Raw genomic sequence first — 69,362 nt, 5'->3', positions numbered from 1 at the left:
ACTCACATTTGTTATTAGTTCTTCAGTTTTCTTTGTTTTGTTAGATTGGTGTGCTTCTGTTTTCCTTCTTTTTCACTTCGATTGAACGCTGATTGAACACTGCTGTTATGTGTCAATTTTATCACGCTTTGATAAAAATGCACGCTTAGATCAATAAATGCACAGCCAAATGGCTTTGCACAGCCTACACCATTGGACTTAAGTAGAAGACTATTACAAGTGAAACCAATAATTGAAATCTGTAACCACACCCCACCCCCTCAAATGCCAGGCAATAAATTACCTTAAAAACAACAACCAGGCATTCCACAAAGATTAAACTGGGTCTATATCATTCAAAACTTTAAAAAAGTACTTCAAAATCACATACTATGCAATAATGTTTCAATTTGCATTACCCAGCAGAATTAGCTTTGCATATATAGATATAGTGCAGCAGAATATATTGGTGGTTGTAGTCAATTGTAATTACTCAGCAGAATTAGCTTTGCATATATAGATATAGTGCAGCAGAATATATTGGTGGTTGTAGTCAATTGTAATTACCCAGCAGAATTAGCTTTGCAAATATATAGTGCAGCAGAATATATTGGTGGTTGTAGTCAGTTGTAATTACCCAGCAGAATTAGCTTTGCATATATATAGTGCAGCAGAATATATTGGTGGTTGTAGTCAATTGTAATTACCCAGCAGCAGCTCTACTGCACTCAACATCACCAGTGCTCACAATATATATAATGCTATATACTATGCCATAGTGGTGCTTACTATATAACACCTCCTACTGCGTTCCCCCTGGCAATGAGCATGACACCCAGAGAGTGAAACCCCTGGCAATGAGCATGACACCCAGCACGTGAAACTCTTGGCATTGAGCAGTTTTTGTAAAAGTAATTAGAAGCTTTACTGTAGGGCATAGTTTCTCACAGATATTGTGGTGAGTGACATAATATGTTCCAAAGGGCATTAATGTGTGGGGCTTAACATGGTGGAAATTACTGTACTTTTTTCCCTGTGGTGGCCGAGGTCTGTTGGTGCAGGGTCAAGAACTGGGGTGTAAGGTAGTCTTTGCCTGCAAGGCTACGCCCATTTTATGGAGACCATACCCATTTTTGCGAGGTCACGCCCCCCCCCCATCCCGTCCGGAGCGCTCACGCAAATATAGTTTTTTTTATATATATATATATATATATATATATATGGGGGAGGGGCACAATTTTTAATGCCAATGGTGGCGGGGGGCACGCATTTGAAGCCAAATTGTTTAGAAACACCCCTGCAAGAAAATATCTGTAAATCCAATGTTACCATAAGTGTGGCATATACCTGCGCTTGCTCGCGGGGTGAGAACATCTCCCTAATTGAATTCAGCGATATGAATAGAGGTTGTGCAGCAGCCACAGAAAGGGTTAATCTCTGCAGCTTGTCACTAAATTACATTGTTGCAATTTTAGCTGGGAGCTGCAATAATTACTCTAATATATAACACAGCCAACACTTCTATATTCACACAATATACTGCATGGTGAATATAGAAGTGGTGCTTACTAAACAGCACCTCCTACTGCATTCCACATCACCGCTGGTCACACTCATATCAGGCCCATAATGCTGTATACTATGCCATAGTGGTGCTTACTATATAACACCAGGTGCTGTGCAGTGGTCAAAACACACTAACTGGTCCCATGCTGTTGTTGAACTAAAGGCCTATACACACGATGAGATTCGGTCTATGCTAATAGGTTTAAAAAGGTTACATAAAAGCTACTTTATGTATTTATTCATTAAAGTTTTTAAGTTGTATTTTACAACCATACAATGATATGATATATAATGTATCGTATAATCATTACATAATGTTGATGGCATTGAATTGTCTCTGCCTTGACTAGTGGCAGCAGCTTCAGCACTAGGTGGAAGTGGATCTTGATCTTTCCCTATTTTACCCTCCACCTTTTTGTTCTCCATTTTTTAATGTGTGGAATTATATGCCAGTAATATATCTGGAATTAGACGGTGGTAATGTCTGGAATTAGATACCACTAGATAGATACCAGATATCACTGCATACCCTCCAACATTTTACACACAAAAATTGGTACAAATTAGAAAAAGGGGCGTGGTCATGGGTAAAGGGGCGTGGTCACGCCCCTTTTCCTATACTTTCAATGGAAGTTTGGAGAGCCAAAAATAGGTACAGACCATGAAAAAAAGGTACTGTACCTATTAAAAAGGTACAGTTGGAGGGTATGTCACTGTGACTGGAATGATGACATATGCACAGTGACAGGACACTACCACAGCACCCTACAGCAGCCATATGCGGCACAAGACACTGGAGTATTAGTAATGTACTGTAGTATACTGAGCACCACAAGACAATGAGCAGTGATACGGAGCACTGATGAGATTACTAGAACTGACACTGAGCAGCCAGATGCAGCACTGGACTATTAGTAATGTTCTGTAGTATACTGAGCACCACAATGCAGCACAAAACAATGAGCAGTGATACTGAGCACTGATGAGGATACTAGAACTGACACTGAGCAGCAAGATGCAGCACTGGACTATTAGTAATGTACTCTAGTATACTGAGCACCACAATGCAGCACAAGACAATGAGCAGTGATACTGAGCACTGATGAGGATACTACTGAGAACTGACACTGAGCAGGAGAGACACACTACAATTTCATCTTGCGCCTCTTTTTTTATTTATCTTTGCATCATGTGCTGTTTGGGGCTATTTTTTTAAGTGCCATCCTGTCTGACACTGCAGTGCCACTCCTAGATGGGCCAGGTGTTTGTGCTGCCCACTTGGGTCGCTTAGCTTAGTCATCCAGGGACCTTGGTGCAAATTTTAGGACTAAAAATAATATTGGGAGGTGTGAGGTGTTCAGAATAGACTGGAAAGGAGTAGAAATTATGGTTATTGAGCTTAATACTATAGGATCAAAATTACCCCGAAATTCTATGATTTTAGCTGTTTGAGGTTTTAAAAAAAAATCACCCGAATCCAAAACCCAAAAGGGTGGTTTTGCCAAAACGCGTCCGTATCCAAAACACAACTGCGGATCCGAAACCAAAACCAAAACATGAAACACGAAAAATGCCCGCTGCACATCTCTAGTTAGGGGAGAAGCATGTAGCCTTGTAGACTATGCACAGCTATATCTAGAAAAATATACGATCTAATCTTTAACCAACCAATGCAAGAAAGTATTTAATGTGAAAATACGAAACACTAGACTAATTGGAGGTGCGCCCTAAAGCAAATTACAATGTTAGGATTAGGGGGTTCGGAAAGACCTCTAGTGTATACACTACTATAATAAGAATTTACTCACCGGTAATTCTATTTCTCGTAGTCCGTAGTGGATGCTGGGAACTCCGTAAGGACCATGGGGAATAGCGGGCTCCGAAGGAGGCTGGGCACTCTAGAAAGATCTTAGACTACCTGGTGTGCACTGGCTCCTCCCACTATGACCCTCCTACAAGCCTCAGTTAGGTACTGTGCCCGGACGAGCGTACACAATAAGGAAGGATTTTGAATCCCGGGTAAGACTCATACCAGCCACACCAATCACACCGTACAACTCGTGATATGAAACACAGTTAACAGTATGAAACAATAGAGCCTCTCAACAGATGGCTCAACAATAACCCGATTTAGTTAACAATAACTATGTACAAGTATTGCAGATAAACCGCACTTGGGATGGGCGCCCAGCATCCACTACGGACTACGAGAAATAGAATTACCGGTGAGTAAATTCTTATTTTCTCTAACGTCCTAGTGGATGCTGGGAACTCCGTAAGGACCATGGGGATTATACCAAAGCTCCCAAACGGGCGGGAGAGTGCGGATGACTCTGCAGCACTGAATGAGAGAACTCCAGGTCCTCCTCAGCCAGGGTATCAAATTTGTAGAATTTTGCAAACGTGTTTGCCCCTGACCAAGTAGCTGCTCGGCAAAGTTGTAAAGCCGAGACCCCTCGGGCAGCCGCCCAAGATGAGCCCACCTTCCTTGTGGAATGGGCATTGACAGATTTTGGCTGTGGCAGGCCTGCCACAGTATGTGCAAGCTGAATTGTACTACAAATCCAACGAGCAATAGTCTGCTTAGAAGCAGGAGCACCCAGCTTGTTAGGTGCATATAGGATAAACAGCGAGTCAGATTTTCTGACTCTAGCCATTCTGGAAACATATATTTTCAGTGCCCTGACAACGTCTAGCAACTTGGAGTCCTCCAAGTCCCTAGTAGCCTAGGCACCACAATAGGCTGGTTCAGGTGAAACGCTGACACCACCTTTGGGAGAAACTGGGGACGAGTCCTCAATTCTGCCCTATCCATATGGAAAATAAATAAGGGCTTTTACAAGACAAAGCCGCCAACTTTGATACTCGCCTGGCAGAAGCCAAGGCCAATAACATAACCACCTTCCACGTGAGATATTTCAGATCCACGGTTTTTAGTGGTTCAAACCAATGTGATTTTAAGAAACTCAACACCACGTTGAGATCCCAAGGTGCCACAGGAGGCACAAACGGGGGCTGACTCTGCAGCACTCCTTTTATAAATGTCTGAACTTCAGGTACTGAAGCTAGTTCTTTTTGAAAGAAAATCGACAGAGCCGAGATCTGTACCTTAATGGAACCCAATTTAAGGCCCATAGTCACTCCTGCTTGCAGGAAATGCAGAAATCGACCTAGTTGAAATTCCTCTGTTGGGGCCCTTTCGGCCTCACACCATGCAACATATTTTCGCCATATGCGGTGATAATGAGTTGCTGTAACCTCTTTCCTGGCTTTAGTAAGCGTAGGAATGACTTCCTCCGGAATGCCCTTTTCCTTCAGGATCCGGCGTTCAACCGCCATGCCGACAAACGCAGCCGCGGTAAGTCTTGGAACAGACAGGGCCCCTGCTGCCGCAGGTCCTGTCTGAGTGGCAGAGGCCATGGGTCCTCCGATATAAATTCTTGAAGTTCTGGGTACCAAGCTCTTCTTGGCCATCCACGAGAGAAGGCTGGTTACTGATAGTCTGGTGTGATGTGATGTCCTGACGTATGGAGTCAATTTTGGATGTGAAGTAAGTGGCAAAGTCAAGAGCAGAGAGTGAGGAAGGGAGACGAGGTGGAGGTGGGCAGAGGAGTGAGTTGAGAGTGGCAAAGAGGCGCCGGGGGTTGGAAGACTGGGAGGAGATGAGGTTCTTGAAGTATGACTGTTTAGCAAGAGAAAGGGCAGCACTGAAGGATGAGAGCATAAGTTTGAAATGGAGGAAGTCTGCCTTAGAGCGTGATTTCCTCCAGTGTCGCTCAGCCGTACGTGAGCATTTTTGCAGATATCTGGTGCATTTGGTGTGCCAGGGTTGAGGTGTTAATTTGTGAGGGTGAATAGTGGTTGGTGGAGCAACAGAGTCAAGAGCAGAAGTAAGGGAAGCATTGTATGTGGAAGTGGCTTGTTCAGGGCATGAGAGAGAGAGAATAGGAGAGAGAAGTGAGTCAAACAGGGAGGAAAGGAATGTGGTGTCAATAGCTTCAATGTTACGCTTAGTGATGGTAGCCTTAGGAGGTAGAGATGGGGAAGTCGAGAGAGATAGGTTGAAGGAGAGCAGGTGGTGGTCAGAGAGGGGAAATGGGGAGTTGGAAAAATCAGAAATATCACAGCGGTGAGTGAAGACCAGATCCAGTGAGCTCCCATTCACATGGGAGGGTGAGGAGGTCCACTGGGAGAGACCAAGTGAAGAGGTGAGGTTAAGGAGCTTAGAGGCAGGGGATTGTGTGGGGATGTCAATAGGGATGTTGAAATCGCCTAGGATAATGGTGGGAATGTCAGAAGAGAGGAAGTGAGGAAGCCAGGAAGCAAAGTTGTCGATTAATTTGGAAGCAGTGCCAGGGGGGCGGTAAATGACAGCTACTCTAAGATGGACTGGTTGGAAGAGGCATATGGCGTGGACCTCAAATGTAGAGAATATAAGGGATGGTTCTGGTGGTATGAGTTGGTAGGAGTAACTAGAAGGTAAAAGGACCCCAACACCACCCCCATGGCGACCCCCAGGTCGGGGTGTGTGTGTGAATGTAAGGCCCCCAGCAGAGAGAGCAGCAGCAGAAGTAGTGTCAGAGGGCGTAATCCAAGTTTCAGTAATGGCTAGTAGGTGTAGGGAGTTGGAAATGAAAAGGTCATGAGTAGGGACCAGTTTGTTATAAACAGATCTGGCATTCCAGAGGGCACAGGATAGGGGGTATGAGTTTGTGGGAGAGATGTGAATTAGATTTTCAGGGTTGCTGTAGCGATGAGGTGGGATTAAGTTTGAGGGCAGGGATGATGAGAGAGTAGTGATGGTACGGGTGCCTGAGCTAGGAGGGGAAACTGCAGGAGGTGGGCAGGGAGGGAGGTCAGTGTGATGTGGATGGGGGTGTGGGGAGGTGACAGGGAAGGGAGAGAGGGAGCAGGGCTGAGTTGTGGGGTAGCAGGACCATGGGGCAGAGGTGAATGAAAGTGGGGTAACAGGAAAGGTGGGGGAAGGAAACAGAGGGATGGAGGGGAGACAGAGGAGGGGAGAGAGGAGGAGGTGGAGGAGACTAGGGGGGAAGGCTAAAGATACATTATTAGGTAGACACTGAGTGATGTGGGGAGTATAAGAAAACCTTGACATAGTGTTAAGTAGGTAAATAGGTTGAGGGAAAGTGGAAGTAGGAGAGGAGACTGTAAGGCAATCCGAGCAGAAGAATTGCAGAAATGCAGGTGAGAAAAGCAGTGTAGGCTCAAGGGGTGTAGATTTAGTATGAAATGAGTCAAAAGCGTAGATAAAGTGGGTGCAGAAAAGTATTTGGAGTGTAAGAAATGAAAGGATTGTGAGAGGTTTAAGAAGCAATGGTAATTATGTTAGATGTTTTAAGTGTTTGCTGGTAAAATTGCATTGGTGCAGCTGTGCTTAAAAAACAAAATTACAATAATACAGATACAGGCATTTGTAGGTGAAATGGATGGTTTATGAAATGTCCAAGTAAGGTAGTTCTGTGCTATGTAATCAGATGCAACAATCAGGAGGTGAGTGATCTGAGGAGTAAGTGACTCACATTTGTTATTAGTTCTTCAGTTTTCTTTGTTTTGTTAGATTGGTGTGCTTCTGTTTTCCTTCTTTTTCACTTCGATTGAACGCTGATTGAACACTGCTGTTATGTGTCAATTTTATCACGCTTTGATAAAAATGCACGCTTAGATCAATAAATGCACAGCCAAATGGCTTTGCACAGCCTACACCATTGGACTTAAGTAGAAGACTATTACAAGTGAAACCAATAATTGAAATCTGTAACCACACCCCACCCCCTCAAATGCCAGGCAATAAATTACCTTAAAAACAACAACCAGGCATTCCACAAAGATTAAACTGGGTCTATATCATTCAAAACTTTAAAAAAGTACTTCAAAATCACATACTATGCAATAATGTTTCAATTTGCATTACCCAGCAGAATTAGCTTTGCATATATAGATATAGTGCAGCAGAATATATTGGTGGTTGTAGTCAATTGTAATTACTCAGCAGAATTAGCTTTGCATATATAGATATAGTGCAGCAGAATATATTGGTGGTTGTAGTCAATTGTAATTACCCAGCAGAATTAGCTTTGCAAATATATAGTGCAGCAGAATATATTGGTGGTTGTAGTCAGTTGTAATTACCCAGCAGAATTAGCTTTGCATATATATAGTGCAGCAGAATATATTGGTGGTTGTAGTCAATTGTAATTACCCAGCAGCAGCTCTACTGCACTCAACATCACCAGTGCTCACAATATATATAATGCTATATACTATGCCATAGTGGTGCTTACTATATAACACCTCCTACTGCGTTCCCCCTGGCAATGAGCATGACACCCAGAGAGTGAAACCCCTGGCAATGAGCATGACACCCAGCACGTGAAACTCTTGGCATTGAGCAGTTTTTGTAAAAGTAATTAGAAGCTTTACTGTAGGGCATAGTGTATCACAGATATTGTGGTGAGTGACATAATATGTTCCAAAGGGCATTAATGTGTGGGGCTTAACATGGTGGAAATTACTGTACTTTTTTCCCTGTGGTGGCCGAGGTCTGTTGGTGCAGGGTCAAGAACTGGGGTGTAAGGTAGTCTTTGCCTGCAAGGCTACGCCCATTTTATGGAGACCATACCCATTTTTGCGAGGTCACGCCCCCCCCCATCCCGTCCGGAGCGCTCACGCAAATATAGTTTTTTTTATATATATATATATATATATATATATATGGGGGAGGGGCACAATTTTTAATGCCAATGGTGGCGGGGGGCACGCATTTGAAGCCAAATTGTTTAGAAACACCCCTGCAAGAAAATATCTGTAAATCCAATGTTACCATAAGTGTGGCATATACCTGCGCTTGCTCGCGGGGTGAGAACATCTCCCTAATTGAATTCAGCGATATGAATAGAGGTTGTGCAGCAGCCACAGAAAGGGTTAATCTCTGCAGCTTGTCACTAAATTACATTGTTGCAATTTTAGCTGGGAGCTGCAATAATTACTCTAATATATAACACAGCCAACACTTCTATATTCACACAATATACTGCATGGTGAATATAGAAGTGGTGCTTACTAAACAGCACCTCCTACTGCATTCCACATCACCGCTGGTCACACTCATATCAGGCCCATAATGCTGTATACTATGCCATAGTGGTGCTTACTATATAACACCAGGTGCTGTGCAGTGGTCAAAACACACTAACTGGTCCCATGCTGTTGTTGAACTAAAGGCCTATACACACGATGAGATTCGGTCTATGCTAATAGGTTTAAAAAGGTTACATAAAAGCTACTTTATGTATTTATTCATTAAAGTTTTTAAGTTGTATTTTACAACCATACAATGATATGATATATAATGTATCGTATAATCATTACATAATGTTGATGGCATTGAATTGTCTCTGCCTTGACTAGTGGCAGCAGCTTCAGCACTAGGTGGAAGTGGATCTTGATCTTTCCCTATTTTACCCTCCACCTTTTTGTTCTCCATTTTTTAATGTGTGGAATTATATGCCAGTAATATATCTGGAATTAGACGGTGGTAATGTCTGGAATTAGATACCACTAGATAGATACCAGATATCACTGCATACCCTCCAACATTTTACACACAAAAATTGGTACAAATTAGAAAAAGGGGCGTGGTCATGGGTAAAGGGGGCGTGGTCACGCCCCTTTTCCTATACTTTCAATGGAAGTTTGGAGAGCCAAAAATAGGTACAGACCATGAAAAAAAGGTACTGTACCTATTAAAAAGGTACAGTTGGAGGGTATGTCACTGTGACTGGAATGATGACATATGCACAGTGACAGGACACTACCACAGCACCCTACAGCAGCCATATGCGGCACAAGACACTGGAGTATTAGTAATGTACTGTAGTATACTGAGCACCACAAGACAATGAGCAGTGATACGGAGCACTGATGAGATTACTAGAACTGACACTGAGCAGCCAGATGCAGCACTGGACTATTAGTAATGTTCTGTAGTATACTGAGCACCACAATGCAGCACAAAACAATGAGCAGTGATACTGAGCACTGATGAGGATACTAGAACTGACACTGAGCAGCAAGATGCAGCACTGGACTATTAGTAATGTACTCTAGTATACTGAGCACCACAATGCAGCACAAGACAATGAGCAGTGATACTGAGCACTGATGAGGATACTACTGAGAACTGACACTGAGCAGGAGAGACACACTACAATTTCATCTTGCGCCTCTTTTTTTATTTATCTTTGCATCATGTGCTGTTTGGGGCTATTTTTTTAAGTGCCATCCTGTCTGACACTGCAGTGCCACTCCTAGATGGGCCAGGTGTTTGTGCTGCCCACTTGGGTCGCTTAGCTTAGTCATCCAGGGACCTTGGTGCAAATTTTAGGACTAAAAATAATATTGGGAGGTGTGAGGTGTTCAGAATAGACTGGAAAGGAGTAGAAATTATGGTTATTGAGCTTAATACTATAGGATCAAAATTACCCCGAAATTCTATGATTTTAGCTGTTTGAGGTTTTAAAAAAAAATCACCCGAATCCAAAACCCAAAAGGGTGGTTTTGCCAAAACGCGTCCGTATCCAAAACACAACTGCGGATCCGAAACCAAAACCAAAACATGAAACACGAAAAATGCCCGCTGCACATCTCTAGTTAGGGGAGAAGCATGTAGCCTTGTAGACTATGCACAGCTATATCTAGAAAAATATACGATCTAATCTTTAACCAACCAATGCAAGAAAGTATTTAATGTGAAAATACGAAACACTAGACTAATTGGAGGTGCGCCCTAAAGCAAATTACAATGTTAGGATTAGGGGGTTCGGAAAGACCTCTAGTGTATACACTACTATAATAAGAATTTACTCACCGGTAATTCTATTTCTCGTAGTCCGTAGTGGATGCTGGGAACTCCGTAAGGACCATGGGGAATAGCGGGCTCCGAAGGAGGCTGGGCACTCTAGAAAGATCTTAGACTACCTGGTGTGCACTGGCTCCTCCCACTATGACCCTCCTCCAAGCCTCAGTTAGGTACTGTGCCCGGACGAGCGTACACAATAAGGAAGGATTTTGAATCCCGGGTAAGACTCATACCAGCCACACCAATCACACCGTACAACTCGTGATATGAAACACAGTTAACAGTATGAAACAATAGAGCCTCTCAACAGATGGCTCAACAATAACCCGATTTAGTTAACAATAACTATGTACAAGTATTGCAGATAAACCGCACTTGGGATGGGCGCCCAGCATCCACTACGGACTACGAGAAATAGAATTACCGGTGAGTAAATTCTTATTTTCTCTAACGTCCTAGTGGATGCTGGGAACTCCGTAAGGACCATGGGGATTATACCAAAGCTCCCAAACGGGCGGGAGAGTGCGGATGACTCTGCAGCACTGAATGAGAGAACTCCAGGTCCTCCTCAGCCAGGGTATCAAATTTGTAGAATTTTGCAAACGTGTTTGCCCCTGACCAAGTAGCTGCTCGGCAAAGTTGTAAAGCCGAGACCCCTCGGGCAGCCGCCCAAGATGAGCCCACCTTCCTTGTGGAATGGGCATTGACAGATTTTGGCTGTGGCAGGCCTGCCACAGTATGTGCAAGCTGAATTGTACTACAAATCCAACGAGCAATAGTCTGCTTAGAAGCAGGAGCACCCAGCTTGTTAGGTGCATATAGGATAAACAGCGAGTCAGATTTTCTGACTCTAGCCATTCTGGAAACATATATTTTCAGTGCCCTGACAACGTCTAGCAACTTGGAGTCCTCCAAGTCCCTAGTAGCCTAGGCACCACAATAGGCTGGTTCAGGTGAAACGCTGACACCACCTTTGGGAGAAACTGGGGACGAGTCCTCAATTCTGCCCTATCCATATGGAAAATCAAATAAGGGCTTTTACAAGACAAAGCCGCCAACTTTGATACTCGCCTGGCAGAAGCCAAGGCCAATAACATAACCACCTTCCACGTGAGATATTTCAGATCCACGGTTTTTAGTGGTTCAAACCAATGTGATTTTAAGAAACTCAACACCACGTTGAGATCCCAAGGTGCCACAGGAGGCACAAACGGGGGCTGACTCTGCAGCACTCCTTTTATAAATGTCTGAACTTCAGGTACTGAAGCTAGTTCTTTTTGAAAGAAAATCGACAGAGCCTAGATCTGTACCTTAATGGAACCCAATTTAAGGCCCATAGTCACTCCTGCTTGCAGGAAATGCAGAAATCGACCTAGTTGAAATTCCTCTGTTGGGGCCCTTTCGGCCTCACACCATGCAACATATTTTCGCCATATGCGGTGATAATGAGTTGCTGTAACCTCTTTCCTGGCTTTAGTAAGCGTAGGAATGACTTCCTCCGGAATGCCCTTTTCCTTCAGGATCCGGCGTTCAACCGCCATGCCGACAAACGCAGCCGCGGTAAGTCTTGGAACAGACAGGGCCCCTGCTGCCGCAGGTCCTGTCTTAGTGGCAGAGGCCATGGGTCCTCCGATATAAATTCTTGAAGTTCTGGGTACCAAGCTCTTCTTGGCCATCCACGAGAGAAGGCTGGTTACTGATAGTCTGGTGTGATGTGATGTCCTGACGTATGGAGTCAATTTTGGATGTGAAGTAAGTGGCAAAGTCAAGAGCAGAGAGTGAGGAAGGGAGACGAGGTGGAGGTGGGCAGAGGAGTGAGTTGAGAGTGGCAAAGAGGCGCCGGGGGTTGGAAGACTGGGAGGAGATGAGGTTCTTGAAGTATGACTGTTTAGCAAGAGAAAGGGCAGCACTGAAGGATGAGAGCATAAGTTTGAAATGGAGGAAGTCTGCCTTAGAGCGTGATTTCCTCCAGTGTCGCTCAGCCGTACGTGAGCATTTTTGCAGATATCTGGTGCATTTGGTGTGCCAGGGTTGAGGTGTTAATTTGTGAGGGTGAATAGTGGTTGGTGGAGCAACAGAGTCAAGAGCAGAAGTAAGGGAAGCATTGTATGTGGAAGTGGCTTGTTCAGGGCATGAGAGAGAGAGAATAGGAGAGAGAAGTGAGTCAAACAGGGAGGAAAGGAATGTGGTGTCAATAGCTTCAATGTTACGCTTAGTGATGGTAGCCTTAGGAGGTAGAGATGGGGAAGTCGAGAGAGATAGGTTGAAGGAGAGCAGGTGGTGGTCAGAGAGGGGAAATGGGGAGTTGGAAAAATCAGAAATATCACAGCGGTGAGTGAAGACCAGATCCAGTGAGCTCCCATTCACATGGGAGGGTGAGGAGGTCCACTGGGAGAGACCAAGTGAAGAGGTGAGGTTAAGGAGCTTAGAGGCAGGGGATTGTGTGGGGATGTCAATAGGGATGTTGAAATCGCCTAGGATAATGGTGGGAATGTCAGAAGAGAGGAAGTGAGGAAGCCAGGAAGCAAAGTTGTCGATTAATTTGGAAGCAGTGCCAGGGGGGCGGTAAATGACAGCTACTCTAAGATGGACTGGTTGGAAGAGGCATATGGCGTGGACCTCAAATGTAGAGAATATAAGGGATGGTTCTGGTGGTATGAGTTGGTAGGAGTAACTAGAAGGTAAAAGGACCCCAACACCACCCCCATGGCGACCCCCAGGTCGGGGTGTGTGTGTGAATGTAAGGCCCCCAGCAGAGAGAGCAGCAGCAGAAGTAGTGTCAGAGGGCGTAATCCAAGTTTCAGTAATGGCTAGTAGGTGTAGGGAGTTGGAAATGAAAAGGTCATGAGTAGGGACCAGTTTGTTATAAACAGATCTGGCATTCCAGAGGGCACAGGATAGGGGGTATGAGTTTGTGGGAGAGATGTGAATTAGATTTTCAGGGTTGCTGTAGCGATGAGGTGGGATTAAGTTTGAGGGCAGGGATGATGAGAGAGTAGTGATGGTACGGGTGCCTGAGCTAGGAGGGGAAACTGCAGGAGGTGGGCAGGGAGGGAGGTCAGTGTGATGTGGATGGGGGTGTGGGGAGGTGACAGGGAAGGGAGAGAGGGAGCAGGGCTGAGTTGTGGGGTAGCAGGACCATGGGGCAGAGGTGAATGAAAGTGGGGTAACAGGAAAGGTGGGGGAAGGAAACAGAGGGATGGAGGGGAGACAGAGGAGGGGAGAGAGGAGGAGGTGGAGGAGACTAGGGGGGAAGGCTAAAGATACATTATTAGGTAGACACTGAGTGATGTGGGGAGTATAAGAAAACCTTGACATAGTGTTAAGTAGGTAAATAGGTTGAGGGAAAGTGGAAGTAGGAGAGGAGACTGTAAGGCAATCCGAGCAGAAGAATTGCAGAAATGCAGGTGAGAAAAGCAGTGTAGGCTCAAGGGGTGTAGATTTAGTATGAAATGAGTCAAAAGCGTAGATAAAGTGGGTGCAGAAAAGTATTTGGAGTGTAAGAAATGAAAGGATTGTGAGAGGTTTAAGAAGCAATGGTAATTATGTTAGATGTTTTAAGTGTTTGCAGGTAAAATTGCATTGGTGCAGCTGTGCTTAAAAAACAAAATTACAATAATACAGATACAGGCATTTGTAGGTGAAATGGATGGTTTATGAAATGTCCAAGTAAGGTAGTTCTGTGCTATGTAATCAGATGCAACAATCAGGAGGTGAGTGATCTGAGGAGTAAGTGACTCACATTTGTTATTAGTTCTTCAGTTTTCTTTGTTTTGTTAGATTGGTGTGCTTCTGTTTTCCTTCTTTTTCACTTCGATTGAACGCTGATTGAACACTGCTGTTATGTGTCAATTTTATCACGCTTTGATAAAAATGCACGCTTAGATCAATAAATTCACAGCCAAATGGCTTTGCACAGCCTACACCATTGGACTTAAGTAGAAGACTATTACAAGTGAAACCAATAATTGAAATCTGTAACCACACCCCACCCCCTCAAATGCCAGGCAATAAATTACCTTAAAAACAACAACCAGGCATTCCACAAAGATTAAACTGGGTCTATATCATTCAAAACTTTAAAAAAGTACTTCAAAATCACATACTATGCAATAATGTTTCAATTTGCATTACCCAGCAGAATTAGCTTTGCATATATAGATATAGTGCAGCAGAATATATTGGTGGTTGTAGTCAATTGTAATTACTCAGCAGAATTAGCTTTGCATATATAGATATAGTGCAGCAGAATATATTGGTGGTTGTAGTCAATTGTAATTACCCAGCAGAATTAGCTTTGCAAATATATAGTGCAGCAGAATATATTGGTGGTTGTAGTCAGTTGTAATTACCCAGCAGAATTAGCTTTGCATATATATAGTGCAGCAGAATATATTGGTGGTTGTAGTCAATTGTAATTACCCAGCAGCAGCTCTACTGCACTCAACATCACCAGTGCTCACAATATATATAATGCTATATACTATGCCATAGTGGTGCTTACTATATAACACCTCCTACTGCGTTCCCCCTGGCAATGAGCATGACACCCAGAGAGTGAAACCCCTGGCAATGAGCATGACACCCAGCACGTGAAACTCTTGGCATTGAGCAGTTTTTGTAAAAGTAATTAGAAGCTTTACTGTAGGGCATAGTTTCTCACAGATATTGTGGTGAGTGACATAATATGTTCCAAAGGGCATTAATGTGTGGGGCTTAACATGGTGGAAATTACTGTACTTTTTTCCCTGTGGTGGCCGAGGTCTGTTGGTGCAGGGTCAAGAACTGGGGTGTAAGGTAGTCTTTGCCTGCAAGGCTACGCCCATTTTATGGAGACCATACCCATTTTTGCGAGGTCACGCCCCCCCCCATCCCGTCCGGAGCGCTCACGCAAATATAGTTTTTTTTATATATATATATATATATATATATATATATATGGGGGAGGGGCACAATTTTTAATGCCAATGGTGGCGGGGGGCACGCATTTGAAGCCAAATTGTTTAGAAACACCCCTGCAAGAAAATATCTGTAAATCCAATGTTACCATAAGTGTGGCATATACCTGCGCTTGCTCGCGGGGTGAGAACATCTCCCTAATTGAATTCAGCGATATGAATAGAGGTTGTGCAGCAGCCACAGAAAGGATTAATCTCTGCAGCTTGTCACTAAATTACATTGTTGCAATTTTAGCTGGGAGCTGCAATAATTACTCTAATATATAACACAGCCAACACTTCTATATTCACACAATATACTGCATGGTGAATATAGAAGTGGTGCTTACTAAACAGCACCTCCTACTGCATTCCACATCACCGCTGGTCACACTCATATCAGGCCCATAATGCTGTATACTATGCCATAGTGGTGCTTACTATATAACACCAGGTGCTGTGCAGTGGTCAAAACACACTAACTGGTCCCATGCTGTTGTTGAACTAAAGGCCTATACACACGATGAGATTCGGTCTATGCTAATAGGTTTAAAAAGGTTACATAAAAGCTACTTTATGTATTTATTCATTAAAGTTTTTAAGTTGTATTTTACAACCATACAATGATATGATATATAATGTATCGTATAATCATTACATAATGTTGATGGCATTGAATTGTCTCTGCCTTGACTAGTGGCAGCAGCTTCAGCACTAGGTGGAAGTGGATCTTGATCTTTCCCTATTTTACCCTCCACCTTTTTGTTCTCCATTTTTTAATGTGTGGAATTATATGCCAGTAATATATCTGGAATTAGACGGTGGTAATGTCTGGAATTAGATACCACTAGATAGATACCAGATATCACTGCATACCCTCCAACATTTTACACACAAAAATTGGTACAAATTAGGAAAAAGGGGCGTGGTCATGGGTAAAGGGGGCGTGGTCACGCCCCTTTTCCTATACTTTCAATGGAAGTTTGGAGAGCCAAAAATAGGTACAGACCATGAAAAAAAGGTACTGTACCTATTAAAAAGGTACAGTTGGAGGGTATGTCACTGTGACTGGAATGATGACATATGCACAGTGACAGGACACTACCACAGCACCCTACAGCAGCCATATGCGGCACAAGACACTGGAGTATTAGTAATGTACTGTAGTATACTGAGCACCACAAGACAATGAGCAGTGATACGGAGCACTGATGAGATTACTAGAACTGACACTGAGCAGCCAGATGCAGCACTGGACTATTAGTAATGTTCTGTAGTATACTGAGCACCACAATGCAGCACAAAACAATGAGCAGTGATACTGAGCACTGATGAGGATACTAGAACTGACACTGAGCAGCAAGATGCAGCACTGGACTATTAGTAATGTACTCTAGTATACTGAGCACCACAATGCAGCACAAGACAATGAGCAGTGATACTGAGCACTGATGAGGATACTACTGAGAACTGACACTGAGCAGGAGAGACACACTACAATTTCATCTTGCGCCTCTTTTTTTATTTATCTTTGCATCATGTGCTGTTTGGGGCTATTTTTTTAAGTGCCATCCTGTCTGACACTGCAGTGCCACTCCTAGATGGGCCAGGTGTTTGTGCTGCCCACTTGGGTCGCTTAGCTTAGTCATCCAGGGACCTTGGTGCAAATTTTAGGACTAAAAATAATATTGGGAGGTGTGAGGTGTTCAGAATAGACTGGAAAGGAGTAGAAATTATGGTTATTGAGCTTAATACTATAGGATCAAAATTACCCCGAAATTCTATGATTTTAGCTGTTTGAGGTTTTAAAAAAAAATCACCCGAATCCAAAACCCAAAAGGGTGGTTTTGCCAAAACGCGTCCGTATCCAAAACACAACTGCGGATCCGAAACCAAAACCAAAACATGAAACACGAAAAATGCCCGCTGCACATCTCTAGTTAGGGGAGAAGCATGTAGCCTTGTAGACTATGCACAGCTATATCTAGAAAAATATACGATCTAATCTTTAACCAACCAATGCAAGAAAGTATTTAATGTGAAAATACGAAACACTAGACTAATTGGAGGTGCGCCCTAAAGCAAATTACAATGTTAGGATTAGGGGGTTCGGAAAGACCTCTAGTGTATACACTACTATAATAAGAATTTACTCACCGGTAATTCTATTTCTCGTAGTCCGTAGTGGATGCTGGGAACTCCGTAAGGACCATGGGGAATAGCGGGCTCCGAAGGAGGCTGGGCACTCTAGAAAGATCTTAGACTACCTGGTGTGCACTGGCTCCTCCCACTATGACCCTCCTCCAAGCCTCAGTTAGGTACTGTGCCCGGACGAGCGTACACAATAAGGAAGGATTTTGAATCCCGGGTAAGACTCATACCAGCCACACCAATCACACCGTACAACTCGTGATATGAAACACAGTTAACAGTATGAAACAATAGAGCCTCTCAACAGATGGCTCAACAATAACCCGATTTAGTTAACAATAACTATGTACAAGTATTGCAGATAAACCGCACTTGGGATGGGCGCCCAGCATCCACTACGGACTACGAGAAATAGAATTACCGGTGAGTAAATTCTTATTTTCTCTAACGTCCTAGTGGATGCTGGGAACTCCGTAAGGACCATGGGGATTATACCAAAGCTCCCAAACGGGCGGGAGAGTGCGGATGACTCTGCAGCACTGAATGAGAGAACTCCAGGTCCTCCTCAGCCAGGGTATCAAATTTGTAGAATTTTGCAAACGTGTTTGCCCCTGACCAAGTAGCTGCTTGGCAAAGTTGTAAAGCCGAGACCCCTCGGGCAGCCGCCCAAGATGAGCCCACCTTCCTTGTGGAATGGGCATTGACAGATTTTGGCTGTGGCAGGCCTTCCACAGTATGTGCAAGCTGAATTGTACTACAAATCCAACGAGCAATAGTCTGCTTAGAAGCAGGAGCACCCAGCTTGTTAGGTGCATATAGGATAAACAGCGAGTCAGATTTTCTGACTCTAGCCATTCTGGAAACATATATTTTCAGTGCCCTGACAACGTCTAGCAACTTGGAGTCCTCCAAGTCCCTAGTAGCCTAGGCACCACAATAGGCTGGTTCAGGTGAAACGCTGACACCACCTTTGGGAGAAACTGGGGACGAGTCCTCAATTCTGCCCTATCCATATGGAAAATCAAATAAGGGCTTTTACAAGACAAAGCCGCCAACTTTGATACTCGCCTGGCAGAAGCCAAGGCCAATAACATAACCACCTTCCACGTGAGATATTTCAGATCCACGGTTTTTAGTGGTTCAAACCAATGTGATTTTAAGAAACTCAACACCACGTTGAGATCCCAAGGTGCCACAGGAGGCACAAACGGGGGCTGACTCTGCAGCACTCCTTTTATAAATGTCTGAACTTCAGGTACTGAAGCTAGTTCTTTTTGAAAGAAAATCGACAGAGCCGAGATCTGTACCTTAATGGAACCCAATTTAAGGCCCATAGTCACTCCTGCTTGCAGGAAATGCAGAAATCGACCTAGTTGAAATTCCTCTGTTGGGGCCCTTTCGGCCTCACACCATGCAACATATTTTCGCCATATGCGGTGATAATGAGTTGCTGTAACCTCTTTCCTGGCTTTAGTAAGCGTAGGAATGACTTCCTCCGGAATGCCCTTTTCCTTCAGGATCCGGCGTTCAACCGCCATGCCGACAAACGCAGCCGCGGTAAGTCTTGGAACAGACAGGGCCCCTGCTGCCGCAGGTCCTGTCTGAGTGGCAGAGGCCATGGGTCCTCCGATATAAATTCTTGAAGTTCTGGGTACCAAGCTCTTCTTGGCTATCCACGAGTATCGTTCTTACTCCTCGCCTTCTTATTATTCTCAGTACCTTTGGTATGAGAGGCAGAGGGGAGAACACATAAACCGACTGGTACACCCACGGTGTTACCAGAGCGTCCATAGCTATCGCCTGAGGGTCCCTTGACCCGGTGCAATATCTTTTATAGCTTTTTGTTGAGGCGGGACGCCATCATGTCCACCTGTGGCCTTTCCCAATGGTGTACAATCCTATTGGAAGACTTCTGGAGGAAGTCCCCATTCTCCCGGGTGGAGGTCGTGTCTGTTGAGAAGATCTGCTTCCCAGTTGTCCACTCCGGGAATGAACACTGCTGACAGTGCTAACACATGATTTTCCGCCTATCGGAGAATCCTTGTGGCTTCTGCCATCGCCATCCTGCTTCTTGTGCCGCCCTGTTGGTTTACATGGGCGACTGCCGTGATGTTGTCTGATTGGATCAGTACCGGCTGGTTTTGAAGCAGAGGACTTGCCGGCCTCAGGGCATTGTAAATGGCCCTCAGGTCCAGAATATTTATGTGTAGGGAAATAACCTGACTTGACCAAAGTCCCTGGAAATTTCTTCCCTGTGTGACTGCCTCCCAGCCTCAAAGGCTGGAATCCATGGTCACTAGGACCTAGTCCTGTATGCCGAACCTGCGGCCCTCTTGAAGATGGGCACTCTGCAGCCACCACAGTAGAGATACCCTGGTCCTTGGAGACAGGGTTATCAGCCTATGCATCGGAAGATGCGATCCGGACCACTTGTCCAACAGGTCCCTCTGAAAAGTTCTTGTATGGAACCTGCCTAATGGGATTGCTTCGTAGGAAGCTACCATTTTTCCCAGGACTCGCGTGCAATGATGCACCGCTACCTATTTTGGCTTCAGGAGGTCTCTGACTAGAGATGACAACTCCTTGGCTTTCTCCTCCGGGAGAAACACTATTTCTGGTTTATGTCCAGAACCATCCCCAGGAACAGTAGACGTGTCATAGGAACCAGCTGTGACTTTGGACTGTTTAGAATCCAACCATGCTGTTGTAGCACTTTCCAAAATAGTGCTACCCCGACTACCAACTGCTCCTTGGACCTCGCCCTTATAACGAGATTGTCCAAGTACGGGATAATTACAACTCTTTTTTTTTTGAAGGAGTATCAACATTTCGGCCATTACCTTAATAAAACACCCTCGGTGCCATGTACAGTCCAAACGGCAGTGTCTGGACTTGGTAATGGTAATCCTGTACCACAAATCTGAGGTACTCCTGGCGAGGATGGTAAATGGGGACATGCAGGTAAGCATCCTTGATGTCCCAGGATACCATGTAATCCCCCTCGTCCAGGCTTGGAATAACCGCCCTGAGCGATTCCATCTTGAACTTGAATTTTTTTGTTCAAGGATTTTAAATATAAAATGGGTCACACCGAACCATGCGGTTTCGGTACCCCAACCCGTGTGGAATAGTAACCCCGTCCTTATTGAAGTAGGGGCACCTTGAGTATTACCTGCTGGGAATACCGCTTATTAATTGCCTCTAGCACAGCCTCCCTGCCTGAGGGAGTTGTCAGCAAGGCATATTTTAGGAAACGGCTGGGGGGAGACATCTCGAATTCCAGCTTGTACCCCTGGGCGTGCAGGGCATGGCGGCCTTTTGCGGCAATTGGATGACCCCTAGTTCGCATTAAACACCTCCACCCTCCTTCGGTGTGGGGCTCATGTTGGCTATGCCCCAGCCCCTGAAGAATTCAAGCTGATTTCTTGCAGCAGCTAGGCACTGTAACAGCTCCAGAGCTGCTCTGTAAGGGAAGTAAAAGGGCTTGGGCCCTGCAGCACTACCTGTAGTTCGCATTGTGCGTTGGAAGGCACAAATTAAGCAGACGAGAGAAGTCAGGATAGTGCGCAAGGGCATAGAAGGGAGCGGCTCAAGAAAAATGAAGTGTAAACAGACAGCAAACTAGGCTGGAGAGAGACATGAGACAAAGAGATCTGAATTATACGAGAGCCGACCAGGGGAAACACAAATTATGCAGTCAAGTTTCCCACATTTGGGGGAATCGCAGGAGCAGCACACCCAGAGTGCAATTGGTGAGCCTTGCCCTGGGAGAAGCACATTCATGATCATAGTATCTTACCTAGCAGGTAAGAAGGAGTTGGGCTAGAGCTGGGGAGGGTCGCTGCTCGGGCACCCCCCTGTCAAGTGAAGGAGATCCAACTGAGGCAGCACAAGGGAACTCTCGAAAGAAGAACAAGGCTAGAGGAAGATCTGAGACAAAGAAATCTGACTTTTACCAGAGCTGACCAGAGGAAAGCACAAACACAGTCCCCCACTACCACAAATAATGCTGTCAAGTTTACAACATTTGGGGAAATAACAGGGGTCAGCATACCCAGAATGCAATGAATGAACCTCACCCTGGGAGAACAATCTTCATGACCATGGTATCTCCTATGCAAAATAAGTATGATTTGGGATAGGGCTGGGGAGGGCCGCTGCTCAGGCACATCTCTGTCAAGTAAAGGAGATTCAACTGAGGCAGCACAAGGGAACTCTCATCTGGGGACAACAACTGCAGGAGGTACACATATTTTCAGATGAACATGGGAGGGCAGAAGGCTGCCTAATACTGAAGCACCCCCAAACAACAAACCAAATGCAACAACTAGTGCAAGCATTCCTGGGGGAAGGCCTGCAGCAGATGGATTTGCATATGGTGATGTCATCCAAGCAGTGGGTCAAAGTTGGCTTCAACCCTCGTCTGCATATGAAAAGAGAAAATTGGCATGCAGGGCATGGCGGCCTTTTGCGGTGCTTGGATGACCCCTAGTTCGCATTAAACACCTCCACCCTCCTTCGGTGTGGGGCTCATGATGGCTATGCCCCAGCCCCTGAAGCATTCAAGCTGATTTCTTGCAGCAGCTGGGCACTGTAACAGCTCCAGAGCTGCTCTGTAAGGCAAGTAAAAGGGTGTGGGCCCTGCAGCACTACCTGTAGTTTGCATTGTGCGTTGGAAGGCACAAAGTAAGCAGACGGGAGAAGTCAGGATAGTGCGCAAGGGCATAGAAGGGAGCAACTCAAGAAAAGAGAAGTGGAAACAGACTGCAAATTAGGCTGGAGAGTGACCTGAGACAAAGAGATCTGAATTATACGAGAGCCGACCAGGTGAAACACAAATTATGCAGTCAAGTGTCCAACATTTGGGGAAACCGCAGGAGTAGCACACCCAGAGTGCAATGGGTGAGCCTTGCCCTGGGAGAAGCACCTTCATGATCATAGTATCTCACCTGGCAGGTAAGTAGGAGCTGGGCTAGAGCTGGGGAGGGTCGCTGCTCGGGCACCCCCCTGTCAAGTGAAGGAAATCAAACTGAGGCAGCACAAGGGAACTCTTGAAAGAAGAACAAGGCTAGAGGAAGATCTGAGACAAAGAAATCTGACTTTTACCAGAGCTGACCAGAGGAAAGCACAAACACAGTCCCTCACTACCACAAATAATGCAGTCCAGTTTCCCACATTTGGGGAAATCACAGGGGTCAGCATACCCAGAATGCAATGAATGAACCTCACCCTGGGAAAACAATCTTCATGACCATGGTATCTCCTATGCAAAATAAGTATGATTTGGGATAGAGCTCGGGAGGGCCGCTGCTCAGGCACATCTCTGTCAAGTAAAGGAGATTCAACTGAGGCAGCACAAGGGAACTCTCATCTGGGGACAACAACTGCAGGGAGAACACATATTTTCAGATGAACATGGGAGGGCAGAGGCTGCCTAATACTGAAGCACCCCCAAACAACAAACCAAATGCAACAACTAGTGCAAGCATTCCTGGGGGAAGGCCTGCAGCAGATGGATTTGCATATGGTGATGTCATCCAAGCAGTGGGTCAAAGTTGGCTTCAACCCTCATCTGCATATGAATAGAGAAGTGGGGCGTGCAGGGCATGGCGGCCTTTTGCGGCGCTTGGATGACCCCTAGTTCGCATTAAACACCTCCACCCTCCTTCGGTGTGGGGCTCATGTTGGCTATGCCCCAGCCCCTGAAGCATTTAAGCTGATTTCTTGCAGCAGCTGGGCACTGTAACAGCTCCAGAGCTGCTCTGTAAGGCAAGTAAAAGGGTATGGGCCCTGCAGCACTACCTGTAGTTTGCATTGTGCGTTGGAAGGCACAAAGTAAGCAGACGGGAGAAGTCAGGATAGTGCACAAGGGCATAGAAGGGAGCGGCTCAAGAAAAGAGAAGTGGATCAGACAGCAAACTAGGCTGGAGAGAGACCTGAGACAAAGAGATCTGAATTATACGAGAGCCGACCAGGTGAAACACAAATTATGCAGTCAAGTGTCCCACATTTGGGGAAATCGCAGGGACAGCACACCCAGAGTGCAATGGGTGAGCCTTGCCCTGGGAGAAGCAACTAAGTAGGAGTTGGGCTAGAGCTGGGGAGGGTCGCTGCTCGAGCAGCCCCCTGTCAAGTGAAGGAGATCCAACTGAGGCAGCACAAGGGAACTCTCGAAAGAAGAACAAGGCTAGAGGAAGATCTAAGACAAATAAATCTGACTTTTACCAGAGCTGACCAGAGGAAAGAACAAACACAGTCCCCCACTACCACAAATAATGCAGTCGAGTTTCCCACATTTGTGGAAATCACAGGGGTCAGCAAACCCAGAATGCAATGAATGAACCTCACCCTGGGAGAACAATCTTCATGACCATGGTATCTCCTATGCAAAATAAGTATGATTTGGGATAGGGCTGGGGAGGGCCGCTGCTCAGGCACATCTCTGTCAAGAATTTATAAAGTCTATACATATATATAACCAAATGTCAATATATATATAGAACCCAGTGCTCCTATCAAAACTTATCTATTTCACCAATTTGTTGCTTATTTAATCTTTATACATCTATTAATTTTCACCATATATTATAAAATGGTGCTCCCATAGGTAGTACTGTTCTACTAATAATAAACCAAATTTTAAAGATAATCACACTTGTTATCAAGGGAGCGCAAAAAATAAAATATACAAGCTCTTTATTTTTAAAAAATATATATAGACAGAAGAAACCCACATTCAATAAAATACAATGGAGTCAACATATATAGGCACCACTATCCATATCTAAATGTAATCAGGATCTATTTCATATTGCCCTTGATGACAACGGAATGTTTATTAAAGTGTCCAAAAAATCCTCCTGGATACAGCTGTTGTAATTTAATCATTACTTTCCAATTGTAATTGATACATTAAATTCCTTCTTGTGGATGAACAGCAACAGTTGTAACCAACGCCTCTTATTTACTGCAGTTAAAGTTCATATGTAACTCACGTGAGTAATGAAAGAAAACAGGGGGAGAGCGCTGTGATGGTTGGTGAAACACAGCGGTATGCTACGACCCCCGTTAACCGTGGCTGGATCTTATTGGCACTCGCGGTCGGGATATTTCTTCCTGCCGTGGGTAGAGACCTCCTTTTGCTCGGTCTCAAATTGCTTTTTCCCCTTCACCGCTGTCTTTACATCAGACGTCCGCCGTGATGTAGCTCGTTCATGAACGGGCTTATATCTCAGCAATCAGAGTGTCCGGTAATCACCTTCCTTACGCGTTTCTCCGCTGTTATCCAAGAGCGGTTTCGTCAGAGGATACATCAGCAGCCTAGCAGGCTCTTTTTAAAATGCACCGGACCAATAGTATTACTAATTAGTTGATTGGATACATACATGTACTAATTGGATGCATACATGTAATGACTCACATATGGAACAACTTTCTAATTGCATTTGCACATATAAAGGCATTTCATAATATAAAAATAAGCAACATGGTGATTAAAAATAATAATAAAATAAGCAACAAGGTGGTTTAAAAAATAACAGAAAATATATAATCTATATACAGATTAACCTATAATCTTTCAATCAATACCTCATATCTATAATCACATATACATAATTCAGAGACTCAGCACTAAGGATCCCCATTTACTTATATAAAACCTTTTAGGGTAACATAAATCCAGGCCACTACTAAAGCAGTTCTTGTGGCGCAGGGGAAACATCACCTGCATTCTATGCAGCTAGTCCCATGTTCGAATTCAACCCGCTCAGCTTAACATCAATATTATTTATTTACTTTTAATGGGATCATTCTATCAATTCATTTTTACCTTTAATTTTTGTTAATATTATTTCTATATTTCATTATTTTAACCCCTGGAATAATTACATTGCTGTTTAAACAACAAAAAGAATTGAAGAAAAAATAAATATTAAACAGACAATTTAAGGATTCGAAGATTTAAATATTTAAAGATTTTAAAATTTAAAACAGGGAGGGGGGGGGGAGGGAGGGGGGCCTTTTGGGAGAAGGAGGGGAAAATAATAAAAATAGAAAAAAAATATATATATAGAACCAAGAGAAAGTGTAAAAAGAGGATGGAGGAAGAAATCTGATGTTCATCATTACTAGTGGATTTTACTAAGGAACTTTAAAGAAATACACACAACAGGGTTATACAGTTTCATCCTAAGAGGAAAGCTGTTTCCAAAATAGCTACTTCTAATAATTTTGTTTATTTATTAAACATACAATAAATGGATATTCAATAAATAATATATTAGGTAAATCAATAGATAAAATCTTCAGAGACTGCCAATGTTGTTCAGTTCGATGCTCTCATTCAGACCATCAGGTGTAAGGGTACCCAAAGAAAAAATCCAAAATGCCTCCCTTGTCAAGTAAAGGAGATTCAACTGAGGCAGCACAAGGGAACTCTCATCTGGGGACAACAACTGCAGGGAGAACACATATTTTCAGATGAACATGGGAGGGCAGAAGGCTGCCTAATACTGAAGCACCCCCAAACAACAAACCAAATGCAACAACTAGTACAAGCATTCCTGGGGGAAGGCCTGCAGCAGATGGATTTGCATATGGTGATGTCATCCAAGCAGTGGGTCAAAGTTGGCTTCAACCCTCGTCTGCATATGAAAAGAGAAAAGGGGCGTGCAGGGCATGGCGGCCTTTTGCGGCGCTTGGATGACCCCTAGTTCGCATTAAACACCTCCACCCTACTTCGGTGTGGGGCTCATGTTGGCTATGCCCCAGCCCCTGAAGCATTCAAGCTGATTACTTGCAGCAGCTGGGCACTGTAATAGCTCCAGAGCTGCTCTGTAAGGCAACTAAAAGGGTGTGGGCCCTGCAGCACTACCTGTAGTTCGCATTGTGCGTTGGAAGGCACAAAGTAAGCAGACGGGAGAAGTCAAGATAGTGCGCAAGGGCATAGAAGGGAGTGGCTCAAGAAAAGAGAAGTGTAAACAGACAGCAAACTAGGCTGGAGAGAGACATGAGACAAAGAGATCTGAATTATACGAGAGCCAACCAGGGGAAACACAAATTATGCAGTCAAGTTTCCCACATTTGGGGAAATCGCAGGAGCAGCACACCCAGAGTGCAATTGGTGAGCCTTGCCCTGGGAGAAGCACCTTCATGATCATAGTATCTTACCTAGCAGGTAAGAAGGAGTTGGGCTAGAGCTGGGGAGGGTCGCTGCTCGGGCACCCCCCTGTCAAGTGAAGGAGATCCAACTGTGGCAGCACAAGGGAACTCTCGAAAGAAGAACAAGGCTAGAGGAAGATCTGAGACAAAGAAATCTGACTTTTACCAGAGCTGACCAGAGGAAAGCACAAACACAGTCCCCCACTACCACAAATAATGCTGTCAAGTTTACCACATTTGGGGAAATAACAGGGGTCAGCATACCCAGAATGCAATGAATGAACCTCACCCTGGGAGAACAATCTTCATGACCATGATATCTCCTATGCAAAATAAGTATGATTTGGGATAGGGCTGGGGAGGGCCGCTGCTCAGGCACATCTCTGTCAAGTAAAGGAGATTCAACTGAGGCAGCACAAGGGAACTCTCATCTGGGGACAACAACTGCAGGAGGTACACATATTTTCAGATGAACATGGGAGGGCAGAAGGCTGCCTAATACTGAAGCAACCCCAAACAACAAACCAAATGCAACAACTAGTGCAAGCATTCCTGGGGGAAGGCCTGCAGCAGATGGATTTGCATATGGTGATGTCATCCAAGCAGTGGGTCAAAGTTGGCTTCAACCCTCGTCTGCATATGAAAAGAGAAAATTGGCATGCAGGGCATGGCGGCCTTTTGCGGTGCTTGGATGACCCCTAGTTCGCATTAAACACCTCCACCCTCCTTCGGTGTGGGGCTCATGATGGCTATGCCCCAGCCCCTGAAGCATTCAAGCTGATTTCTTGCAGCAGCTGGGCACTGTAACAGCTCCAGAGCTGCTCTGTAAGGCAAGTAATAGGGTGTGGGCCCTGCAGCACTACCTGTAGTTTGCATTGTGCGTTGGAAGGCACAAAGTAAGCAGACGGGAGGAGAAGTCAGGATAGTGCACAAGGGTATAGAAGGGAGGGGCTCAAGAAAAAAGAAGTGGAAACAGACAGCAAACTAGGCTGGAGAGAGACCTGAGACAAAGAGATCTGAATTATATGAGAGCCGACCAGAGGAAACACAAATTATGCAGTCAAATTTCCCACATTTGGGGAAATCGCAGGGGCAGCACACCCAGAGTGCAATGGGTGAGCCTTGCCCTGGGAGAAGCAACTTCATGATCATAGTATCTCACCTGGCAGGTAAGTAGGAGTTGGGCTAGAGCTGGGGAGGGTCGCTGCTCGGGCACCCCCCTGTCAAGTGAAGGAGATCCAACTGAGGCAGCACAAGGGAACTCTCGAAAGAAGAACAAGGCTAGAGGAAGATCTGAGACAAAGAAATCTGACTTTTACCAGAGCTGACCAGAGGAAAGCACAAACACAGTCCCCCACTACCACAAATAATGCAGTCGAGTTTCCCACATTTGGGGAAATCACAGGGGTCAGCATACCCAGAATGCAATGAATGAACCTAACCCTGGGAGAACAATCTTCATGACCATGGTATCTCCTATGCAAAATAAGTATGATTTGGGATAGGGCTGGGGAGGGCCGCTGCTCAGGCACATCTCTGTCAAGTAAAGGAGATTCAACTGAGGCAGCACAAGGGAACTCTCATCTGGGGACAACAACTGCAGGGAGAACACATATTTTCAGATGAACATGGGAGGGCAGAAGGCTGCCTAATACTGAAGCACCCCCAAACAACAAACCAAATGCAACAACTAGTGCAAGCATTTCTGGGGGAAGGCCTGCCGCAGATGGATTTGCATATGGTGATGTCATCCAAGCAGTGGGTCAAAGTTGACTTCAACCCTTGTCTGCATATCAAAAGAGAAAAGGGGCGTGCAGGGCATGGCGGCCTTTTGCGGCGCTTGGCTGACCCCTAGTTTGCATTAAACACCTCCACCCTCCTTCGGTGTGGGGCTCATGTTGGCTATGCCCCAGCCCCTGAAGCATTTAAGCTGATTTCTTGCAGCAGCTGGGCACTGTAACAGCTCCAGAGCTGCTCTGTAAGGCAAGTAAAAGGGTATGGGCCCTGCAGCACTACCTGTAGTTTGCATTGTGCGTTGGAAGGCACAAAGTAAGCAGACGGGAGAAGTCAGGATAGTGCACAAGGGCATAGAAGGGAGCGGCTCAAGAAAAGAGAAGTGGATCAGACAGCAAACTAGGCTGGAGAGAGACCTGAGACAAAGAGATCTGAATTATACGAGAGCCGACCAGGTGAAACACAAATTATGCAGTCAAGTGTCCCACATTTGGGGAAATCGCAGGAACAGCACACCCAGAGTGCAATGGGTGAGCCTTGCCCTGGGAGAAGCAACTAAGTAGGAGTTGGGCTAGAGCTGGGGAGGGTCGCTGCTCGAGCAGCCCCCTGTCAAGTGAAGGAGATCCAACTGAGGCAGCACAAGGGAACTCTCGAAAGAAGAACAAGGCTAGAGGAAGATCTGAGACAAAGAAATCTGACTTTTACCAGAGCTGACCAGAGGAAAGCACAAACACAGTCCCCCACTACCACAAATAATGCAGTCGAGTTTCCCACATTTGGGGAAATCACAGGGGTCAGCATACCCAGAATGCAATGAATGCACCTAACCCTGGGAGAACACTCTTCATGACCATGGTATCTCCTATGCAAAATAAGTATGATTTGGGATAGGGCTGGGGAGGGCCGCTGCTCAGGCACATCTCTGTCAAGTAAAGGAGATTCAACTGAGGCAGCACAAGGGAACTCTCATCTGGGGACAACAACTGCAGGGAGAACACATATTTTCAGATGAACATGGGAGGGCAGAAGGCTGCCTAAAACTGAAGCACCCCCAAACAACAAACCAAATGCAACAACTAGTGCAAGCATTCCTGGGGGAAGGCCTGCCGCAGATGGATTTGCATATGGTGATGTCATCCAAGCAGTGGGCCAAAGTTGGCTGGAACCCTCATCTGCATATGAAAAGAGAAAAGGGTTATGCAGGGCATGGCGGCCTTTTGCGGCGCTTGGATGACCCCTAGTTCGCATTAAACACCTCCACCCTCCTTCGGTGTGGGGCTCATGTTGGCTATGCCCCAGCCCCTGAAGCATTTAAGCTGATTTCTTGCAGCAGCTGGGCACTGTAACAGCTCCAGAGCTGCTCTGTAAGGCAAGTAAAAGGGTATGGGCCCTGCAGCACTACCTGTAGTTTGCATTGTGCGTTGGAAGGCACAAAGTAAGCAGACGGGAGAAGTCAGGATAGTGCACAAGGGCATAGAAGGGAGCGGCTCAAGAAAAGAGAAGTGGATCAGACAGCAAACTAGGCTGGAGAGAGACCTGAGACAAAGAGATCTGAATTATACGAGAGCCGACCAGGTGAAACACAAATTATGCAGTCAAGTGTCCCACATTTGGGGAAATCGCAGGGACAGCACACCCAGAGTGCAATGGGTGAGCCTTGCCCTGGGAGAAGCAACTAAGTAGGAGTTGGGCTAGAGCTGGGGAGGGTCGCTGCTCGAGCAGCCCCCTGTCAAGTGAAGGAGATCCAACTGAGGCAGCACAAGGGAACTCTCGAAAGAAGAACAAGGCTAGAGGAAGATCTGAGACAAAGAAATCTGACTTTTACCAGAGCTGACCAGAGGAAAGCACAAACACAGTCCCCCACTACCACAAATAATGCAGTCGAGTTTCCCACATTTGGGGAAATCACAGGGGTCAGCATACCCAGAATGCAATGAATGCACCTAACCCTGGGAGAACAATCTTCATGACCATGGTATCTCCTATGCAAAATAAGTATGATTTGGGATAGGGCTGGGGAGGGCCGCTGCTCAGGCACATCTCTGTCAAGTAAAGGAGATTCAACTGAGGCAGCACAAGGGAACTCTCATCTGGGGACAACAACTGCAGGGAGAACACATATTTTCAGATGAACATGGGAGGGCAGAAGGCTGCCTAATACTGAAGCACCCCCAAACAACAAACCAAATGCAACAACTAGTGCAAGCATTCCTGGGGGAAGGCCTGCCGCAGATGGATTTGCATATGGTGATGTCATCCAAGCAGTGGGCCAAAGTTGGCTGGAACCCTCATCTGCATATGAAAAGAGAAAAGGGTTATGCAGGGCATGGCGGCCTTTTGCGGCGCTTGGATGACCCCTAGTTCGCATTAAACACCTCCACCCTCCTTCGGTGTGGGGCTTATGTTGGCTATGCCCCAGCCCCTGAAGCATTCAAGCTGATTTCTTGCAGCAGCTGGGCACTGTAACAGCTCCAGAGCTGCTCTGTAAGGCAAGTAAAAAGGTGTGGGCCCTGCAGCACTACCTGTAGTTCGCATTGTGCGTTGGAAGGCACAAAGTAAGCAGACGGGAGAAGTTAGGATAGTGCGCAAGGGCATAGAAGGGAGCGGCTCAAGAAAAGAGAAGTGGAAACAGACAGCAAACTAGGCTGGAGAGAGACCTGAGACAAAGAGATCTGAATTATACGAGAGCCGACCAGGGGAAACACAAATTATGCAGTCAAGTGTCCCACATTTGGGGAAATCGCAGGAGCAGCACACACAGAGTGCAATGGGTGAGCCTTGCCCTGGGAGAAGCACCTTCATAATCATAGTATCTCACCTGGCAGGTAAGTAGGAGTTGGGCTAGAGCTGGGGAGGGTCGCTGCTCGGGTACCCCCCTGTCAAATGAAGGAGATCCAACTGAGGCAGCACAAGGGAACTCTCGAAAAAAGAACAAGGCTAGAGGAAGATCTGAGACAAAGAAATCTGACTTTTACCAGAGCTGACCAGAGGAAAGCACAAACACAGTCCCCCACTACCACAAATAATGCAGTCGAGTTTCCCACATTTGGGGAAATCACAGGGGTCAGCATACCCAGAATGCAATGAATGAACCTCACCCTGGGAGAACAATCTTCATGACCATGGTATCTCCTATGCAAAATAAGTATGATTTGGGATATGGCTGGGGAGGGCCGCTGCTCAGGCACATCTCTGTCAAGTAAAGGAGATTCAACTGAGGCAGCACAAGGGAACTCTCATCTGGGGACAACAACTGCAGGGAGAACACATTTTCAGATGAACATGGGAGGGCAGAAGGCTGCCTAATACTGAAGCACCCCCAAACAAAAAACCAAATGCAACAACTAGTACAAGCATTCCTGGGGGAAGGTCTGCAGAAGACGGATTTGCATACGGTGATGTCATCCAAGCAGTGGGCCAAAGTTGGCTGGAACCCTCATCTGCATATGAAAAGAGAAAAGGGGTATGCAGGGCATGGCGGCCTTTTACGGCGCTTGGATGACCCTTAGTTCGCATTAAACACCCCCACCCTCCTCATGTTGGCCATGCCCCAGCCCCTGAAGCATTCAAGCTGATTTCTTGCAGCAGCTTGGCACTGTAACAGCTCCAGAGCTGCTCTGTAAGGCAAGTAAAAGGGTGTGGGCCCTGCAGCACTACCTGTAGTTTGCATTGTGCATTGTAAGGTACAAAGTAAGCGGATGGGAGGAGAAGTCAGGATAGTGCACAAGGGTATAGAAGGGAGGGGCTCAAAAAAAAAGAAGTGGAAACAGACAGCAAACTAGGCTGGAGAGAGACCTGAGACAAAGAGATCTGAATTATATGAGAACCGACCAGGGGAAACACAAATTATGCAGTCAAGTTTCCCACATTTGGGGAAATCGCAGGGGCAGCACACCCAGAGTGCAATGGGTGAGCCTTGCCCTGGGAGAAGCAACTTCATGATCATAGTATCTCACCTGGCAGGTAAGTAGGAGTTGGGCTAGAGCTGGGGAGGGTCGCTGCTCGGGCACCCCCCTGTCAAGTGAAGGAGATCCAACTGAGGCAGCACAAGGGAACTCTCGAAAGAAGAACAAGGCTAGAGGAAGATCTGAGACAAAGAAATCTGACTTTTACCAGAGCTGACCAGAGGAAAGCACAAACACAGTCCCCCACTACCACAAATAATGCAGTCGAGTTTCCCACATTTGGGGAAATCACAGGGGTCAGCATACCCAGAATGCAATGAATGAACCTAACCCTGGGAGATCAATCTTCATGATTTGGGATATGGCTGGGGAGGGCCGCTGCTCAGGCACATCTCTGTCAAGTAAAGGAGATTCAACTGAGGCAGCACAAGGGAACTCTCATCTGGGGACAACAACTGCAGGGAGAACACATATTTTCAGATGAACATGGGAGGGCAGAAGGCTGCCTAATACTGAAGCACCCCCAAACAACAAACCAAATGCAACAACTAGTGCAAGCATTTCTGGGGGAAGGCCTGCCGCAGATGGATTTGCATATGGTGATGTCATCCAAGCAGTGGGTCAAAGTTGACTTCAACCCTTGTCTGCATATCAAAAGAGAAAAGGGGCGTGCAGGGCATGGCGGCCTTTTGCGGCGCTTGGCTGACCCCTAGTTTGCATTAAACACCTCCACCCTCCTTCGGTGTGGGGCTCATGTTGGCTATGCCCCAGCCCCTGAAGCATTTAAGCTGATTTCTTGCAGCAGCTGGGCACTGTAACAGCTCCAGAGCTGCTCTGTAAGGCAAGTAAAAGGGTATGGGCCCTGCAGCACTACCTGTAGTTTGCATTGTGCGTTGGAAGGCACAAAGTAAGCAGACGGGAGAAGTCAGGATAGTGCACAAGGGCATAGAAGGGAGCGGCTCAAGAAAAGAGAAGTGGAAACAGACAGCAAACTAGGCTGGAGAGAGACCTGAGACAAAGAGATCTGAATTATACGAGAGCCGACCAGGTGAAACACAAATTATGCAGTCAAGTGTCCCACATTTGGGGAAATCGCAGGGGCAGCACACCCAGAGTGCAATGGGTGAGCCTTGCCCTGGGAGAAGCAACTTCATGATCATAGTATCTCACCTGGCAGGTAAGTAGGAGTTGGGCTAGAGCTGGGAAGGGTCGCTGCTCGGGCACCCCCCTGTCAAGAGAAGGAGATCCAACTGAGGCAGCACAAGGGAACTCTCAAAAGAAGAACAAGGCTAGAGGAAGATCTGAAACAAAGAAATCTGACTTTTACCAGAGCTGACCAGAGGAAAGCACAAACACAGGCCCCCACTACCACAAATAATGCAGTCAAGTTTCCCACATTTGGGGAAATCACAGGGGTCAGCATACCCAGAATGCAATGAATGAACCTAACCCTGGGAGAACAATCTTCATGACCATGGTATCTCCTATGCAAAATAAGTATGATTTGGGATAGGGCTGGGGAGGGCCGCTGCTCAGGCACATCTCTGTCAAGTAAAGGAGATTCAACTGAGGCAGCACAAGGGAACTCTCACCTGGGGACAACAACTGCAGGGAAAACACATATTTTCAGATGAACATGGGATGGCAGAAGGCTGCCTAATACTGAAGCACCCCCAAACAACAAACCAAATGCAACAACTAGTGCAAGCATTCCTGGGGGAAGGCCTGCCGCAGATGGATTTGCATATGGTGATGTCATCCAAGCAGTTGGTCAAAGTTGGCTTCAACCCTCGTCTGCATATGAAAAGAGAAAAGGGGCGTGCATGGCATGGCGGCCTTTTGCGGAGCTTGGCTGACCCCTAGTTTGCATTGAACACCTCCACCCTCCTTCGGTGTGGGGCTCATGTTGGCTATGCCCCAGCCCCTGAAGCATTCAAGCTGATTTCTTGCAGCAGCTGGGCACTGTAACAGCTCCAGAGCTGCTCTGTAAGGCAAGTAAAAGGGTGTGGGCCCTGCAGCACTACCTGTAGTTTGCATTGTGCATTGGAAGGCACAAAGTAAGCAGACGGGAGGAGAAGTCAGGATAGTGCACAAGGGTATAAAAGGGAGGGGCTCAAGAAAAAAGAAGTGGAAACAGACAGCAAACTAGGCTGGAGAGAGACCTGAGACAAAGAGATCTGAATTATACGAGAGCCGACCAGGTGAAACACAAATTATGCAGTCAAGTGTCCCACATTTGGGGAAATCGCAGGGGCAGCACACCCAGAGTGCAGTGGGTGAGCCTTGCCCTGGGAGAAGCACCTTCATGATCATAGTATCTCACCTGGCAGGTAAGTAGGAGTTGGGCTAGAGCTGGGGAGGGTCGCTGCTCGAGCAGCCTCCTGTCAAGTGAAGGAGATCCAACTGAGGCAGCACAAGGGAACTCTCGAAAGAAGAACAAGGCTAGAGGAAGATCTGAGACAAAGAAATCTGACTTTTACCAGAGCTGACCAGAGGAAAGCACAAACACAGTCCCCCACTACCACAAATAATGCAGTTGAGTTTCCCACATTTGGGGAAATCACAGGGGTCAGCATACCCAGAATGCAATGAATGAACCTAACCCTGGGAGAACAATCTTCATGACCATGGTATCTCCTATGCAAAATAAGTATGATTTGGGATAGGGCTGGGGAGGGCCGCTGCTCAGGCACATCTCTGTCAAGTAAAGGAGATTCAACTGAGGCAGCACAAGGGAACTCTCATCTGGGGACAACAACTGCAGGGAGAACACATATTTTCAGATGAACATGGGAAGGCAGAAGGCTGCCTAATACTGAAGCACCCCCAAACAACAAACCAAATGCAACAACTAGTGCAAGCATTCCTGGGGGAAGGCCTGCCGCAGATGGATTTGCATATGGTGATGTCATCCAAGCAGTGGGTCAAAGTTGGCTTCAACCCTCGTCTGCATATGAAAAGAGAAAAGGGTTATGCAGGGCATGGCGGCCTTTTGCGGCGCTTGGCTGACCCCTAGTTTGCATTAAACACCTCCACCCTCCTTTGGTGTGGGGCTCATGTTGGCTATGCCCCAGCCCCTGAAGCATTCAAGCTGATTTCTTGCAGCAGCTGGGCACTGTAACAGCTCCAGAGCTGCTCTGTAAGGCAAGTAAAAGGGTGTGGGCCCTGCAGCACTACCTGTAGTTTGCATTGTGCGTTGGAAGGCACAAAGTAAGCAGACGGGAGAAGTCAGGATAGTGCGCAAGGGCATAGAAGGGAGCGGCTCAAGAAAAGAGAAGTGGAAACGGACAGCAAACTAGGCTGGAGAGAGACCTGAGACAAAGAGATCTGAATTATACGAGAGCCGACCAGGGGAAACACAAATTATGCAGTCAAGTTTCCCACATTTGGGGAAATCGCAGGAGCAGCACACCCAGAGTGCAATGGGTGAGCCTTGCCCTGGGAGAAGCACCTTCATGATCATAGTATCTCACCTGGCAGGTAAGTAGGAGTTGGGCTAGAGCTGGGGAGGGTCGCTGCTCGGGCACCCCCCTGTCAAGTGAAGGAGATCCAACTGAGGCAGCACAAGGGAACTCTCGAAAGAAAAACAAGGCTAGAGGAAGATCTGAGACAAAGAAATCTGACTTTTACCAGAGCTGACCAGAGGAAAGCACAAACACAGTCCCCCACTACCACAAATAATGCAGTCGAGTTTCCCACATTTGGGGAAATCACAGAGGTCAGCATACCCAGAATGCAATGAATGAACCTCACCCTGGGAGAACAATCTTCATGACCATGGTATCTCCTATGCAAAATAAGTATGATTTGGGATAGGGCTGGGGAGGGCCGCTGCTCAGGCACATCTCTGTCAAGTAAAGGAGATTCAACTGAGGCAGCACAAGGGAACTCTCATCTGGGGACAACAACTGCAGGGAGAACACATATTTTCAGATGAACATGGGAGGGCAGAAGGCTGCCTAATACTGAAGCACCCCCAAACAACAAACCAAATGCAACAACAAGTGCAAGCATTCCTGGGGGAAGGCCTGCAGCAGATGGGTTTGCATATGGTGATGTCATCCAAGCAGTGGGTCAAAGTTGGCTTCAACCCTCGTCTGCATATGAAAAGAGAAAAGGGGCGTGCAGGGCATGGCGGCCTTTTGCGGCGCTTGGCTGACCCCTAGTTTGCATTAAACACCTCCACCCTCCTTCGGTGTGGGGCTCATATTGGCTATGCCCCAGCCCCTGAAGCATTCAAGCGGATTTCTTGCAGTAGCTGGGCACTGTAACAGCTCCAGAGCTGCTCTGTACGGCAAGTAAAAGGGTGTGGGCCCTGCAGCACTACCTGTAGTTTGCATTGTGCATTGGAAGGCACAAAGTAAGCAGACGGGAGAAGTCAGGATCGTGCGCAAGGGCATAGAAGGGAACGGCTCAAGAAAAGAGAAGTGGAAACAGACAGCAAACTAGGCTGGAGAGAGACCTGAGACAAAGAGATCTGAATTATACGAGATCCGACCACGGGAAACACAAATTATGCAGTCAAGTTTCCCACATTTGGGGAAATCGCAGGAGCAGCACACCCAGAGTGCAATGGGTGAGCCTTGCCCTGGGAGAAGCACCTTCATGATCATAGTATCTCACCTGGCAGGTAAGTAGGAGTTGGGCTAGAGCTGGGGAGGGTCGCTGCTCGGGCACCCCCCTGTCAAGTGAAGGAGATCCAACTGAGGCAGCACAAGGGAACTCTCGAAAGAAGAACAAGGCTAGAGGAAGATCTGAGACAAAGAAATCTGACTTTTACCAGAGCTGACCAGAGGAAAGCACAAACACAGTCCCCCACTACCACAAATAATGCAGTTGAGTTTCCCACATTTGGGGAAATCACAGGGGTCAGCATACCCAGAATGCAATGAATGAACCTAACCCTGGGAGAACAATCTTCATGACCATGGTATCTCCTATGCAAAATAAGTATGATTTGGGATAGGGCTGGGGAGGGCCGCTGCTCAGGCACATCTCTGTCAAGTAAAGGAGATTCAACTGAGGCAGCACAAGGGAACTCTCATCTGGGGACAACAACTGCAGGGAGAACACATATTTTCAGATGAACATGGGAAGGCAGAAGGCTGCCTAATACTGAAGCACCCCCAAACAACAAACCAAATGCAACAACTAGTGCAAGCATTCCTGGGGGAAGGCCTGCCGCAGATGGATTTGCATATGGTGATGTCATCCAAGCAGTGGGTCAAAGTTGGCTTCAACCCTCGTCTGCATATGAAAAGAGAAAAGGGTTATGCAGGGCATGGCGGCCTTTTGCGGCGCTTGGCTGACCCCTAGTTTGCATTAAACACCTCCACCCTCCTTTGGTGTGGGGCTCATGTTGGCTATGCCCCAGCCCCTGAAGCATTCAAGCTGATTTCTTGCAGCAGCTGGGCACTGTAACAGCTCCAGAGCTGCTCTGTAAGGCAAGTAAAAGGGTATGGGCCCTGCAGCACTACCTGTAGTTTGCATTGTGCGTTGGAAGGCACAAAGTAAGCAGACGGGAGAAGTCAGGATAGTGCGCAAGGGCATAGAAGGGAGCGGCTCAAGAAAAGAGAAGTGGAAACGGACAGCAAACTAGGCTGGAGAGAGACCTGAGACAAAGAGATCTGAATTATACGAGAGCCGACCAGGGGAAACACAAATTATGCAGTCAAGTTTCCCACATTTGGGGAAATCGCAGGAGCAGCACACCCAGAGTGCAATGGGTGAGCCTTGCCCTGGGAGAAGCACCTTCATGATCATAGTATCTCACCTGGCAGGTAAGTAGGAGTTGGGCTAGAGCTGGGGAGGGTCGCTGCTCGGGCACCCCCCTGTCAAGTGAAGGAGATCCAACTGAGGCAGCACAAGGGAACTCTCGAAAGAAAAACAAGGCTAGAGGAAGATCTGAGACAAAGAAATCTGATTTTTACCAGAGCTGACCAGAGGAAAGCACAAACACAGTCCCCCACTACCACAAATAATGCTGTCGAGTTTCCCACATTTGGGGAAATCACAGAGGTCAGCATACCCAGAATGCAATGAATGAACCTCACCCTGGGAGAACAATCTTCATGACCATGGTATCTCCTATGCAAAATAAGTATGATTTGGGATAGGGCTGGGGAGGGCCGCTGCTCAGGCACATCTCTGTCAAGTAAAGGAGATTCAACTGAGGCAGCACAAGGGAACTCTCATCTGGGGACAACAACTGCAGGGAGAACACATATTTTCAGATGAACATGGGAGGGCAGAAGGCTGCCTAATACTGAAGCACCCCCAAACAACAAACCAAATGCAACAACAAGTGCAAGCATTCCTGGGGGAAGGCCTGCAGCAGATGGGTTTGCATATGGTGATGTCATCCAAGCAGTGGGTCAAAGTTGGCTTCAACCCTCGTCTGCATATGAAAAGAGAAAAGGGGCGTGCAGGGCATGGCGGCCTTTTGCGGCGCTTGGCTGACCCCTAGTTTGCATTAAACACCTCCACCCTCCTTCGGTGTGGGGCTCATATTGGCTATGCCCCAGCCCCTGAAGCATTCAAGCTGATTTCTTGCAGTAGCTGGGCACTGTAACAGCTCCAGAGCTGCTCTGTACGGCAAGTAAAAGGGTGTGGGCCCTGCAGCACTACCTGTAGTTTGCATTGTGCATTGGAAGGCACAAAGTAAGCAGACGGGAGAAGTCAGGATCGTGCGCAAGGGCATAGAAGGGAACGGCTCAAGAAAAGAGAAGTGGAAACAGACAGCAAACTAGGCTGGAGAGAGACCTGAGACAAAGAGATCTGAATTATACGAGATCCGACCACGGGAAACACAAATTATGCAGTCAAGTTTCCCACATTTGGGGAAATCGCAGGAGCAGCACACCCAGAGTGCAATGGGTGAGCCTTGCCCTGGGAGAAGCACCTTCATGATCATAGTATCTCACCTGGCAGGTAAGTAGGAGTTGGGCTAGAGCTGGGGAGGGTCGCTGCTCGGGCACCCCCCTGTCAAGTGAAGGAGATCCAACTGAGGCAGCACAAGGGAACTCTCGAAAGAAAAACAAGGCTAGAGGAAGATCTGAGACAAAGAAATCTGACTTTTACCAGAGCTGACCAGAGGAAAGCACAAACACAGTCCCCCACTACCACAAATAATGCAGTCGAGTTTCCCCCATTTGGGGAAATCACAGGAGTCAGCATACCCAGAATGCAATGAATGAACCTCACCCTGGGAGAACAATCTTCATGACCATGGTATCTCCTATGCAAAATAAGTATGATTTGGGATAGGGCTGGGGAGGGCCGCTGCTCAGGCACATCTCTGTCAAGTAAAGGAGATTCAACTGAGGCAGCACAAGGGAACTCTCATCTGGGGACAACAACTGCAGGGAGAACACATCTTTTTTAGATGAACATGGGAGGGCAGAAGGCTGCCTAATACTGAAGCACCCCCAAACTAAAATTCTAGTTTCTCTAATGTCCTAGAGTATGCTGGGGACTCCGTAAGGACCATGGGGATAGACGGGCTCCGCAGGAGACATGGGCACTTTAAGAAAGACTTTAGTTCTGGGTGTGCACTGGCTCCTCCCTCTATGGAGCTCTCCTGAGCTTTCTGACAGAAAGTATTTTGTTAGGTTTTTAATTTTCAGGGAGCACTGCTGGCAACAGACTCCCTGCATCGAGGGACTGAGGGGAGAGAAGCAGCTCTACTCTCTGAGTTGCAAGGTCCTGCTTCTTAGGCTACTGGACACAATTAGCTCCAGAGGGATTGGTACGCAGGATCTCACCCTCGCCGTCCGTCCCAGAGCCGCGCCGCCGTCCCCCTTGCAGATTCAGAAGATAGAAGCCGGGTGAGTATGAGAAGAAAAGAAGACTTCAGAGGCGGCAGAAGAGTTCATGATCTTCACTGAGGTAACGCACAGCACTGCAGCTGTGCACCATTGCTCCCATACACCTCACATACTCCGGTCACTGTAAGGGTGCAGGGCGCAGGGGGGGCGCCCTGGGCAGCAATATAAACCTCTTTTTGGCAAAAATATAACATATATACAGCTGGGCACTGTATATGTATGAGCCCCTGCCAATTTTACAGTTTAAGCGGGACAGAAGCCCGCCGCCGAGGGGGCGGGGCTTCTCCCTCAGCACTCACCAGCGCCATTTTTTCTCCACAGCACCGCTGAGAGGAAGCTGCCCGGACTCTCCCCTGCTTATACCATGGTAGACAAGAGGGTTGAAAAGAGAGGGGGGGCACATAATTCGGCGCAAATGACATACAGCAGCGCTACTGGACAAACATTAAGTTACTGTGTTATTCCTGGGTTATATAGCGCTGGGGTGTGTGCTGGCATACTCTCTCTCTCTGTCTCTCCAATGGGCCTTGTGGGGAAACTGTCTTCAGAAAAGCATTCCCTGTGTGTGTGTGGTGTGTCGGTACACGTATGTCGACATGTCTGAGGAAGATGGCTATATTAGAGAGGAGCGGGAGCAAATTAATGTGGTGTCTCTGCGACAGCTGATTGGATGGATATGTGGAATGTTTTAAATGCTAGTGTAAACTCAGTGCACAAAAGATTAGACAAGGCTGAAGCTTCGGGACAGTCAGGGTCTCAACCCATGCCTGATCCTATGTCGCAGGGACTGTCAGGGTCTCATAAGCGCCCACTATCCCAGATTGTTGACACAGATACTGACACGGATTCTGACTCCAGTGTCGATTACGATGATGCAAAGTTACAGCCAAAATTGGCAAAATCCATTCGATATAGGATTATGGCAATAAAAGATGTTTTGCACATCACAGAGGAACCCCCTGTCCCTGACAAGAGGGTACATATGTACAAGGGAAAGAAGCCTGAGGTAACCTTTCCCCCCTCACACGAGCTGAACGAGTTATGTGAAAAAGCTTGGGAATCTCCAGATAAAAGACTGCAGATTTCCAGAAGGATTCTTATGGCGTATCCTTTCCCATCAACGGATAGGTTACGATGGGAATCCTCCCCTAGGATGGACAAAGCATTAACACGCACAGCTACAGCTGGAAAATCAAATTTTTTACCTTATGTTCCCTCACAGCATAAGAAAGCTCTGCATTATCAAATGCAGTCCTTTCGGTCACAAAGAAACAAGAAAGTGTGAGGTGCGTCCTTTCTTGCCAGAGGTAGGGGCAGAGGAAAAAAGATGCACAACACAGCTAGCTCCCAGGAACAGAAGTCCTCCCCGGCCTCTACAAAATCTACTGCATGACGCTGGGGCTCCACTGGCGGAGTCCGGCCCATGAGATGTCATGCAGCCGCTCTGACCACGCCTCCTGTTTCTCCGTTGCCGACCCAATATTGAAACCCTGCCCCCGCACCGCTCCATCTCTGACTTGGGAATGGAGTGTTGTTTACCCCCCTCCCCCCCCCCTGCACCGATTGACTGGCAGAGGCGATCGCATTATCTGCAGGCGGATGCGTATGCTCTTAGCAATTTTTGCAGTTGGATTGCTTATTGCGATTGCAATCCAACCCGAATCAGGCCCTATTACCTATCACAATGCACTGCGGGTAGTACAAAATGGGGTTAATATAGGAGAAAAACCCCCAGAGCTGTGCTCCTTAACTGTCCCTGGTGGCTAGTGGAGCAGCTGCCCAGTAATCAGTGTCCACGCCAGTGCGCACACGGCCCGCCCCCTACAGCCACGCTGGATCACAGTATAAAGCGGGCACAGAAGACCCTTACCACCCTTTCATCAGCGGCCTCGTGATCCCGGAGGGCGGTGTGTGTGTGACTGACCTTAGGAAGAAACCGGAGCCTCCGCTGCAGTGACCCAGCAACCGGGGCACTGGAGTATACTGTGCCGCTGGGAGTGATGGAGCTGCAGTAAATATGTCTATTAGACCTAGCCTGCTGCAGCCCTTGTAGATTCTTATTAAAAAAGTTCTTCTTTTCTTGTCAAAATTAATAGCTAAGAATAGGATGCCTGAGGCAGCCCCCTGTTAAGTGGCCTGCTACTGAAGGCACCAACTACAAACTGAGCTCCCTGTTCATGGAAGCGAGGTTATAGAGGAGGGGGCGCTGAGTATCTTGTGAACAGTCAAAAGCTTTGAGCTTGTTGGTGCCTCAGATCAAGATCCTACTCTACACCCCAATATGAATCCTTGTGGAGTCCAGTGTACCCCACAGAAGAAAAAAATGTGTCACAACCATTGGCTGCAACATAAGAATAGCTGCTGATGGGCACAATTGAGAAAGGAAGGGGGGAAAACATTTGAATCCAGCACATATATGTAATTCGAATATGTAATTTGTACCTTCCTACTTTAAAATGTAATGGATGAACCTCACCCTGTGAGAACTATCTTCATGATCAAGAGATCTCATATGCAAGATAAGTATGTGTTGGGATAGGGCTGTGGAGGGCGGCTGCTCGGGCACACCCCCGTCAAGTTAAGGAGATTCAACTGAGGAAGCACAAGGGAACTCTCATCTGGGGACAACAACTGCAGGGAGAACACATTTTCAGATGAATGTGGGAGGGCAGAAGGCTGCCTAATACTGAAGCACCCCCAAACAACAAACCAAATGCAACAACTAGTGCAAGCATTCCTGGGGGAAGGCCTGCAGCAGATGGATCCAATAACAGCTCCAGAGTTGCTCTACAAGACAAGTAAAAGGGTGTGAGCCCTGCAGCACCACCTGTACTTTGCATACACACATATAGGACAGCATCTCTTATATGCCCCAGGGTCAATAAAATAGTATCCTTATCTAGGGTATCCATCCCCTCAGATAAGGTATCCGTCCATGCTGCTACAGCACTACACACCCAGGCCGACGCAATTGCCGGTCTGAGTAAGGTACCCGAATGTGTATAAATGGACTTCAGGGTTATCTCCTGTTTGCGGTCAGCAGACTCTTTGAGGGTAGCCGTATCCTGGGACGGGAGGGCTACCTTCTTGGATAAGCGTGTTAATGCTTTGTCCACCCTAGGGGAGGATTCCCATCTTAACCTATCCATTGATGGGAAAGGATACGCCATAAGAATCCTTTTGGAAATCTGCAGTCTTTTATCTGGAGATTCCCAGGCTTTTTCACATAACTCGTTCAGCTCGTGTGAGGGGGGAAAGGTTACCTCAGGCTTCTTTCCCTTGTACTTATGTACCCTCTTGTCAGGGACAGGGGGTTCCTCTGTGATGTGCAAAACATCTTTTATTGCCATAATCCTATATCGAATGGATTTTGCCAATTTTGGCTGTAACTTTGCATCATCGTAATCGACACTGGAGTCAGAATCCGTGTCAGTATCTGTGTCAACAATCTGGGATAGTGGGCGCTTATGAGACCCTGACAGTCCCTGCGACATAGGATCAGGCATGGGTTGAGACCCTGACTGTCCCGAAGCTTCAGCCTTGTCTAATCTTTTGTGCACTGAGTTTACACTAGCATTTAAAACATTCCACATATCCATCCAATCAGCTGTCGCAGAGACACCACATTAATTTGCTCCCGCTCCTCTCTAATATAGCCTTCTTCCTCAGACATGTCGACACACGTGTACCGACACACCACACACACAGGGAATGCTTTTTCTGAAAACAGTTTCCCCACAAGGCCCTTTGGAGAGACAGAGAGAGAGAGTATGCCAGCACACACCCCAGCGCTATATAACCCAGGAATAACACAGTAACTTAATGTTTGCCCAGTAGTGCTGCTGTATGTAATTTGCGCCGAATTATGTGCCCCCCCCCTCTTTTCAACCCTCTTGTCTACCGTGGTTTCAGCAGGCGAGAGTCTGGGGAGCTGCCTCAGCGGTGCTGTGGAGAAAAAATGGCGCTGGTGAGTGCTGAGGGAGAAGCCCCGCCCCCTCGGCGGCGGGCTTCTGTCCCGCTTAAACTGTAAAATTGGCGGGGGCTCATACATATATACAGTGCTCAGCTGTATATATGTTATATTTTTGCAAAAAGAGGTTTATATTGCTGCCCAGGGCGCCCTGCACCCTTACAGTGACCAGAGTATGTGAGGTGTATGGGAGCAATGGCGCACAGCTGCAGTGCTGTGCGTTACTTCAGTGAAGATCATGAAGTCTTCTGCCACCGCTGAAGTCTCTTTTCTTCTCATACTCACCCGGCTTCTATCTTCCGGCTCTGCGAGGGGGATGGCGGCGCGGCTCTGGGACGGACGGTGAGGGTGAGATCCTGCGTACCAATCCCGCTGGAGCTAATGGTGTCCAGTAGCCTAAGAAGCAGGACCTTGCAACTCAGAGAGTAGGGCTGCTTCTCTCCCCTCAGTCCCTCGATGCAGGGAGTCTGTTGCCAGCAGTGCTCCCTGAAAATTAAAAACCTAACAAAATACTTTCTGTCAGAAAGCTCAGGAGAGCTCCTGAAAAGCACACAGTTTCCACTGGGCACAGTATCAAACTGAGGTATGGAGTAGGGGCATAGAGGGAGGAGCCACTGCACACCCAGAACTAAAGTCTTTCTTAAAGTGCCCATGTCTCCTGCGGAGCCCGTCTATCCCCATGGTCCTTACAGAGTCCCCAGCATCCTCTAGGACGTTAGAGAAAATAGGATTTTAATACCTACCGGTAAATCCTTTTCTCTTAGTCCGTAGAGGATGCTGGGCACCCGTCCCAGTGCGTACTGTGTCTGCAGTTATTAAATGGCCCTTAACTCCAGAACATTTATGTGGAGACAACTTTCCCGACTTGACCATCTTCCTTGGATGTTTTCCCCCTGTGTGACTGCTCCCCAGCCTCGGAGGGTTGCATCCGTGGTCCCTAGGATCCAGTCCTGGATCCCGAACCATCGCCCCTCTAGGAGGTGAGAACTGTGCAGCCGCCAATGGAGTGATATTCTGGTCTTGGAAGACAGGATTATCCTCCGGTGCATGTGTAGGTGGGATCCGGACAACTTGTCCAACAGGTCCCACTGGAACACTCTAGCATGGAACCTGCCAAACTGAATGGCCTCGTTGGCCGCAACCATCTTCCCCAGCAACCGAATGCATTGATGGATTAACACTCTTGCTGGTTTCAGAATTTGTTTGACCAGACTCTGGATCTCCATAGCCTTTCCACTGGAAGAAAACCTCTTCTGTGTCCAGTATCACTCCCAAAAACAACAACCGCGTCATTGGGACCAACTGCAATTTTGGCAAGTTTAGGAGCCAACCATGTTGTTGAAGAACTGTCAGGGAGAGTGCAATGTTTTGCAACAACTGGTCCCTGGATCTCGCCTTTATCAAGAGATCATCCAAGTACGGGATAATTGTGACTCCTTGCTTGCGAAGGAGAACCATCATTTCCGCCATCACCCTGGTGAAAATCCTCGGAGCCGTGGACAGACCAAACGGCAACGTCTGAAATTGGTTTTGACAATACTGAATTGCAAACCTCAGGTAGCTTGATGCAGTGGCTAAACGGAACATGTAAGTAGGCATCCTTATGTCTACCAAAACCATGAAATCTCCTTCCTCCGGACTGGAGATCCCTACCCTGAGAGATTCCATCTTGAAATTGAATTTCTTTAGGTAGAAATTGAGGGATTTCAGATTTCAGATTGGTCTGACTGAGCCTTCCGGCTTCGGGACCACGAAGAGGCTTGAATAAAAGCCTTCTCCCTGCTGACTAAGGCCGATTTGAACAATCGGTGAGGGGGAACGTCTTGAAACCCCAGTTTGTACCCTTGGGACACTATTTGTAAAACCCACGAGTCCAGGTCCAAATTAATCCAGAACTGACTGAAGTGTTTTAGACGTGCCCCCACTGGTGTGGGCTCCTGCAAGAGAGCCCCAGCGTCATGCAGTGGATTTGGCAGAAGCAGAGGACGATCTCTGCTCCTGCGATCTTGAAGAGGCTACAGACCTCTTCCCTCTTCTCCTTCCTCTACCTGCAAAGAAAGGGGAATCTTAACTTCTTGCATATCTATTGGGCCAAAATGACTGCGTTAGATAATGATGCGTCTTCATCCGTTGAGAGGGAACATAGGGCAAGAAGGTTGACTTACCTGCGGGAGCTGCCGAGATCAAATTAACTAGGCCGTCGCCAAACAAGGCTTCACCTTCATAGGGAAGAAACTCCCTTTCTTCTTGGAGTCAGCATCAGCATTCCCTTGGTGAATCCACAATGCCCTCCTATCCGAGACTGCCATGAAATTGGCCCGTGAACTCAAGAGTCCAATATCCCTTGCAGTCTCACACTGGTTGAGAAATCCCCTGCAGAATCTTGGAGATCCGTCAAATTTTGCTGGCGTTGGAAGATGAAGACGTGGAGCAGAAATGGGTAAGGTGGGTGGGGTTATAGCTGGAGTCACTGTGGTTGACGCACCAGACGCGCCTGATCCACGGAGAGTTGTCTGAATCCCATCCAGCCGAGTAGAGAGATCCTGGAGACAGCGGATGATGTGGCCCTGTGCAGCCTCCTGATGTTCTAGTCGGGCTGCCAGTTCTTGCATCGGCCTGGCAATGGGTGAGCCTTGCCCTGGGAGAAGCAACTTCATGATCATAGTATCTCACCTGGCAGGTGAGATGAACATGGGAGGGTAGAAGGCTGCCTAATACTGAAGCACCCCCAAACAACAAACCAAATGCAACAACTAGTAAAAGCATTCCTGGGAGAAGGTCTGCAGAAGACGGATTTGCATACGGTGATGTCATCCAAGCAGTGGGCCAAAGTTGGCTGGAACCCTCATCTGCATATGAAAAGAGAAAAGGGTTATGCAGGGCATGGCGGCCTTTTGCGGCGCTTGGATGACCCCTAGTTCGCATTAAACACCTCCACCCTCCTTCGGTGTGGGGCTCATGTTGGCTATGCCCCAGCCCCTGAAGCATTCAAGCTGATTTCTTGCAGCAGCTGGGCACTGTAACAGCTCCAGAGCTGCTCTGTAAGGCAAGTAAAAAGGTGTGGGCCCTGCAGCACTACCTGTAGTTCGCATTGTGCGTTGGAAGGCACAAAGTAAGCAGACGGGAGAAGTTAGGATAGTGCGCAAGGGCATAGAACGGAGCGGCTCAAGAAAAGAGAAGTGGAAACAGACAGCAAACTATTATCCAAGTACGGTATAATTGTGACTCCTTGCTTGCGAAGGAGAACCATAATTTCCGCCATCACCCTGGTGAAAATCCTCGGAGCCGTGGACAGACCAAATGGCAACGTCTGAAATTAGTAATGACAATCCTGAATTGCAAACCTCAGGTAGCTTGATGCAGTGGCTAAATGGGAACATGTAAGTAGGCATCCTTTAAGTTTACCAAAACCATGAAATCTCCTTCCTCCGGACTGGAGATCACTACCGTGAGAGATTCCATCTTGAAATTGAATTTCTTTAGGTAGAAATTGAGGGATTTCAGATTTCAGATTGGTCTGACTGAGCCGTCCGGCTTCGGGACCACGAAGTGGCTTGAATAAAAACCTTCTCCCTGCTGTCTAAGGCTGATTTGAACAATCGGTGAGGGGGAACGTCTTGAAACCCCAGTTTGTACCCTTGGGACACTATTTATAAAACCCACGAGTCCAGGTCCGAATGAATCCAGAACTGACTGAAGAGTTTTAGACGTGCCCCCACTGGTGCGGGCTCCTGCAAGAAAGCCCTAGCGTCATGCAGTGGATTTGGCAGAAGCAGAGGACAATCTCTGCTCCTGCAATCTTGAAGAGGCTACAGACCTCTTCCCTCTTCTCCTTCCTCTACCTGCAAAGAAAGGGGAATCTTAACTTCTTGCATATCTATTGGGCCGAAATGACTGCATCAGATAATGATGCGTCTTTATCCGTTGAGAGGGAACATAGTGCAAGAAGGTTGACTTACCTGCGGGAGCTGCCGAGATCAAATTAACTAGGCCGTCGCCAAACAAGGCTTCACCTTCATAGGGAAGAGACTCCCTTTCTTCTTGGAGTCAGTATCAGCATTTCCTTGGTGAATCCAGATATACAGGGAATGGGGGGAAGGGGATGTGTTCTGCACCAGCTATTAAATTCTAAATATTTGTATGAAGAGGCCCCAATAAATGTCCATCAGTTATATTAAATATTAATTGTAGGACGTTCGGGGGTGCTACCAGAGACAAGTAATGTTATGCAGGAAAGGAGAAGAGAAAAGAATGTCTCTTTTGCTGGCGCACAAATGATGATTTAAAAATTTACTTTTAATAAATTCGTTAAAATTGTCTAAACACGAGATAAAGTACAATAAGTTTGTATAATGTAATTACCATATATAATAAATGGAAATACATTTATTAATATCAAGGTTCGCTACCTGTGTTGTGTCTTTATTATTGATCCAAATTGACTTTATCAATTAGTCTGATACTGAATTACTGGACACTATGTAATATTAGTTGAATGTATATTAGTAATTCACTTGACAAATGTCAGAACCTGGCAATAGTTCTACATATCATACACTTACAGCACTCTTTCCACAATATTTTCCCTTTATTCCAGATCAAATGGTATAATCCCCCACAGTAATTATTCCTGTTGTAGTATAGTACAGTATGGTTGCTGGGGACGTCTTTAATGAAAAGAGAGGGAACATCTAATGTGTCTTCTTATGGGTAAAATACTTGCAAGCTAAGTGCTATGAATAGCATCAGCATGTAGATAAATGCTGAGTGTTAGGTGAGTAATGCAGATAAATAGGGATATCTAATAATTCTATAGAATAGTGGGTGAATTATTAGATATCCCTATTTATCTGCACCTCTAAGCACACTATTTGACTGTCCACACCCTGCTGTGCCTATTACCCATCTCCTCCACCACCCTCAACACTGACCCACACATCATTCACCCACAAAGATACAATAAAGGTAGTTTGGATAAATTAGCTAAATGAAATGGATTTAACCAATTTATCTAAATGACCATTTTTTGATGTTTTCCAGTGTTTGGGAGCAAATGGTCAATTGTCATTTGCTGTCACATATTAGCATAATTTTGTTTCAACTAGAAAAAAAAATTGAATAGATAATCTAAGTGTGGATCCAGTTTAATGCTGATTTCAGAGCCAACTATAGACTTGATTGAGGTACTGTGTCCCCGGTACCAAATACCAATTAAAATAATATTGTGAGGTGTGAGGTGTTCAAAAAAGACTGAAAATGAGTGGAAATTATGGTTATTGAGGTTAATAATACTATGGGATCAAAATGACCCCCAAATTCTATGATTTAAGCTGTTTTTTAGGGTTTTTTGAAAAAAACACCCGAATCCAAAACACACCCGAATCCGACAAAAAAATTTCGGTGAGGTTTTGCCAAAACGCGTCCGAACCCAAAACACGGCCGCGGAACCGAACCCAAAACCCGAAAAATTTCCGGTGCACATCACTACTTAATTAGAACTTCGGTCAATGTGAATTAATTATTGGACTCAACCATGGTTATCCTTAAAACCCAGGGGTCTATTTAAGATCGATCTTAATCGATGTTGGGCTTCCAGGTTGAAAAAAACACACATTTACTAACATTTTAAAATTTATATAAAAAATCATCTGTTCGTAAATGCAGTGCACATGGTTTTGCCCAACTGCTAACAAAATTCCTGCTGCGATCAACTTGGAATTACCCCCATCGATTGATGTTTTCACACTGCTCGTTCCAACCCCAAAAACTATGAAGAGGATGGGGGCATATACGCAGGGTCCATCCTGTGCATGTGCCTACATTTTCTCCAGGTGCTCCGCAGAAAATGCGAATGCCTCTGCCTGTCAATCAATAGAGGGCGTACCTTCGCAGGTATATCGCGATCATGAGCCATGTCTCCCATTTTTGTCATTATAGGTGCTCTGTGAGCTGCTGACCATACCCCAGCCCCTCTGTCTCCCGTGAATAGACATTGGGGCTTATTCAGACCAGATCGCTTCAATTTATTTTCACCCAGCGGGCAATCAGGTCTGCACTGCACATGCGTATGCGCCACAATGCGTAGGTGCGACGGTCCGGAGATCACAAGAAGATTGACAAGAAGAGGGTGTTTGTGTGGGTGGCAACTGAATGTTTCTAGGGAGTGTCCGGAAAAACACTGGAGGGACCCGGCGTTTTGTGGGAGGATTTGTGACGTCACCTCAATGGCTGAGTAAGTGCTGAGCTGTGCAGCTCTTGTGCACATGTGATCACACACCTGCACAGCAAATTTTCCCTTCCGCTGTAGGCGGCAACCACCTGATCACAGGGATGCAAAAAACACACCCTAGCGATCAGGTCTGAATTACCCACAATGTGCATATTTGCAGAGCAACAAGCTACAGGGAGCCTTCCACCCCCCCCTTCCCCATGACTATGGGACACTGGGGGGGGGGGGTTATTTGGGTTAGCTGGACATTCCCAAAAAAAGTGACTGTCCTGCAAAAATTGGGTTAGTTTGGAGGTATGTGCAAATACATTTATTGTTTTGCATGCAGGGTAAATACTGGCTTCTTTGACATTTAGCCACAAATGCTGCACAGTTGAATTACAGTATTACACTGCAATTAACAGTTATGCTAGGACATTCCTTCTCCCAAAATCTACCTCTCTCTGCATGTTACATCTGTCCCACAGTGGCGTGCGGTGAGGTCAGTGGCTAGTGAGGCACTACAGCCATAATGTCCGCCGAATCCTGCCGATGACCCTTAGCCAATGCCAGCTACTGCCTCTGAGCCGATACCCACTGCCACCGCCAATGGCTTACAAACTCTCCCACAATCAACTGACCCAGCCCTCCACCACTAATTTCTATATCAGTCCGATGCCGCCAATGCCCGCTGCCTGCCTGCTCATTGTTCTTGTGATATATTATAAATTTTTAAAGAAAAAAAAATGAGTGTTTGGGACTGGGAAGGGTGAGGGAGGAGGACATGAATGCAATTTTGTTGTCCACGGCTTCCATTAACTTAAAGGAGAAGGGTCTGAATGGGTTAAAAAAAATGTGTGCGGTCCCCCCTCCTTAGTATAACCAGCCTCTTTGAGCCGGTCCTGGTTATTTAAATACTGGGGGAAAAATTGGACAGAGGTTCCCCGTATTTAGACAACAAGCACCGGGCTCTTAGACGGGTCCTGGTTCCAAAAAATACGTGGGACAAGAGATGTAGGGGTCCCCCATATTTTTAAAACCAGCACCGGGCTCCACTAGCCAGAGAGATAATGCCACAGCCAGGGGACACTTTTATGTAGGTCCCTGCGGCCCTGGCATTACCCCTCCAACTAGTCACCCCTGGCCGGGGTTCCCTGGAGGAGTGGGGATCCCTTAAATCAAGAGGTTCCTCCCCTCGAGGCACCCAAGGGCCAGGGGTGAAGCCCGAGGCTGTCCCCAGCACCCCTGTGTGGTGGGTGCCGGGCTGATAGCCATATGTGTAAAAAAAGAATATTGTTTTTTTGTTGTGGAACTACAAGGCCCAGCAAGCCTCCCCCACTTGCTGGTACTTGGAGAACCTCAAGTACCAGCAGGCGGGGAAATAACGGGCTTGCTGGTACCTGTAGTTCTACAACAACAAAAAATACCCAAATAAAAACACAAACACACACACCGTGACAGTAAAATTATTGAGACAGGCTGTAGCATGTGGATGCATGTAACCCTATAAAAGTGATGGATTGGGTGACTAATACAATACCCACTGTTGCTGTCTGAAAAATGATGGATATATAGATTGCTCTGCCGAGATATGTTTTTTTCTAAAATGCACCACAGGTATGGATGGATAGTATACTTGACGACACAGAGGTAGGTAGAGCAGTGGCCTACTGTACCGTACTGCTATATAATATATTATTTATTATTATTATCCTTTATTTATATGGCGCCACAAGGGTTCCGCAGCACCAAATTACAGAGTACATAAACAAATAATCAAACAGGAAAACAGCAACTTACAGTTGATGACAATATAGGACAAGTACAGGGTAAATAAACATAGCTACATCAGCAGATGACACTGGAATAAGTATCAGGTGGCAGAAGACTGCTGGATTTGGTGCAGCTGAAGATTATTAAAGTAAGAAAAGAGTAAGCACATGAGGGAAGAGGGCCCTGCTCATGAGAGCTTACATTCTAAAGGGGAGGGGTAGACAGACAGGGGTGAGACAGATGGGGTACATAGAGAGCGTGGAACAGAGGTTTAGGATGAGATTTGGCTGGGTTTGGTGAAGAAGTGGGTCTTGAGAGCCCATTTGAAGTTTTGTAGAGAGGTGGAGAGTCTGAGGGGGAGAGGTAGGGAATTCCAGAGAAGTGGTGCAGCACGTGAAAAATCTTGGAGGTGGGAGGAAGTAATCCGTAGGCAGGAGAGTCGGCGTGCATTAGCAGAGCGAAGAGGACGGGTGGGAGTGTAAAGCGAGATAAGATCAGAGATGTAGATGGGAGAGGAGTGGGTGAGGGTTTTGTAAGCAAGTGTGAGAAGCTTGAAATGGATTCTGAAAGGGAAGGGGAGCCAGTGAAGGACTAGTAAGAGAGGAGAGGTGGACGTAGTGCATTTGGTGAGGAAAATTAGCCGGGCAGCAGCATTGAGGATAGATTGGAGTGGAGAGAGGTATTTGTCAGGAATGCCAGTCAGGAGGAGATTACAGTAGTCCAGTCTGGAGATGATCAGTGAGTGGATAAGAGTCTTAGTAGCATCCTGGGTCAGAAAGGGTCTGATCCTGGAAATATTTTTTAGATGAAAACGGCAGGTTTGTGAGAGGTGCTGAATGTGTGGTTTGAAGGAGAGGGAGGAGTCAAGGATTACTCCAAGACAGCGCACTTGGGGGGTAGAGGAGATAGTAGTGCCATCAATAGATAATGAGATTGTAGGAGGTGAGGTTATGCGGGAGGGAGGGAAGATGATCAGCTCGGTCTTAGACATGTTAAGTTTAAGAAAGAGCTGGGACATCCAGGAAGAGATAGCAGAGACAGTTGGAGATACGAGTGAGGAGAGTAGGGGAGAGGTCTGGAGAGGAAAGATAGATTTGAGTGTCATCAGCATAGAGATGATATTGGAAACCAAAAGAACTAATGAGCTTACCTAGTGAGGACGTATAGAGAGAGAAGAGGACCAAGGACAGAACCTTGGGGTACCCCTACAGTTAGTGGAAGTGAGGGGGAGGTGGAGTCATGAGAGGAGACAGAGAATGAACGGTCAGAAAGGTAGGACGACAACCGAGGGCAGTGTTACGCAGACCAATGGAGTGAAGGATTTGCAGTAGGAGAGGATGGTCCACAGTGTCAAAAGCAGCAGAGAGATCAAGTAGAATAAGTAGAGAGTAGTGTCCCTTAGATTTAGCAGCATGGAGGTCATTGCATACTTTTGTAAGGGCAGTTTCAGTGGAGTGGAGAGGACGGAAGCCAGACTGGAATGGGTCAAGCAGTGAGTGTGAGGAAAGAAAGGAAGTAAGGCGGTTGTAGACAATACGCTCAAGGAGTTTGGAGGCAAAAGGGAGAAGAGAGATGGGTCGGTAGTTAAAGAGAGAGTTTGGATCAAGGGTAGGTTTTTTAAGAATAGGAGAGATGAGAGCGTGCTTGAAGGCAGAGGGCACAGTGCCTGATGAGAGGGAGAGATTGAGAAGGTGGGAAAGATGGGAACAAGCAGAAGAAGAGATGTGGCAGAGGAGGCGGGAGGGGATAGGGTCAAGTGGGGAGGTGGTGAGGGAACAGGAACGAATGAGGGCCATGACTTCCTCTCCAGATGCATGGGAGAAAGATGACAGAGTTGGTGCGAGGGATGGGGAGGGTTGGTAAGGGATGGGAGAAGGCTGGTTACTGATAGTCTGGTGTGATGTGATGTCCTGACGTATGGAGTCAATTTTGGATGTGAAGTAAGTGGCAAAGTCAAGAGCAGAGAGTGAGGAAGGGAGATGAGGTGGAGGTGGGCAGAGGAGTGAGTTGAGAGTGGCAAAGAGGCGCCGGGGGTTGGAAGACTGGGAGGAGATGAGGTTCTTGAAGTATGACTGTTTAGCAAGAGAAAGGGCAGCACTGAAGGATGAGAGCATAAGTTTGAAATGGAGGAAGTCTGCCTTAGAGCGTGATTTCCTCCAGTGTCGCTCAGCAGTACGTGAGCATTTTTGCAGATATCTGGTGCATTTGGTGTGCCAGGGTTGAGGTGTTAATTTGCGAGGGTGAACAGTGGTTGGTGGAGCAACAGAGTCAAGAGCAGAAGTAAGGGAAGCATTGTATGTGGAAGTGGCTTGTTCAGGGCATGAGAGAGAGAGAGAATAGGAGAGAGAAGTGAGTCAAACAGGGAGGAAAGGAATGTGGTGTCAATAGCTTCAATGTTACGCTTAGTGATGGTAGCCTTAGGAGGTTGAGATGGGGAAGTCGAGAGAGATAGGTTGAAGGAGAGCAGGTGGTGGTCAGAGAGGGGAAATGGGGAGTTGGAAAAATCAGAAATATCACAGCGGTGAGTGAAGACCAGATCCAGTGAGCTCCCATTCACATGGGAGGGTGAGGAGGTCCACTGGGAGAGACCAAGTGAAGAGGTGAGGTTAAGGAGTTTAGAGGCAGGGGATTGTGTGGGGATGTCAATAGGGATGTTGAAATCGCCTAGGATAATGGTGGGAATGTCAGAAGAGAGGAAGTGAGGAAGCCAGGAAGCAAAGTTGTCGATGAATTTGGAAGCAGTGCCAGGGGGGCGGTAAATGACAGCTACTCTAAGATGGACTGGTTGGAAGAGACATATGGAGTGGACCTCAAATGTAGATAATATAAGGGATGGTTCTGGTGGTATGAGTTGGTAGGAGTAACTAGAAGGTAAAAGGACCCCAACACCACCCCCATGGCGACCCCCAGGTCGGGGGGTGTGTGTGAATGTAAGGCCCCCAGCAGAGAGAGCAGCAGCAGAAGTAGTGTCAGAGGGCGTAATCCAAGTTTCAGTAATGGCTAGTAGGTGTAGGGAGTTGGAAATGAAAAGGTCATGAGTGGGGACCAGTTTGTTACAAACGGATCTGGCATTCCAGAGGGCACAGGATAGGGGGTATGAGTTTGTGGGAGAGATGTGAATTAGATTTTCAGGGTTGCTGTAGCGATGAGGTGGGATTAACTTTGAGGGCAGGGATGAGAGAGTAGTGATGGTACGGGTGCCTGAGATAGGAGGGGAAACTGCAGGAGGTGGGCAGGGAGGGAGGTCAGTGTGATGTGGATGGGGTGTGGGGAGGTGACAGGGAAGGGAGAGAGGGAGCAGGGCTGAGTTGTGGGGTAGCAGGACCATGGGGCAGAGGTGAATGAAAGTGGGGTAACAGGAAAGGTGGGGGAAGGAAACAGAGGGATGGAGGGGAGACAGAGGAGGAGGTGGAGGAGACTAGGGGGGAAGGATAAAGATACATTATTAGGTAGACACTGAGTGATGTGGGGAGTATAAGAAAGCATTCACATAGTGTTAAGTAGGTAAATAGGTTGAGGGAAAGTGGAAGTAGGAGAGGAGACTGTAAGGGAATCCGAGCAGAAGAATTGTAGAAATGCAGGTGAGAAAAGCAGTGTAGGCTCAAGGGGTGTAGATTTAGTATGAAATGAGTCAAAAGCGTAGATAAAGTGGGTGCAGAAATGTATTTGGAGTGTAAGAAATGAAAGGATTGTGAGAGGTTTAAGAAGCAATGGTAATTATGTTAGATGTTTTAAGTGTTTGCAGGTAAAATTGCATTGGTGCAGCTGTGCTTAAAAAACAAAATTACAATAATACAGATACAGGCATTTGTAGGTGAAATGGATGGTTTATGAAATGTCCAAGTAAGGTAGTTCTGTGCTATGTAATCAGATGCAACAATCAGGAGGTGAGTGATCTGAGGAGTAAGTGACTCACATTTGTTATTAGTTCTTCAGTTTTCTTTGTTTTGTTAGATTGGTGTGCTTCTGTTTTCCTTCTTTTTTCACTTCGATTGAACGCTAATTGAACACTGCTGTTATGTGTCAATTTTATCACGCTTTTATAAAAATGCACGCTTAGATCAATAAATGCACAGCCAAATGGCTTTGCACAGCCTACACCATTGGACTTTAGTAGAAGACTATTACAAGTGAAACCAATAATTGAAATCTGTAACCACACCCCACCCCCTCAAATGCCAGGCAATAAATTACCTTAAAAACAACAACCAGGCATTCCACAAAGATTAAACTGGGTCTATATCATTCAAAACTTTAAAAAAGTACTTCAAAATAACATACTATGCAATAATGTTTCAATTTGCATTACCCAGCAGAATTAGCTTTGCATATATAGATATAGTGCAGCAGAATAGATTGGTGGTTGTAGTCAATTGTAATTACCCAGCAGAATTAGCTTTGCATATATAGATATAGTGCAGCAGAATAGATTGGTGGTTGTAGTCAATTGTAATTACCTGTAGGTGACAAGAAGAGAAGAAACGTCAATTCACAATCGATATCAGCTGAAGATAAATTAACGCTGATTGAACGCTGCGTTGTGTCAATTTTATCACGCTTTGATAAAAATGCATGCTTAGATCAATAAATGCACAGCCAAACAGCTTTGCACACCCTACACCATTGGACTTAAGTAGAAGTCTGGTGGTCAGCAAAATTTTGCACTGTCCTCCTACTATATATAGTGCGCACAACTACTAAAATACACCACAGGTATGGATGGATAGTATACTTGACGACAGAGGTAGGTAGAGCAGTGGCCTACTGTACCGTATTGCTATATATTATATACTGGTGGTCAGCAAAATTCTGCCCTGTCCTCCTACTATATATACTGCGCACAACTACTAAAATACACCACAGGTATGGATGGATAGTATACTTGACGACACAGAGGTAGGTAGAGCAGTGGCCTACTGTACCGTACTGCTATATATTATATACTGGTGGTCAGCAAAATTCTGCCCTGTCCTCATACTATATAATACAATGCAGCACAGATATGGAGCATTTTTCAGGCAGAGAACGTAGATATTTTCAGCACACTGAGCACAGATATTTGCAAGCACACTGAGCACAGATATTTGCAGCACACTGAACACAGAAACTGAGAAAACGCTGCACGTCCTCTCCCTATCATCTCCAATGCACAAGTGAAAATGGTGGCGACTCGTGGCTCCTTATATAGAATAGAATAGCTGCTGACGGGCACGATTGAGGGAGGAAAGGGACATTTGAATCCAGCCCATAGATGCAATGTGAATATGTAATTTGTACCTTCCTATCTTAAAATGTATATACAGTGTATATGTCACAACTGAGGGCCTGAGCTGACTGGAGGCAGCCTCAGTTGTAGGGGCTGAGGTGTAGTGGAACCTGGGAGGTTGTATCAGACCCCTGGACATGTAAGTTAAATGTAGAAGAATTGCCCGAAGGCGTGCCCACGACAACCAGGATAAAAGTCAATGATGTTTATTTTGACAAACTCCATGCATCACAGCAGTAATAAAAGAGAAACATAAAATCAGCAGAGAAATAATACAGTTCCTGGGTACTACAGGAGGACAAGGACCACAGGGCTCTGGTAGTATGAGACAGTTCTTATTATCTTCTAGTTGGAAAGTCCTTACCAGGCCCGACTGTAGCAATGGAGATAGCCCAGGATCATACTAGCTGGTGTTCCAGGAAAAGCTGGGCTGCTGTGGATAAAATGGCTGCTGTGGGTACTGGCTGAAACCAAACTGATGTAAGCACGGAGTGGATTGCTGGATGGAACCAGCCAAATAATAAATGAAGCTTGAGAGCGATGAAATATGATTGATATATGGCGTTTGAGAGCGGTGAAATAATAGTGCCGGTGGTGAGTGGTAATCTGCGGAAATGATACCGGCACTTTAAGAAGAGCTGATCTCTGCTGGAAGCTAGGCTGGAAGCAGGTAAATCTGTAACTGGAAACAGATGAGTCCCAGAGGACTGGAGAGTCAGGCTGCACCGCAGGTGGTAGACTAGAGCGGGTCTCTTTAGTGGAGGTTTGGAGATGGTAACTGGAACCTGGAAAACAACCACGGGAGAGAGACAAACTGGAACTAGGTTTGACAACCAAATCACTGACGCCTTCCTTGCTCAGGCACAGAATACTTATACCTGCAGCAAGGAAGGGATTGGCTAGGCAATTATGCAGATTACAATGGAAACAGCGGATTGGTGGAAATGAACAGGTGACAGAATCCAACATGGCTGCGCCCATGCAGACACTTGGAGGGAAGATTGGTTTGATAATCCATGTGGGAACTTTAACAGCAATGGCGGCGCCGGCCACAGTAAACAGGAGACGCCAGACTGATGAGTGCACATTTGAACCACACGGGCAACAGCGGAGGCCGCGGCTGACATAAGCGCCACTCTGACATCCTGCATGCAGAAACTCAGGGATGGCGGCGGAGGCCGCGGGAGATGCCATTCAAGATGTAACATGGCGCCGCTGTGACAGCGTCTCAGAGTGACAGGAGAGGAGGCAGGAATGGGGACATCAGAATAACAGATGGGATCCGGTCCTGGAGCGCTGAGCCAGCCTTAGGAGGCATCTGAAAGGTAAGTTATGGCGTCCAGATACCCGGATCGTGACAGTATACACTAGAGGTCTTTCCGAACCCCCTAATCCTAACATTGTAATTTGCTTTAGGGCGCACCTCCAATTAGTCTAGTGTTTCTTACTGCCTTTCCAATGAAGCAAGTTTAATTTAGTAATAGGTGAAAAACCATCCCTACAAAGGTGTTAATCAGAGACTTGGCTTTGTGGACACTTTTCAGAGAACAACTTTGTTAGCATAAAAGTAAAGCCAGAAAATGAAGAGCTGTTTAATCACTCAATTGGATTTTTTTGCCAGCATATTTCTTTTTCTCTGCAACCCACTGCTAAATTGTGCTTCCTAGCTGTTTTTATAAAATCACTGAATCAAATCTAACTCTGATTACATCAGAGAAGGCCAGGTACCCTACACCATAACAGGGGGTTTTAAATTTTGACTTGTCTACTTAAAGATCACCAAAATCTGATCACAAGGTCAATTACGTCCCTGGGTGGGATTGAACCACCAACCTTTTGGTTAATAGCCGAACACACTAACCGATTGCGCCACAGAGACACTTTGCAAAAAGTACATACTGACAAAGGCTAATAAGCATTTATCTAGAACGTTTCCTAGAAAAACTTTAAAAAGTCAATAATCTGGAGAGTTTTTGTAAGATGTTTCTTCCATCAACCAACGAAGAAACACATTGGTACTTTTCCATGATGAGTGAGTGCTTCAGGTTCTCTTGCACTTACATGTGCAGCAGAGTACTGCAATGGAAGCATGCTGGGCCCATAACCCAGAGGTAGGCAGATTGAAACTATCCTCTGCTATATGCATTTTTTTTTGTTAATTAAAGTAATCCAAAACTGGGATTGATATTTTGGTTCTTTTATTTTTACTTAAAGTACAATAACTTTTACCATTTTAATTTGTTTTAATAGTATATTGACAGTATTGTTTTCTTTCAAAAATCCACTTAATTTTCTTTACCCTATTAGTAAAATGGTAATTGACAAAAAACAAACTACATTGTCACCAGAAGAGCAATACAAAATGTACAAGTGATATATTAAAATCATCTTTCCAGCTTGAATTTCAATGATGCATTGGGGCAACGATTTTGTTAGCAACATCTTCACCCTTAAATAAAGATTTTCTTAATTCCTTACCTGTGTGCTAATTAGATATCACCTTGTTTTCACATTAAACAGACTTCCACATGAGAAAGCAGCAAGGATGCAGTGGCGTTAATGTTTCCTGGTGTCAACCCGTATTATTTCAGTAGACATTGAAATGAGGATGCATCTTGCTGCCTTTCCAATGAAGCAAATTTAATTTAGTAATAGGTGAAAAACCATCCCTACAAAGGTGTTAATCAGAGACTTGGCTTTGTGGACACTTTTCAGAGAACAAATTTGTTAGCATAAAAATAAAGCCAGAAAATTAAGAGCTGTTTAATCACTCAATTGGATTTTTTTGCCAGCATATTTCTTTTTCTCTGCAACCCACTGCTAAATTGTGCTTCCTAGCTGTTTTTATAAAATCACTGAATCAAATCTAACTCTGATTACATCAGAGAAGGCCAAGTACCCTACACCATAAGAGGGGGTTTAAAATTTTGACTTGTCTACTTAAAGATTACCAAAATCTGATAACAAGGTCAATTACGTCCCTGGGTGGGATTGAACCACCAACCATTTGGTTTATAGCCATACACACTAACTGATTTCGCCACAGAGACACTTTGCAAAAGTCCATTCTGACAAAGGCTAATAAGCATTCATCTAAAACGTTTCCTAGAAAAACTTTAAAAAGTCAATAATCTGGAGAGTTTTTGTAAGATGTTTCTTCCATCAACCAACGAAGAAACACATTGGTACTTTCCCATGATGAGTGAGTGCTTCAGGATCTATTGCACTTACATGTGCAGCAGAGTACAGCAATGGAAGCATGCTGGGCACATAACCCAGAGGTAGGCAGATTGAAACTATCCTCTGCTATATGCATTTTTTTTTGTTAATTTAAGTAATCAAAACTGGGATTGATATTTTTGCTCTTTTATTTTTACTTAAAGTACAATAACTTTTACCATTTTAATTTGTTTTAATAGTATATTGACAGTATAGTTTTCTTTAAAAAATCCACTTAATTTTCTTTACCCTATTATTAAAAGGGTAATTGACAAAAACAAACTACATTGTCACCAGAAGAGCAATACAAAATGTACAAGTGATATATTAAAATCATCTTTCCAGCTTGAATTTCAATGATGCATTGGGGCAACGATTTTGTGAGAAACATCTTCACCCTTAAATAAAGATTTTCTTAATTCCTTACCTGTGTGCTAATTAGATATCACCTTGCAGGCCTGTTCAAGTACAATCGGACAACGCCACCACGGTAGTGTACACAAATCATCAAGGCGGCACTCGAAATTGCATAGCAAAGCTGGAAGTATCAAAAATCCTCAGTTGGGTAGAACGTCATCTGCCAGCAATATCGGCAGTGTTCATTCCCGGAGTCCTCAACTGGGAAGCGGATTTCCTCAGTCGTCAGGACGTTCACGCTGGAGAGTGGAGAGGCCGCAGCAGAAATGTCTGCACTGGTGTCAGTAGGTGACTGAGGCAGGGATGACTGGGAGATAGTGGGTGACTGAAGCATGTATGAGTGGGAGATAGTGGGTGACTGAGGCCGGGGTGACTGGGAGATAGTCAGTGACTAAGGCAGGGGTGATAGGGATATAGTGGATGACTGTGGCAGGGGTGACAGGGACAGTAGGAGACTGAGGCAGGGGTGACAGGGATAGTGGGTGACTGAGGCAGGGGTGATATGGAGATAGTGGTTGACTGAGGCAGGGGTGACTGGTATAGTGGGTGACTGAGGCAGGGGTCGCAGGTATAGTGGTTAACTGAGGCAGCGGTGACTGGGAGATAGTGGGTAACTGGGGCAGGGGTGACAGGGAAAGTGTGTGACTCAGGCAGGGGTGATAGGGAGATAGTGGGCAGCAGATCACTGCCTTGCTGACAGCAGCACATCCCTGCTTCACTGACAGCAGCACATCCCTGCCTCATTGACAGCAGCACATACCTGCCTCATTGACAGCAGCACATACCTGCCTCACTTATAGAAGCACATCCCTGCCTTACTGACAGCAGCAGATCACTGCCTCACTGACAGCAGCAGATCACTGCTTCACTGACAGCAGCAGATCCCTGCCTCACTGGCAGCAGCAGATCCCTGCCTCACTGGCAGCAGCAGATCCCTGCCTCACTGGCTGCAGCAGATCCCTGCCTCACTGGCAGCAGCAGATCCCTGCCTCACTGGCAGCAGCAGATCCCTGCCTCACTGGCAGCTGTATATAGGGCCTAATTCAGACCTGATCTCTGCTGTGCATATTCACACAACAGGAGATCAGGTCTGAAGTGTGTGTGTGTGCTGGTGCCGCAGTGCACCGGCACATGCCAGAGATGCGATCAGCATCTCTGCCCAGTGAGCGCCTCTGCCAACACATACTTATCTTGCATATGAGATCTCTTGATCATAAAGATAGTTCTCACAGGGTGAGGTTCATCCATTACATTTTAAAGTAGGAAGGTACAAATTACATATTCAAATTACATATATGTGCTGGATTCAAATGTTTTCCCCCCTTCCTTTCTCAATTGTGCCCATCAGCAGCTATTCTAATGTTGCTGCCAATGGGTGTGACACATTCATTTCTTCTGTGGGGTACACTGGACTCCACAAGGATTCACATTGGGGTGTAGAGTAGGATCTTGATCTGAGGCACCAACAGGCTCAAAGCTTTTGACTGTTCCCAAGATGCTCAGCGCCCCCTGCTCTATAACCTCGCTTCCATGAACAGGGAGCTCAGTTTGTAGTTGGTGCCTTCAGTAGCAGGCCACTTAACAGGGGGCTGCTTCAGGCAGCCTATTCTTAGCTATTAATTTTGACAAGAAAAGAAGAACTTTTTTTATAAGAATCAACAAGGGCTGCAGCAGGCTAGGACTAATAGACATCTTTACTGCAGCTCCATCACTCCCAGCGGCGCAGTATACTCCCGTGCCCTGGTTGCTGGGTCACTGCAGCGGAGGCTCCGGTTTCTTCCTAAGGTCAGTCACACACACACCGCCCTCCGGGATCACGAGGCCGCTGATGAAAGGGAGGTAAGGGGCTTCTGTGCCCACACTATACCGAGATCCAGCGTGGCTGTAGGGGGCGGGCCGTGTGCGCACTGGCGTGGACACTGATTACTGGGCAGCTGCTCCACTAGCCACCAGGGACAGTTAAGGAGCACAGCTCTGGGGGGTTTTCTCCTATATTAACCCCATTTTGTACTACCTGCAGTGCATTGTGATAGGTAATAGAGCCTGATTCGGGTTGGATTGTAATCGCAATAAGCAATCCAACTGCAAAAATTGCTAAGAGCATACGCATGCGCCTGCATTTTCTGTGGCACCCCGCAGATAATGCGATCACCTCTGACTGTCAATCGGTGCAGGGGGGGGGGTCAGCAACAATCCATTTCAAAGTCGGAGATGGAGCGGTGCAGGGGCAGGGCTACAAAATGGGGTCGGCAACGGAGAAACAGGAGGCGTGGTCAGAGCGGCTGCATGACATCACATGCAGCCGCTGCGATCACAAAAATGGTGGCGGCTTCCTGCGCACACGTACAGTCTGCACTAACAGGAGGCTAACCCATTTTTTATGATCACGCTGAACTGCACTGAGACTGCAATTTCAGCGTGGTCAAGAAGGGAGGCGGCATGCTGGGTGGCCATGCCCTGTGATGGGTGGCCCCAGCATGCGAACCAAAGGATTGCAAATTCTGTTACTTAGCAGAATTTGCAATCCTTACTGAATTAGGCCCATTGATTACAAAATTGTAAACAATATTTGAAGTTTTTCTTCAGGGACTAACACAAAAGATGCTTGGGGCTACTAACACATGGGTAAGCCACGTAAAGCTTCCCATGGGTCAGTGGCATCACAACAGGGTTGCGGCACACACCCGAGTGTCACCCGCCAAGGGCGGTGACACCAAAGTGCCGGCTCTTCTTCAGTGACAGAATATGGGTGTTTCATTGTGACATTACGTGCAACACCCAGTTTCTGTCACTGTGCAGGAGCCAGCACCACTCACACACTAGTCCCCGGGTGCAGCCACCAACCCCCGGGATACCTTGAGCAACAAAATGGTGATTCAGGCCACGCCCCTACCTATGAGACCATGCCTCCTTTTTACCATTGCGCTGCTTATCTGCGCGCACTGCATTACAATCTCCTTCGCCACCTCTCTGGGTGTCACCAGTGATAGTGACACCTCTGCCATGCTTGTAGCAGCTGGTCCTAAGATCTACGCCTCCAGCCCTGAGTGTTTGCCCATGTGACTTGTTGATCATCATAGCGAAGCAGATGCTTACAGAAAACTGCAGGGGCTTAGATTGAAAAGAAAAACATTGATGAACCCATCATTTCAGCGACAGGGTCTGCCACACGACTGACTGAAATGACTGGTTGGTTTGTGCCCCCACCAAAAAAGAATCAATCAATCAATCTCTCCTTGCACAAACTGGCTCTACAGAGGCAAGATGTCCACCTCATCATCCTCCGATTCCTCACCCCTTTCACTGTGTACATCCCCCTCCTCACAGATTATTAATTCGTCCCCACTGGAATCCACCATCTCAGATCCCTGTGTACTTTCTGGAGGCAATTGCTGGTCAATGTCTCCACGGAGGAATTGATTATAATTCATTTTGATGATCATTATCTTCTCCACATTTTCTGGAAGTAACCTCGTACGCCGATTGCTGACAAGGTGAGCGGCTGCACTAAACACTCTTTTGGAGTACACACTGGAGGGAGGGCAACTTAGGTAGAATAAAGCCAGTTTGTGCAAGGGCCTCCAAATTGCCTCTTTCCTGCCAGTATACATACTGACGTGCCTACCTGGATGCAGTCACTCATATAATTCTCCACCATTCTTTCAAAGGTGACAGAATCATATGCAGTGACAGTAGATGACATGTCAGTAATCGTTGCCAGGTCCTTCAGTCCGGACCAGATGTCAGCACTCACTCCAGACTGCCCTGCATCACCGCCAGCGGGTGGGCTCGGAATTCTTAGCCTTTTCCTCGAACCCCCACTTGCGGGAGAATGTGAAGGAGGAGCTGTTGACGGGTCACGTTCCGCTTGACTTGACAATTTTCTCACCAGCAGGTCTTTGAACCTCTGCAGACTTGTGTCTGCCGGAAAGAGAGATACAATGTAGGTTTTAAATCTAGGATCGAGCACGGTGGCCAAAATGTAGTGCTCTGATTTCAACAGATTGAATCCTGGTTAAGTGAATTAAGGGCTCCATCCACAAGTCCCACATGCCTAGTGGAATCGCTCTGTTTTAGCTCCTCCTTCAATGTCTCCAGCTTCTTCTGCAAAAGCCTGATGAGGGGAATGACCTGACTCAGGCTGGCAGTGTCTGAACTGACTTCACGTGTGGCAAGTTCAAAGGGTTGCAGAACCTTGCACAACGTTGAAATCATTCTCCACTGAGCTTGAGTCAGGTGCATTCCCCCTCCTTTGCCTATTTAGTTGGCAGATGTATAGGCTTGAATGGCCTTTTGCTGCTCCTCCATCCTCTGAAGCATATAGAGGGTTGAATTCCACCTCGTTACCACCTCTTGCTTCAGATGATGGCAGGACAGGTTCAGGAATGTTTGGTGGTGCTCCAGTCTTCGACATGCGGTGGCTGAAGGCAGAAAGTGGCCCGCAATTCTTCGGGCCACCGACAGCATCTCTTGCACGCCCCTGTCGTTTTTTAAATAATTCTGCACCACCAAATTAAATGTATGTGCAAAACATGGGACGTGCTGGAATTTACCCAGATGTAATGCACGCACAATATTGGTGGCGTTGTCCGATGTCACAAATCCCCAGGAGAGTCCAATTGGGGTAAGCCATTCTGCGATGATGTTCCTCAGTTTCCGTAAGAGGTTGTCAGCTGTGTGCCTCTTATGGAAAGCGGTGATACAAAGCGTAGCCTGCCTAGGAACGAGTTGGCAATTGCGAGATGCTGCTACTGGTGCCGCCGCTGCTGTTCTTGCTGCGGGGGGCAATACATCTACCCAGTGGGCTGTCACAGTCATATAGTCCTGAGTCTGCCCAGCTCCACTTAACCACAGACAAGTGGACATTGGGTACAACTGCATTTTTTAGGACACTGGTGACTCTTTTTCTGAGGTCTGTGTACATTTTCGGTATCGCCTGCCTAGAGAAATGGAACCTAGAGGGTATTTGGTACCGGGGACACAGTACCTCAATCAAGTCTCTAGTTGCCTGTAAATTAACGATGGATACCGGAACCACGTTTCTCACCACCCAGGCTGACAAGACCCGAGTTATCCGCTTTGCAGCAGGATGACTGCTGTGATATTTCATCTTCCTCGCAAAGGACTGTTGGACAGTCAATTGCTTACTGGAAGTAGTACAAGTGGTCTTCCGACTTCCCCTCTGGGATGACGATCGACTCCCAGCAGCAACAACAGCAGCGCCAGCAGCAGTAGGCGTTACACTCAAGGATGCATCGGAGGAATCCCAGGCAGGAGAGGACTCGTCAGACTTGCCAGTGACATGGCCTGCAGGACTATTGGCTCTCCTGTCTAAGGAGGAAATTGACACTGAGGGAGTTGGTGGTGTGGTTTGCAGGAGCTTGGTTACAAGAGGAAGGGATTTAGTGGTCAGTGGACTGCTTCCGCTGTCATCCAAAGTTTTTGAACTTGTCACTGACTTATGATGAATGCGCTGCAGGTGTCGTATAAGGGAGGATGTTCCGAGGTGGTTAACGTCCTTATCCCTACTTATTACAGCTTGACAAAGGCAACACACGGCTTGACACCTGTTGTCCGCATTTGTGTACAGGATGCATACCTTCATGTCCCCATTTATCCACCTCATCAGGCGTACCTTAGATTTGCGGTACAGGACTGTCATTGCCAATTTCAGACGTTGCTGTTTGGTCTCTCCATGGCCCTGAGAATTTTCACCAAGGTAATGGCGGAAATGATGGTGCTCCTGTGCAAGCAAGGTGTCACAATTATCCCGTACTTGGGCGATCTCATAAAAGCGAGATCAAGAGAGCAGTTGCTGAACAGCGTATCACTTTCACTGAAAGTGTTACAGCAACACGGCTGGATTCTCAATATCCCGAAGTCGCAGTTGATTCCTACTACTCGTCTGTCTTTCTTGGGCATGATTCTGGACACGGACCAGAAGAGGGTTTATCTCCCGATAGGAAAGGCCCAGGAACTCATGACTCTTGTCAGGAACCTATTGAAACCAAAACTTGTGTCAGTGCATCACTGCACTCGAGTCCTGGGAAAGATGGTGGCATCATACGAGGCCATTCCATTCGGCAGGTTCCATGCGAGGACTTTCCAATGGGACCTACTGGACAAGTGGTCCGGGTCACATTTACAGATGCATTGGTTGATCACCCTGTCCCCCAGGGTCAGGGTATCACTCCTGTGGTGGCTGCAGAGTGCTCACCTTCTCGAGGGACGCAGATTCAGCATTCAGGGCTGGATCCTGGTGACCACAGATGCAAGCCTCCAAGGTTGGGGAGCAGTCACACAGGGAAGAAATTTCCAAGGTCTTTGGTCAAGTCAAGAGACTTGTCTTCACATCAACATATACAATGCCCTACGTCAAGCGGAGACCTTACTTTGCGACCAACCGGTTCTGATCCAGTCAGACGTCACCGCAGTGGCTCATGTAAACCGCCAAGGCGGCACAAGGAGCAGAGTGGCGATGGCACAAGCCACCAGAATTCTTTGCAGGGTGGAGAATCACGCAAGCGCACTGTCAGCAGTGTTCATTCCGGGAGTGGACAACTAGGAAGCAGACTTCCTCAGCAGACACGACCTACATCCGGGAGAGTGGGGACTTCATCAGGAAGTCTTTGCACAGATTACAAGTCGGTGGGAACTGCCACAGATAGACATGATGCCGTCCCGGCTCAACAAAAAGCTACAGAGGTATTGCGCAAGGTCAAGAGACCCTCAGGCAGTAGCTGTAGACGCCCTAGTGACACCGTGGGTGTTCCGGTCGGTCTATGTATTTCCTCCTCTTCCTCTCATACCCAAGGTGTTGAGGATAATAAGACAAAGAAAAGTGAGAACAATCCTCATTGTTCCAGATTGGCCACGGAGGACCTGGTATCCGGATCTGCAGGAAATGCTCACAGAAGATCTGTGGCCTCTCCCTCTAAGACAGGACCTGTTGCATCAGGGGCCCTGTCTGTTCCAAGACTTACCGCGGCTGCGTTTGACGGCATGGCGGTTGAATGCCGGATCCTAGCATTCCGGTTGAGGTCATCCCTACGCTAATAAAGGCTAGGAAGGATGTAACGTTAAAACATTACACCGTATATGGCAAAATTATGTTTCTTGGTGTGAGGCCAGGAATGCTCCTACGGAAGAATGCCATCTGGGCCGTTTCCTTCACTTCCTACAAACTGGAGTGAATTTGGGCCTACAATTAGGCTCTATTAAGGTCCAGATTTCGGCCTTATCCATTTTCTTTCAAAAAGACTTGGCTTCTCCTCCAGAAGTTCAGACTTTTGTAAAAGGAGTGCTGCATCTTCAGCCTCCTTTTGTGCCTCCGGTGGCACCTTGGGACCTTAACGTGGTGTTAAGTTTTCTAAAATCACACTGGTTTGAACCACTTAAAACAGTGGAGTTAAATTATCTCACGTGGAAGGTGGTCATGTTATTAACCTTGGCTTCGGCTAGGCGAGTGTCGGAATTAGCGGCTTTGTCACATAAAAGCCCATATTTGGTATTCCATGTGGATAGAGCGGAATTGCGGACCCGTCCTCAATTCCTACCAAAAGTGGTCTCATCTTTTCATATGAACCAACCTATTGTGGTGCCTGTGGCTACGCGTGACTTGGAGGATTCCGAGTTACTTGATGTGGTCAGGGCTTTGAAAATTTACGTGGCCAGGACGGCTAGAGTCAGGAAAACTGAAGCGCTGTTTGTCCTGTATGCAACCAACAAGATTGGTGCCCCTGCTTCAAAGCAGGCTATTGCTCGCCGGATTTGTAACACGATTCAGCAAGCGCATTCTATGGCTGGATTGCAGTTACTGAAATCGGTCAAGGCCCATTCCACGAGGAAAGTGGGCTCTTCTTGGGCGGCTGCCCGAGGGGTCTCGGAACTACAGCTGTGTCAAGCTGCTACTTGGTCGGGTTCAAACACCTATGCAAAATACTATAAGTTTGATACCCTGGCTGAGGAGGAACTCATGTTTGCTCAATCGGTGCTGCAGAGTCATCCGCACTCTCCCGCCCGTTTTGGAGCATTGGTATAATCCCCATGGTCCTTACGGAGTCCCCAGCATCCTCTAGGACGTTAGAGAAAATAAGATTTTAAACCTACCGGTAAATCTTTTTCTCGTAGTCCGTAGAGGATGCTGGGCGCCCGTCCCAAGTGCGGACTACTTCTGCAATACTTGTATATAGTTATTGCTTCAATAAGGGTTATGTTATAGTTGCATCGGTCCTGCACTGATGCTATGTTGTTTTTTCATACTGATAACTGGGTAGTTTATCACAAGTTATACGGTGTGATTGGTGTGGCTGGTATGAATCTTGCCCTGGATTAACAAAATCCTTTCCTCATACTGTCCGTCTCCTCTGGG

The 69,362-nt window shown here is 46.7% G+C and overlaps 24 non-coding genes and 3 pseudogenes across 24 annotated transcripts; all 27 read right to left on the bottom strand.

Moving 5' to 3' along the window:
• Positions 1-21,162: 21,162 nt before the first annotated feature.
• On the bottom strand, positions 21,163-21,325 carry LOC134986484 (U1 spliceosomal RNA). The gene has a single exon (XR_010192353.1). It is a non-coding gene; the product is annotated as a U1 spliceosomal RNA (small nuclear RNA).
• Positions 21,326-21,477: 152 nt separating this feature from the next.
• LOC134986390 (U1 spliceosomal RNA) lies at positions 21,478-21,641 on the bottom strand. The gene has a single exon (XR_010192282.1). It is a non-coding gene; the product is annotated as a U1 spliceosomal RNA (small nuclear RNA).
• A 671-nt stretch (positions 21,642-22,312) lies between these two features.
• On the bottom strand, positions 22,313-22,475 carry LOC134986458 (U1 spliceosomal RNA). The gene has a single exon (XR_010192332.1). It is a non-coding gene; the product is annotated as a U1 spliceosomal RNA (small nuclear RNA).
• Positions 22,476-22,627: 152 nt separating this feature from the next.
• Positions 22,628-22,791, bottom strand: LOC134986374 (U1 spliceosomal RNA). The gene has a single exon (XR_010192266.1). It is a non-coding gene; the product is annotated as a U1 spliceosomal RNA (small nuclear RNA).
• A 955-nt stretch (positions 22,792-23,746) lies between these two features.
• LOC134986358 (U1 spliceosomal RNA) lies at positions 23,747-23,910 on the bottom strand. Its single transcript, XR_010192252.1, has one exon. It is a non-coding gene; the product is annotated as a U1 spliceosomal RNA (small nuclear RNA).
• A 2,624-nt stretch (positions 23,911-26,534) lies between these two features.
• LOC134986482 (U1 spliceosomal RNA) lies at positions 26,535-26,697 on the bottom strand. Its single transcript, XR_010192351.1, has one exon. It is a non-coding gene; the product is annotated as a U1 spliceosomal RNA (small nuclear RNA).
• Positions 26,698-26,849: 152 nt separating this feature from the next.
• On the bottom strand, positions 26,850-27,013 carry LOC134986378 (U1 spliceosomal RNA). Its single transcript, XR_010192271.1, has one exon. It is a non-coding gene; the product is annotated as a U1 spliceosomal RNA (small nuclear RNA).
• A 674-nt stretch (positions 27,014-27,687) lies between these two features.
• On the bottom strand, positions 27,688-27,850 carry LOC134986421 (U1 spliceosomal RNA). Its single transcript, XR_010192306.1, has one exon. It is a non-coding gene; the product is annotated as a U1 spliceosomal RNA (small nuclear RNA).
• A 152-nt stretch (positions 27,851-28,002) lies between these two features.
• On the bottom strand, positions 28,003-28,166 carry LOC134986502 (U1 spliceosomal RNA). The gene has a single exon (XR_010192370.1). It is a non-coding gene; the product is annotated as a U1 spliceosomal RNA (small nuclear RNA).
• A 956-nt stretch (positions 28,167-29,122) lies between these two features.
• LOC134986361 (U1 spliceosomal RNA) lies at positions 29,123-29,286 on the bottom strand. Its single transcript, XR_010192254.1, has one exon. It is a non-coding gene; the product is annotated as a U1 spliceosomal RNA (small nuclear RNA).
• Positions 29,287-30,242: 956 nt separating this feature from the next.
• Positions 30,243-30,406, bottom strand: LOC134986342 (U1 spliceosomal RNA). The gene has a single exon (XR_010192237.1). It is a non-coding gene; the product is annotated as a U1 spliceosomal RNA (small nuclear RNA).
• Positions 30,407-31,077: 671 nt separating this feature from the next.
• On the bottom strand, positions 31,078-31,240 carry LOC134986451 (U1 spliceosomal RNA). Its single transcript, XR_010192326.1, has one exon. It is a non-coding gene; the product is annotated as a U1 spliceosomal RNA (small nuclear RNA).
• A 152-nt stretch (positions 31,241-31,392) lies between these two features.
• On the bottom strand, positions 31,393-31,556 carry LOC134986487 (U1 spliceosomal RNA). The gene has a single exon (XR_010192356.1). It is a non-coding gene; the product is annotated as a U1 spliceosomal RNA (small nuclear RNA).
• Positions 31,557-32,215: 659 nt separating this feature from the next.
• Positions 32,216-32,378, bottom strand: LOC134986409 (U1 spliceosomal RNA). Its single transcript, XR_010192295.1, has one exon. It is a non-coding gene; the product is annotated as a U1 spliceosomal RNA (small nuclear RNA).
• A 152-nt stretch (positions 32,379-32,530) lies between these two features.
• On the bottom strand, positions 32,531-32,721 carry LOC134986480 (U1 spliceosomal RNA; annotated as a pseudogene).
• Positions 32,722-33,334: 613 nt separating this feature from the next.
• On the bottom strand, positions 33,335-33,497 carry LOC134986435 (U1 spliceosomal RNA). The gene has a single exon (XR_010192316.1). It is a non-coding gene; the product is annotated as a U1 spliceosomal RNA (small nuclear RNA).
• Positions 33,498-33,649: 152 nt separating this feature from the next.
• LOC134986365 (U1 spliceosomal RNA) lies at positions 33,650-33,813 on the bottom strand. The gene has a single exon (XR_010192258.1). It is a non-coding gene; the product is annotated as a U1 spliceosomal RNA (small nuclear RNA).
• Positions 33,814-34,487: 674 nt separating this feature from the next.
• Positions 34,488-34,650, bottom strand: LOC134986432 (U1 spliceosomal RNA). The gene has a single exon (XR_010192313.1). It is a non-coding gene; the product is annotated as a U1 spliceosomal RNA (small nuclear RNA).
• A 152-nt stretch (positions 34,651-34,802) lies between these two features.
• Positions 34,803-34,966, bottom strand: LOC134986493 (U1 spliceosomal RNA). Its single transcript, XR_010192362.1, has one exon. It is a non-coding gene; the product is annotated as a U1 spliceosomal RNA (small nuclear RNA).
• Positions 34,967-35,637: 671 nt separating this feature from the next.
• On the bottom strand, positions 35,638-35,800 carry LOC134986405 (U1 spliceosomal RNA). Its single transcript, XR_010192291.1, has one exon. It is a non-coding gene; the product is annotated as a U1 spliceosomal RNA (small nuclear RNA).
• A 152-nt stretch (positions 35,801-35,952) lies between these two features.
• LOC134986505 (U1 spliceosomal RNA) lies at positions 35,953-36,116 on the bottom strand. The gene has a single exon (XR_010192374.1). It is a non-coding gene; the product is annotated as a U1 spliceosomal RNA (small nuclear RNA).
• A 682-nt stretch (positions 36,117-36,798) lies between these two features.
• On the bottom strand, positions 36,799-36,950 carry LOC134986399 (U1 spliceosomal RNA; annotated as a pseudogene).
• Positions 36,951-37,102: 152 nt separating this feature from the next.
• LOC134986492 (U1 spliceosomal RNA) lies at positions 37,103-37,266 on the bottom strand. Its single transcript, XR_010192361.1, has one exon. It is a non-coding gene; the product is annotated as a U1 spliceosomal RNA (small nuclear RNA).
• A 671-nt stretch (positions 37,267-37,937) lies between these two features.
• LOC134986404 (U1 spliceosomal RNA) lies at positions 37,938-38,100 on the bottom strand. The gene has a single exon (XR_010192290.1). It is a non-coding gene; the product is annotated as a U1 spliceosomal RNA (small nuclear RNA).
• Positions 38,101-38,252: 152 nt separating this feature from the next.
• LOC134986355 (U1 spliceosomal RNA) lies at positions 38,253-38,416 on the bottom strand. Its single transcript, XR_010192249.1, has one exon. It is a non-coding gene; the product is annotated as a U1 spliceosomal RNA (small nuclear RNA).
• A 682-nt stretch (positions 38,417-39,098) lies between these two features.
• On the bottom strand, positions 39,099-39,250 carry LOC134986398 (U1 spliceosomal RNA; annotated as a pseudogene).
• Positions 39,251-39,402: 152 nt separating this feature from the next.
• On the bottom strand, positions 39,403-39,566 carry LOC134986345 (U1 spliceosomal RNA). The gene has a single exon (XR_010192240.1). It is a non-coding gene; the product is annotated as a U1 spliceosomal RNA (small nuclear RNA).
• Between the last annotated feature and the right edge of the window lie 29,796 nt (positions 39,567-69,362).

Source organism: Pseudophryne corroboree (assembly GCF_028390025.1).
Source record: "Pseudophryne corroboree isolate aPseCor3 chromosome 7 unlocalized genomic scaffold, aPseCor3.hap2 SUPER_7_unloc_3, whole genome shotgun sequence".
NCBI classification, from domain to species: Eukaryota; Metazoa; Chordata; class Amphibia; order Anura; family Myobatrachidae; genus Pseudophryne; species Pseudophryne corroboree.
The sequence above is the reverse complement of the archived record's forward strand: the minus strand, read 5'-3'. Positions and strand labels throughout refer to the sequence as shown.